This window comes from Equus asinus, chromosome 4 (genome assembly GCF_041296235.1).
Source record: "Equus asinus isolate D_3611 breed Donkey chromosome 4, EquAss-T2T_v2, whole genome shotgun sequence".
Taxonomy (NCBI): Eukaryota; Metazoa; Chordata; class Mammalia; order Perissodactyla; family Equidae; genus Equus; species Equus asinus.
Genome location: NC_091793.1, coordinates 22,229,261 through 22,298,426, shown reverse-complemented (window position 1 = coordinate 22,298,426; position 69,166 = coordinate 22,229,261). Strand labels below are relative to the sequence as shown.

At 52.0% G+C, this 69,166-nt stretch overlaps 2 protein-coding genes across 5 annotated transcripts in view; one reads left to right on the top strand and one right to left on the bottom strand.

The window, feature by feature from the left end:
• Positions 1-138, top strand: part of APOBEC3H (apolipoprotein B mRNA editing enzyme catalytic subunit 3H) — a 4,830-nt gene extending 4,692 nt beyond the window's left edge. For both annotated transcript variants that reach the window (XM_070506866.1, XM_044779603.2), the window contains exon 5: positions 1-138. This exon is cut by the window's left edge. In XM_070506866.1, the coding sequence (XP_070362967.1) occupies positions 1-45 (45 nt within the window). In that variant the 3' untranslated portion in view covers positions 46-138.
• Positions 139-13,440: 13,302 nt separating this feature from the next.
• CBX7 (chromobox 7) lies at positions 13,441-33,794 on the bottom strand. 3 transcript variants are annotated; one of them, XM_014850084.3, is made up of 6 exons: positions 33,470-33,794; positions 31,196-31,239; positions 24,311-24,376; positions 20,230-20,296; positions 16,979-17,330; positions 13,441-16,625 (listed from the first exon to the last, which is right to left on the bottom strand). In XM_014850084.3, exons 1-6 carry the CDS (start codon positions 33,536-33,538, stop codon positions 16,468-16,470), a joined length of 756 nt encoding a protein of 251 aa, XP_014705570.1. In that variant the 5' UTR covers positions 33,539-33,794; the 3' UTR covers positions 13,441-16,467. The 3 variants fall into 3 exon arrangements, with proteins under 3 accessions (XP_014705570.1, XP_014705571.1, XP_044635536.1); XM_014850085.3 differs by having other exon boundaries at positions 13,441-16,622; positions 33,470-33,683; XM_044779601.2 differs by having other exon boundaries at positions 16,979-17,051; positions 33,470-33,683.
• Positions 33,795-69,166: the final 35,372 nt, after the last annotated feature.

Sequence of the window (69,166 nt, the reverse complement as noted above, 5' to 3'; positions counted from 1 at the left end):
GACGCCATGGGAAATCTGAAACTTGGGTCGGTTGACCTCGGGTAACTGAAACCGTGGATAGCGAAACTGCGATAAGGGGCAAATACTGTTTATATTTTTATAATTGAAAAAATAAAGATAATTTTCAAGTCTATAAAACTTGGGTTACTTTTTTTTTTAATATATTTTTTTTTCCTTCTTCTCCCCAAAGCCCCCCGGTACATAGTTGTATATTCTTTGTTGTGGGTCCTTCTAGCTGTGGCATGTGGGACACTGCCTCAGCGTGGCTTGATGAGCAGTGCCATGTCTGCGCCCAGGATTTGAACCAATGAAACACTGGGCCGCCTGCAGCGGAGCGCGCGAACTTAACCACTCGGCCACGGGGCCAGCCCCTTGGGTTACTTTTTAAAGGGGAAATCAGGTCTTTCTCTCATAAAAATGAGTATAAAGGAGTTTTACTCTGCATCACCAAGAAAAGAATTTATTTGAGAATTCCCTGTGTATTCTAGAATAGTTGGATCATTTTGTGGTCCAAGTAGCCTCTATTCCTTCTCATTATCTAATATGTGTCTAAATAAATAAGGTAAAACTTTATCATGTGGAGTTGCCCCATAGAGTCCCACTTGGAACTGTGTTATTCAGTGTTCTTGGCTGAAGCAACAAACACCAACTCTGGCTAATTAAAACAAAAAAAGATTTGTTAAACAGCTGTTGAGTGTCTCGCTGAATCTCTGGGAAAGATGGAGGACTAGATTTGGAGGTCACCAAGCCGGGAAGGAGACCGCAGGCTGCGCTCAAAGCCGGTCTAGTGCAGACAGCATTGCTGGTGGCGGTTTGCTCCATCCACACCAACCGCGCCTGAAGCCGTCGTTAAAATACTAAGTAAAACAGAAAATACTGAAGTACAGGAAAAGATTGCTCTGAAAAAGATAGCAAGAAATATTTAAATGGCAAGATAGTAAAACCAATTAAATCGAGAATGTGACAGGGACGGTGTACGTCACCATTTAGTCCACGCGCTCCTGGAGGTCTAAGGAATGTAAGCAGACAGAGAAGTTTTGGAAAAGAAGACATGCACTTTCTCCTGTCGTTGTTGTTGACGATTTTATACCTTCCGAAACCGAGAGGCTTGAATTTGGGGAGGGAGGGGAAGACTCCGAGTAAATCAAAGGGCCGAACACAAAATGAAGACATGAAAACTTTTCTTTCTATATTGACAATAATCATCGGAAAATGGAAAAGGGGAAACACACTTGAAATAGCAATAAAAATTATCAAGCCAAATCAACATACAAAAATCAGTTGCGTTTCTAGACACTAACAATGAACATTCCAATGAGGAAATTAAGAAAACAGCCCCATTTATAATAAAATAAAAAAGAATAAAATATTTAGTAGTAAACTTAACCAAAGAGGCGAAAGACCTATTCGTGGAAAACTACAAAACATTGCCGAGAGAAATTAAAGGCACGAATATGGAGAGACCTCTCACGATCATGGATGGGAAAACTTAACATTGTTGAAATGTCCACATTACTCGAAGTGCCCACAGTTTCAGTGCGATCCCTATCAACAACTCAACCTCACTTTTTGCAGAAATAGGAAAAACCATCCTAAAATCCATGTGAAATCCAAATGACTCTGACTTGCCATGCAAACTTAGAAAATGCAGAAATTCTTGGAAAGACACCAAGTTGCAAAAATTAAGATCTCTATGACGAAGAGAAACTTAACAGTCTCTGATGCCACAAATGGATAGCTATTTTTATTTAAAAAGAGGCTCAGCCTAATGATCAAAGATTTCAGTTTAAATCTGCTTGGTTTGTGCATCTCAGTGAGGAAGCAGTCATTACATTACTTGGATCCTGCAATCTCGATCAGTCTGAAATATTTGATTTGTGTATGTTTGGCCTGTTATTTAAGATGTCTGCAGGGTTCGAAGAATCAGTCATACTAGATTTGTAACTGCCATTGAAGTTTTAAGTGACAGTAATTAACCAAATTAATAATAATGTTTAAATGTGCAAGGAAAATTGATTTTTCTGAGTTATATTACTTTCATAAATTATACAATAAGCCAAGTACCAATACTATTGAGTATTCCCCTCCAGGCACAAAAACCTCCTGGATATTGAAGAAACTATCAGAAATCTATTATATTAGTTAAAATTAAGATTGCCTGAAAGTAACGGAAACTCCAAAACCAGGGGCTTAAACCAGACAGAAGCAGGGCCTCTGAGGATGACCATGCAGTCTGTTCGCCTCACAACTCCAAGGTCTTCCCTCAGGTCCTCTGCCGTGTGAGCGGTGCCCCTGGGCTCGTGCAGCATGCAGCCCAGTATGGACGTTTATCTCAAACAGAAAAGTCCAGATGTAAGCTGCAGAACTGGGACAATGACTCCAAGTCATTCAGGACCCAGGCTGCTTCCAGCCTTCTGCTGTGCCATCCTCAGGATGTGTGGCGCCTGTGTCCTTGTGGCCCAACATGGAGCCAGTCATAACATCTGTGTTCCATCAACTAGACAGGAGAAGAGGAGTTGAAGGGGGCAAACGATCACACTAGCTGCTTCTTAGGGAAGGGTCCCAGAAGCTGCTGTGTGGCATTTATCTTCACATCCCACTGACCAGGACTTAGTCACTTGACCACAACCAGCAGCAAAGGAGTCTGGGAAATGTAGCCTTTATTTTGGACCGCCATGTAACTTGCTAAAAGTCAGGGATTATACACTGAAAAGAAAAAAAGAACAAATAGAGTGGGACAATTAGTAGTCTCTACCATAGATGTGAAAAAGGTTTTAATAACAAGTGTGAAATATATAGTCACTGGGCTGGACAGCATCTCCCCAAAATTCATGTCCTCCCCAGAAACTCAGAATGTGACCTTCTTTGGAAATAGAGTCCTTGCAGATGTAATTATTTAAGATGAGGTCGTACTGAAGTATGGTGGGCCCTCACTCCAATACAGCTGGTGTCCTTATAAGAAGAGGAGAGACACAGACCCAGGCTCAAAGGGAAGCCATGCGAAGACAGGGAGAGACTGGAGTGATGAGTCCACAAGCCAAGGATTGCCAGCAACACCAGAAGGAAAAAGACCCCACCCGCAGAGCGAGACAGGCATCTTGGGCTGGGTGGGGCCCTAGGTTGAAACAAGTCTGCACAAACAGGAAGCCACATCTGCCTGAAGTCGGCCAAACATCCTGGCGACAAGAGTGAAACCGGCCCTGATATCAGTTCTCCTACATTAAACCTAACATGCGTGGGGTTAAAACCAAAAGCACTCCTCCTCTGCTGCTCTAAGTTGCATTCATATGTAAATATCGGTTCTTTTAAACCTTTGCATCCCTGAACTTCACAAGGCAAATAGAAGTTACAAGTTTTTAGAGCCCAGATGGCCTCATGCTAACATTTTGGCTAGTCACAGTCCTTTGAAGTTTTGTTACAGGGAAACTGATGTCCAGAGAATATCAAGGAGCTGGAGCTTCCCAGACCCCAACTCCTGGGCTTCCTGCACAGAATCCACCATCCACCAGGGGGGCTGACAACCAAGGACATCCACCTGCACATTCCCTTATCTCGCCACCCTCCATCCTGCAGGCAGCCTCCCAAGGCCAAACGCAGGCTGGTGGGAAGGCGCCGACCTGCAAGGCCACAGGCTCCCCTCCCTACAAGCAGCTGCCTTCCTCGCAGCCTTTAAAACCCTTGCCTCCCATCATTCGGGGAGACGAGATGAATTTGAGGGCTCACTCTCGTCTCCCAGCTGATATCACCTGAAATAAAAACCCATTCCTTGCCATAAGCCTGGCGTTCCAGTTTTTATTTGGCCCCTCCTGTGTGGCGGGTAAAGAACCTGTGTTTTTGTCCGGTAACAAGAAGACACAGAAAAGATCCTGCCCAGGAGCCTTCAGAGAAAGCACAGCCTGCCGACAACCCGATTTTAGACTTCTCCCTCCAGAACTGTGAGCACATCAGTTCCTATGGCAGTGGGGGCCGGCCCAGATCCCACGTGCGGACATGGCACCACTTGGCAGGCCATGCTGTGGTAGGCGTCCCACATATAAAGTGGAGGAAGATGGGCACAGATGTTAGCTCAGGGCCAGGCTTCCTCAGCAAAAAAAAAAAAAAAAGAGGAGGACTGGCAGTAGTTAGCTCAGGGCTAATCTTCCTCAAAAAATAAAAAAATAAAAATAAAGCCACCCAGTGTGTGCTACTTTGTTATGTGTCCTAAGAAACTGTTACAATCATATATAAACAGTGGTCCTATAAACTAGTGCTAACCAACTTAAAAATATTTGTTTGTGTTCAGGGGGATGCTACGCACAACTGTAGCAAAAAATATGAACCGTCTAGGAAGACCCTAAGGAGAAATACGCACACTTCATGGATACGATTTGACAACTTTAATAAAGGCCTCACAAGGAAGCTGCATGGTGAAGAAAGGCTTCATGTTCCTAGAGAAAATATTTTACTTTTCTTCCTTTTTCTTCTATAAATTCAAATCAATCTTAACCAAAATTTCACTTGAATTTTTTGCATAATTTGACAAATCAATTCTAAAATCAATAGAGAAATAAAAAATCGGAAGAATAGTCAAGATAATTCTGAAAAAGAATAACAATGTTGGGGGAGGGGGTTGCCCTACCAAGTCATAAAAAACTTTTAAAATATTAAAATGTTAAATGTTAAACATACCCTAAACCTATAGTAGTTACAATAGCTTAAAAGGGCTCCCACTGGCCAAATCTGAGAAATTTTGAGCATTCAAGTAAAAAATGATAATAATGGATTATAGACCCTTGAATAAAATAGGAAACCATGAACCCATATTAATGTAAGTAAATAACTACATTGAAAATGTGATGAAGAATGGGATATTTACATAGTTTTAAATCACCTCCTCCGGGAAATAGTTATTAATTTCAACAGGAAAAAGAGTAAGTTCACAACGGGGAAGCCTGGCAGACGCCCCCTTAGTCAAATGATCAAAGTGGACATCACGAGCAATGGGACAAACCAAAATCATGTGCCACCTGATGCGGTACAGTGAGAGGAACACAGTGTCACTTTGGTGCTGTTCCTGCCGAAGACGCATGAGCTGAATCTGATCACGAGGGGACATGGGAGAAGCACCAGCTCAGGGGCTCACTACACACGCTCACTTACCTGTCGTTGGTCACCGGGCACACCTAGCTGTGGGGGGCTGGGGAGGGGGCTGGGGAAGTGAGCGTTTCATTGGATAATTGCCACTTCCTCCCCTCCCACAGATAGGAAGTTTCTATTAGCAGAAGGATGAGTTGGGTGTTGATAGGCAACTGTCAAGGGCTGAATTGTGTCCCCTGCCAATTCATATGTCAGAGTCCTAACCCCCAGGACCTCAGAATGTGACTGCATTTGGAGAGAGGGCCTTTAAAGAGGTGATTAGGTTCAACGAGGTCCTATAGGTGGGCCCTAGTCCAATATGACTGCGGTCCTTATAAGAAGAGATTAGGACACAGACACACAGAGGGAAGACCGTGTGAAGACACAGGGGGAAGACGGTGCCTGCAAGCCGAGGAGAGGGGCCTCAGGAGCAACAACCCTGCTGGCAGCTTGATCTTGGACTTCTAGCCTCCAGAACTGTGAGACATAAGTCCAGTTGTTTGGGCCCCAGTCTGTGGTCCTCTGTTGGGGCAGCCCTAATGCTAACACAGCGACCAACAGTGTCAGCCTCAGCGAGGCGCTGGGGAGTCGGCCTGCTGGGGCCTCCTTCAACGAGAAGGGGGTACAAGACACCGGGGGTTCGCAGCCATCGGGGCCACTTTATTCCCTCTTCAATGTTGTGTCCCCTGACCCTGATGTCCACGTCAGAGGCCTATTGGGAAAGACCACCTGTAGGAGCCCACCTGCCAGTCATTTCTGGGGAGCTCCTGGCTCAGCCGGCCACTTTGTTCAGTCCAGAGGCCCTAAAATAGGTCACCAAGTCCAGAGCCGGGCCGTTCTCCAGGTCTGTTTGAAAAACTAGACTCTTTGTAGCTCGAGAGCACCCCTCCCATCCCCTACCTGTCCTCCTGGACACGCCCTCTACCTGCTGCCCCTTTGGCTCCGATCTGTCCATCTGCTACTCTGACCTCAGCCACTTTTACACCTTCCGGAAACTGCTCAGCCTCCCTGGCTCATTGGATGCCCCCCTTCCTGTTTGCCAATCCTGATTCCATCTTTCCCCTGTTTTAGCTCCCCTTTTACTGACTGGTTGCTTGATGGTCATTTCGCCGGGATTTTGGGAGGGAGGACAGACGGCCGCTTGGGCTCGGCTCGCCATTTGAACCCAGAGGTGCAGTTGGTGTTAGCTGAATGAGTGGACAGATGAGAGGATGCAGAGGAAAGTGAATGAACAGCAGACGAAAAACATGCGCTCCTCCTGGAGGACAAAGCATACAGGACTCCGGTACCTGAGAGCCGGCAGTGGACAGCTGCTGGCGTCAGCCTGACCACGTGCTCGGTTATTCAACCAAAACCCTGCCCCATCCTTCTCGGCCGCCCTGAGACTCCCCCGGCCACACAGCTTGCTTGGCAGGACTCCTTCCTGTCTGCGGTGGGCAAGGGCCCACATCCTCCCAAAGCCGTAATGTACCCAGTGGGGAGAGAGGCTGAAGAAACAACCGAAAGCAGAAGTGACTAGAGGAGGGCGGGAGAGATCAGACTTCCAGGAAAGAGGACCAGGGTGTGAAGGTGTTAGGGTCACACCAGGCTCAGACACCGTCTGACTTCCTCTCAAAAGTGGGGTTCAAGGGAAGACCAAAGGCCCTGTCGTGCAGCGCGAGGGGACAGATGGTGGGCCTGGCCCGGGGCATGTGGGGCTTGCAGCCCCCAGTCCTGGACCCAGCTGTTTCTTTCCCTTTCCCCTCAGATTTCAAGGACAGCTGGGAACCTTTGGAAAGCCAGGAAGGCTGCTGGCTGCCCCCCATAGTCTGAGCAAGGGTGGTCCCCCTGTCCCAGCCCCTCTGCCTCCTCTCTGCCCCTCCAAAGTGTTCTCTCCCTTCCCCCACCTCTGGGGTGGTGGTCCTCTTCCCTTCCTTTTCACCGCAGCTGGCCCTGTGGTTCTCCACGTGGCTTCTCATGCTTGGTGCCTTCCTTTCCTCCCAACCCCCCTCTCCAGACCTGGGGTGGGGGTGACGGGATGGGGGTCAGTCCACTTGCCTTAAATCTCTCCTCTCTTGTCTATCTTTTCTCCCACTGCCTCTTTCCCCTTCCCTCCCTCCCTCCAATGTTTCACAGAAACTTCCTCCACTTTCTTTCTTGTTCTTTGGCTTTTCCTTCTAGGAGGCAGTGAAGAGTGAAGCTGGGATGTTGATAGCTGACCTCAAGAAAAGTCACCCGCAGTGGGCTCTCTTAAGGCCTCAACCAGGAGAGACCAATGAGGGTGCCACACGCCTTTGTGGAAAGGGCTGGAACCAGGTCTCAACCCAGCCAGAGAGCTCACAAGGAGAAAAGCAGTGCTCTCCAGTGCGGTCCACGGAGCCCCGGAGTCCCAGGACCCCTTCAGAGGTCTTCGAGGCCTAAAGGTTTTCATAATAATTCTTAAGACATTATTTGTCTTTCCCACTGTTACGAGTGTATGGTGGAATTTTCTAGAGGCTGCATGCCATGGGATATTGTGACAGACAATGCAGAGGCAGGTGCGAGAATCCAGCTATGTTCTATTAAGCCAGACATTAAAGAGATTTGGGAAAAAAAGGTAAAACGATGCCAGTTCTTCTCTAAATTTTTTTGTTTTGGAAAATGTTGTTTTTCATAAAATGTTATTTATATTAACATGCAATGGGTTTATTATTGTAAAAAATTAATTAATAAATATTTTAAATTTTTTTCCATTCTAATTTCGAATATGGCAAATGTTGGCAGATATAACCCACATACATAAAAACTCTTTGAGATTCTCCATAATTTTTAACAATGTAAACGGGTCCTGACACAAAAATATTGAGAGCTGCTGTAAAGGTTAGTGAGACCCGGGTTCCAACTCCTGCTTCACTCTCCGAGCTGGGCGGCCTGGACCAACTGGCTGTAAGCTCTTTGTCTCCGCCCATAGAAACGGGGGCGACGAGAGTGCCCACCGTGGAAGGCTGCGCTCAGGCACCGGCTGAGAGTCAGGCTGCGCCCTTGTCCCAGGGTGCTGATGTGACTTTTTGGGGGACCCAGAATTAGCGTCAAAGCTCAAAGCTGAGGGCAAAGTATGCTAAGTCCTGCGCTTTCGAAAGGGAGATGAGGAGCCGCCCGGGACGAGTGCCAGATGCCCTCCAGTGTGGGAACTCAGAGGCGGCAGAGCACACGTTTCCCACCCCACCCACTGCCCTCTCTCCTCCGAACCCTGACCCCGGACCCCTCCCACCACTGCTGGGCCCACGAACCGCGCACCTGCGTCCCAGCAAATGTGGGATAACACTGGTGAGGACCAAGTTCGGGTGAGGGGGGCCGGGGGCTGCTTACACTGTCGCCTCTACTTCCGTCTATGTTTGAACTTTCTCATAATAAAAAGTTTAAAAAATATGACACTGCATCAAGTGTGTTTTTCTCCCCAAGATTCAGAACCATGTGTGCTGGTGGGACCTCCCTGCCTGAACACTCGCAAACAGCTTAAACTCAGAATGGAGAACTGGCTGCATCGCCTTCCTTGCTCTACAGGATACTTGTGTTTGGCACCTCATGTCCTCTGTCCTCGTCTGAGCTGCCGTGGCCGGGGTGGCCCCTCTTCACTTCCTGCCCAGGGGGCTCCTCTGATGCCGGCAGGAGCTCCCTTGGCCTCTGCACGAACACAGCTCCTAAGTAGAGGGAGTCAATGCCCCAGGCGCCCTTGACAGTGAGAGACGCGAGCCTGTGGATAATCACTCCGTCTTCCGGGCAGACAATTTGAGGAGGCGTTTGAAAACTTCTCAGCAAGTCCAGACGGAGTCCAGTCCCCGTTGCCCACAGCATCCACCTCAATGAGACAGCTTCTCTCGGCTTTTCCTCCTTCCCTGTCCCTCTCTCCCCAGCCCTCGCTCCTGCTCCCTAGGGCCACCTCCCAAATAAAGTGCCTAGAGCCAAGCCTAGTCAGACTTTGTTCTCTCAGACCCTGTAGCAGTGTGCTGCGGAGGCCGTAACCAAGACGGAGGGCCTTAAACGACGGAAATGTCTTGTCTCGCAGTCTGGAGGCTGGAAGTCCAAAATCACGGTGTTGGCAGGGCTGGTTTCTGAGGCCTGTGTGGGAAGGACGGTCCAGGCCTCTCCCCTTGGCTTGCAGATGCCATCTACTCCTGGTGTCTCTGCACTTCATCTTCCCTTTGTCTCTGTCACTGGGCCCCAATTTTCCCCTTTTAGGAGGACACCAGTCACACTGAATTAGGGCCCATCCTAATGACCTCGTTTTCACTTGATTATCTCTGTAAAGACTCTGTCTCCAAATGAAGTCCTATTTGGAAGTCCCGGAGGTCAGGACTTCAATAGAGAGAGGTGGGGGGAAAGGGCTCACGATTCAACCCATGACAGATAGCAAAGCCAAGACAGACACGGACCTCAAAAGCGCATCTTCAGATGGGATGTGGAACTGGATCCCCTACTAGTCAGACAGCAGCAAGGACCCAAGGCTGGAAAAGACAGGGAGGTGATCATCCCTGAGGTGCTGCAGCCTCACCACCTGTGGACCAGGAAGGGATGCAGAGATGCAGCCCTGGGACGCGCACAGCTCTGGGCCTTGAATGGTGGAGCTGGCTCAATGCAAAACCCTGAAGAAAGAAAATGGCAGCCTCAAGTCAGCCCACTCTCAACTCAGGCTGTGCTGTGAAAACAGGCCTCTTCTGAGTTTTGGAAAATAAAGTTATTTTCCACATATATATATATATTTTTTTCATCCTTGACATATGACAGTGTTCAAAGGGCCATGCTCTCTTGCCACGGGGCATATCCAGCTGACCATCAGGCCCGACATTTGGTTATAAGAGGTGCAGAGCTGCAAAGGAGACTTAAGGCACAGCCTCGGCAGGCCCCTTGTGCTAAGCTGAGGGCCCTGACAGGGAAGGAACAGAACCCTAAGCCATAGGTTGGGGACATTTGACATAAAGGGTCTGAGAAGCTTGACCACCAGAATCCTCTGGGTCCTCAGGCTGGCCTTGGAAGCCTGTCACCCTGACTAGGGAAGAGCAGACCCCTTGCCTGGTAGCCACACGAAGGCCTCATCTGAGGCCAATACCCCTCAAGATGGCACTTTTCCTTCTCAAGAGTCACCTTTGCCTCCCCTCCTCAAACCAGCACAGACCCAGGCAGTCCCGCTAGCAAGACCCACTAACACACACAAGAAGGAAGGTGGGGTGCACACGTGGGGCTGGACTTGAGGGTTTGAGACTTGGAGGGGAAAATAAACTGGACAGGGAGAGGGGCTGACGGGATGGTGCTCTCCACGAGTCAGGGTTTAACAAACTGACAAGGACACTGGCGCCAGTCCCAGTGCACTGCCAAGATGGCTCCATGCGCCTGGGCATGACGACAGCCTCCTACAGGACAGAGATGCTATCATGAGGAGTCTGAATCCCTTTTTGATGCTCAACTGCTGACAGCTTTTAAGCCTCATTTCTCTCTCTTCCCCTTGTGCCCTCATCTGAGCAAGCTGATAAGAAAGCCTGGTGTGCCTTCTTGGGCACCGGCAGGAGATTTGAACCACACAGGCCTCTGCTCACACAGGAATGCTCAGCCCAGCCCACCATCCAGCCCCGGGAAACCCTGACCAGTGCCTTTCCTGGCTCTCTTTGACCATTCTGACCTGCTTGAGAGGCCCACCCTGCTCTCCCCAGAGACCTCAATGATGTATGGAATTGATATTTTCATACCCTCTTGGTGTGTGCGTGTGTGTGTGTGTGTGTGTGTGTGTGTGTGTGTGTGGCATAAATCTCAACATCTGAATCAAATTTTGGGTGAGTGGCTTCATCTGCCTCTGCAGGTGACCATAATGATGCTAAAGCAGCCTTGGCATAGGTTTGAGAAAGGAGCCAGAAGGCTCAGGTTGGTAGAAATTCGGGGATGGATTTACTATATCTGACTATGTTTTCTTGAAGGGGTCAGACTGTATCTCAGATTTGTGCCCACTGGAGAGCACTCACTGTGGAGAAGACTCAAGAAACAGGAGGATAGGATGATCCATCTGACAGTGGGAGGCAGCTGGCCAGTCCTTGCCATCCGGTGCCTACACAATCAGCCCACCAATCGACAGGCCACAATGGATGAAATGGAGGCTACGCATGGGCCCAACAGCATGGGCTTCCTTTCACAAAGCCGGTCCCACGACTAGTGCCCACAGCTGATGAACGTGCAACCTGTCAGAGGCAGATACTGATGGTGAGCCCTCGATGCAGGACCATCCCTCAAGGAGATCAGCTGGATAGTTCATGGCAAGTTGATTGCACAGTACTCCTTCCCCGCTGGAGAGGTCAGCAGTTCACACTTAGCAGACTGCATGCCCACTCGGGACGTGGGTTTGCCTTCACAGCCCAGAGTCTACACCGTCACCAGCACCAGCACCTGCGGAGCTGGGCACGGTCCTCCAGGGCTAGTGCATGCACTGAACCAATGGAGCCACGTCCAGGGAGGGCCAGGGGGTGGCAGCCTGACTGGCCCTCCTCACCACTGCAGCTCGGACCCTGGCAGATCAGAGGTCTAACGCTTCTACCAGGGGACAGTGTAAGGAATTCCCCAGAAACTGGAGCTGCAACTACCACCGGGTCACTGTGGCTGAAAGAGTGGAAATTAAACTGATGAGGTTAACTGACGGTGATTACAAGAGATGCCGGGTCGCTGCTCCGTACTGTGGGCAAAGAGGACTCGGTCTGTCACTGAGAATGTCTCGGTGCCCACAGGTGACTGTAAACGGCACTTGCTGCAGCCTCAGCCTGATGGGACAAGGACAATCAACGAAATTCAGACTCTTCATGGACGAGAGGTTGAGTCACCCCACCAGGCAAATAACCTAGACGAGTGGGAAGGCTGGCTGAGTGGGGGGCAGAGAGTGATGAAGGAGGGAGACGATGGGTATCACTTACAGCCTTGGGGCCAGCAGCAGCACCGAGGACTGTGGTTTGTCCCACTAACCATCAGTTATTGTCTTCATTTATAGAGATTGTAACTGGCCACCTCTTTGAAGACTCAGCAAAAGAGTGGATTTATTATGGATAATGCGCAAAGTGGAGCGCTGCAAGGGGTGGACTGTGTCAGACACCTTGAGTGGCCCCCTTGGGCACTCGTGGCTTGGCCTCAACTCTGATTGCAGCTGTGGATGGGGTGGACAGTTCCACATGGGGTTGCACTGGGTGCACGTCTGCACTTTCTACCCGAGGCTCTTCCAGTACAATGGACGGGGTAACAGACAGGTGGAAGCTGGCATATGCAGAGCTTGGAAGCTGGGGTGTTGGTTAGCACACCCAAGGGCAACCCTCAAACAAAGATGGATGGCACTCAATGGATAATGCTCCCATCCCTCATCCTTTGGGAGTGGACAATTCTAGGGGACATCTGTATACTTCTTGGGTGATCTCAGGTAGGATGACATGCCAATCGCCATAATGGTGACCTCATTAATGCTCCTTATCATGACTTTTCTTCCTTCCCTCACCCATTCTAATCCCCCATCCCCGCTTTTTGGATCACTTCCCAAATACACCCTCTGCCTATAAAACCCTTGTTTAGGCTCTGTTTTTTGGGGTGACCAAGGCACCTCCAAACCTGCTTCTCCTTCTTCAGTCTCCATCCAGATAAAGAGCCACCATTACACAGTTCTCCAAACTGGAAACCTGGGCATAACTGTGACGCCTCCCTGCGCCTCACACCACACGATGGCAAAAATGCCATGTCGCGACAATCCTGCCACCTAAGTGTACCTCCAGCCTATCCACTCTCCCCCTTTCACAGACACGTCCACGGCTGTAGCCACCACCATCCCTGCCTGGGGGGCCGCAGCAGCATCTTACCTGTCCTCCACGCTGCCAGCCCTGCCCACTCCCACGCACACTTGGAGAACTCTCCCTTCACTCACTCTTTTTTGCTCTGACCACCACTCTCTGGGTTGGTTGAACACAACGGTAGATGAGAGTTAGGCCATGACAGTCCTGGCTTCCAGAACCTGCAACTGGAGAGGCCTAGGATGCTGGACACCCCAGGTTCTAGAACACAATACTCGTGGCAGGGAGCAGAGACCAGCAGCTCTGCTTGGCCTCTGATGATGCCCTGCAGGGACCACCGCAGTGGGCACCTGCCCATCTACACTCCAATTTCCGGTTCCACCCATCACCCAAATCAATCTTCACGGTACATCTGGAGGGCTCAGAAAATGGAATGACCTGTCCAAGAAAACGGTCAGTCACTGGCCGAGCTGGGACCTACATCCCAGGCTGCTGTCCCAGGGGCTGAAGCACTTTCCTTGGTACAACTGTGACACCATCAAAAGGAAGGATCGAATGCAAGAGCTTTTTTAAAATCATCTTTAATGTATTTTTAATAATTTTTTGCCTCATTTACCAGATAAATCATCTAAATAAATAGATGCTATACAGTCTCTTACCAATATCAGTACAAAAATAAAACCGTGCTCTGCATCCACACTAGCTCTCCCCAGCACACACTCACTCAGAAAAGGCATGTGCTTGGAATCAACTCGGCCCCAAACCCTCCCAAATACATTCATTTCGTCTGAACAAAGCTCGATGCCCATTCTGTGCAAAGGAAGCGTTCTCGTGCTGGGACCTGGAGGCCAGGCTGCCACTTACAGAGCAAAAAGTAAAACCACCTCCTGGCAGCACAGTGCCTTCCCCGAGCCGGAGAGGAGGAGAAAGTTGGCAATGCGATCATCGATCATCGATCACTGTCCTAGGAGGGGTGATCTTCAGGACGCCCAAAGGGCTCGGCCCCAAGTGGCCATGCCAGGGGGAGGAACACTGTCCTCGCCCCAGCCCACGGCAAAAGAAAAGTACCAACCAGTCTCTCTACATTCAAAACGGGTGGGGCTGGGGGTAGGAAAGACCAGTGGTCCAACTCTTTCTGAGCCTCCCACCCCCGGGAGTACTGGCCTTCTGGGGTGGCGGTGGTGGGGTCAGGAGGTCAGTGTCGGCCTCACTCCCTCTCGCCTCACTGTGCTTGGATGCTCAGGGCTGGGAGGAGGACTGCCCGCCACACCCAGCCCCTCAGAGAGGTCTCTCGCCCACAGCCCTTCCCCCAGGGGCCAGTCTGCTGAGGGTTCAGCCCCCGAGCCTCAGGGCGCCCTGTGGGCCATGAAGGGCTAAGAGGCAAGAAGGTTCCGCAGCAGCTGCCAGAAAACAGCTGCTCATTCCACAAAAAGGCCCCCAAACCCACAAAGTGCACAAAGAGCTCTTTGAGAGTGCCCAGAGGCGGGAGAGGTCCCACGTCCCCGAGGATGGGGAGGATGACTTCTATTGGCAGCTGCCAGCCACGTCCCAAAGCCACGGCCGACAGCACGCAGTTAGAGAGGCCCCTCCACCCCCTCGCCTCTGCCAGGAGCCCCCGTCCTGGGAGAGCCCCAACTCCTAGCTGCCCTTTGACCCCCAGGGCCCCACAGTTGGGAAGGTGGGGTTCCCTGCTGCCCCCCTTTCCCTGACACACCCCACAGACTCCCCTAGATTCCACTCCTCAGGCTAGGGGTGAGTCAAGCCCCCTGAGGGGACATCCCCCAATGGAAGCACTGAATTGACCCTGGACAATGAAGGATTAACGAGGAAGGGGAGAGAGACTCAGGGATTTGGGAATCTTGCCAGCAGGGCACCCCAAACAGAAATGGGGTGCAGGCTGTCTTTGGCTTGGGAACGTGGGAAGGGGTCTGTGGGAAGAGTCGCCCCATCCTTGCCTCAGCAGGGGTTCTGCTGACTTCCTCAGGACACAGCAGAGAGCGGGGGACAGCCCTGGGCGGAGGGCGAGTGGGGCACAGCAGTGCCCCAACCCTGTCAATGGCGGGCAGGGAGCCAGCCTTGTACTGGCTCCCCCGGCGCCCACCCCACTCTGGCTTTGTCACCCCACAGGGCTGGGAGAGGGGAGACGTCACTCCTCAATGCCAGGGAGGCTGCTAGCCCACAGGACACATTTGTGCAAACTAGAAAGCTTCCATCTGGCAAACACAGTCACTTGCCAGGGCGCGGGGCTGTGCACAGCCTGACCCACCAGCCACTGCTGCAGCCAACCACGAAAAGACACAGCCAAGGTACCCCCCCCCGCCGCCCCTGTCCCCGCAGAAGAACAGTTGGTCAGCCCCAGCTGTGGCATTTAGGGTGGATGGAGAGGGACACAGGATGGAAGGGCAAAGGGCATGAGGAGTCGAGGCTGCCCTGAGAAGGTGGTGGGACACTCCCTCCTCCTGGCCACCCACACTGCGCCTGGGTTGGCCGAGTTGGAAGGGAGGGCAGAGAAAGAGGGGAGTGGGATGGGCTGAAAAGCCACCTGAGTCAGAGAGGACAAGAGCCCAGGAGAGGAAGGACAGGGCCCTGAGAGCCTCGGAGCATGTGCTGGCGCCCAGCCCCCCTGCACGCTGCAGCTGGCCAGGTGGAGCCCCAAGACCACATCTGCATGCCTGGGACGTCCACAGCTGGACCCTGCCCTCCACTGACAGCTGTGAGCACAATGAGCTAGGAGAGATGCTGTCCCGTGACGGGCCATGCACGGTGGGGTGAGTGTGGGGTGCCCATGGCAAGTTCCTTTGCGCTGTGAATCACCGCATGTTCATCTGGTCAGGGCTTCTAAACAGGAGGTTTGCAAGACCCACTGCACACATCTGCAGACACGTGCACGCAGTCACGAGGGTGCGAGGGGCGGTGTGTGCACACCTGTGCAGCTGGGTGTGCACAGAAGCATTTCTCACAGGCCAGGTCGGGCCGGCAGAGCTGTCGGCAGAAGGGGCTCCGCTGGCAGCTGCCCCCAGGAAGGCAGAGGCCTCGCTGAAGGGCGTGGGTGCACCCCAGCAATCTCAAACCCTTCCTCTTCCCCTCCTCTCTGACCAGTCACTTTTGGCCAAAGCCAGCCTCCACATCCCCCCGCAAAGCTGGAGTGGCAAGTCAAAAGTAAAGACCCCTCCCCCAAAAAAGGAAAGGGGGACCAACCAGAAAGGCTGGGGTGGGCTGCTCACAGGGGAGGGTTGGGGCCTTCCCACCCTCCTTTAGTTCCTAGGACCAGCTGCTGTGTCTGTGGAGAGGAACGGTGACAGAGGTGTCCAGGGGAGAGCGGGTCTGTCCCCACTCTGCCCTGGAGATGACATCCCAACTGACAGAGCAGTGCCAGGCCTCCCGGCCCCCGAAACAGAGCCCACGGCTTCTCCATAAACATCACGCGCAGAGAACGGGGCAGAAGGGCGGGAGGGGGTGGGATCTCCCCCCACATCTCCTGTTCCATATTTTCTTAAATAAAATAATTACCCCACCCCAATCCCTCCCCATCTCTGGAAGTCCCCACCCGAAGCCCTAAAGAAAACAGTTTAAGAAGAGTAAAAACGGTGACTCAGAACTTCCCGCTGCGGTCTCGGAAGAAGCCCTCAGCCGCTTGGGCCTCGCGGAAGGTGACGGTGATGGAGTTGGCGGTGATATCGGTCACTGTCACTTCACTTGGGGGGAGCGTGGGTGTCCAGGGAGGGGGGCCCTCGGCCAGGTCTGCATCTGCTGCAGCCATGGGAAAAAGACAGACAGACAGACAGGGGACAGCATTGATGACAAGGTGGGAAGGTGGGAGCAGGTGGCAACATGCAGACTGCCCCCCTCCAGCACCGGGTCCTCCTCTGAGTCTCCAGTCAGATCAGGGCCTGGCTCGAGGCTGGACACACGGAGGGGGTCACTACATTTATCTTCCCTGGCTGGACAAGAGCTCATCTGGAGTGGGACCACAGAAAGAGCTCTGGGCTGGGTGCGAGAGTCCCTGCAGGCTGTGCAGCCTCGGGAGCACCTGGGCCCTCTCTGGGCACTGAGGACTCGGGGACCTTTCCAGGCTGAGGGTCTCTGGGCCTGGGCCACCTTACCCTCCTCTTCAGGGGGCTGCTCAGCAGGCTCCCACTCGCCGGTCGCCTGCAGGACATCCGGGGCCGGCGACTCCTGCAGGAAGAGCTCCCGTCGATGGCTGTGACTCTCCAGGTTGGGCCCGCGGGGCGGGAACTTCTTGCGTGAGAGCCGCAGGTACTTGTGGGCCTTGCGCGGCTTGCGGAGCGAGAAAGGCAGGGCGGGCACCAAGGGGCCCTTGTCCACCAGCTCGGGCGCCCCCGCCTTGACCACCCCCTCGGGGCTCCCGCTGCCGAGTGGGCGCGTCAGGGAGAAGCAGAGCTTCTCCTTGCCCTTGGCCTTGTGGGAGCTCCGCAGGTCCATGCTGTACAGCCGCTGCGGGGGCAAGCCAGGGCACGGCGGGTCAGCCCTGCCCTCCCACCCGCTGCCGCGCCTTTGCTCATGCTGTTCCTCCCCCCCAGCCAGCGAGCACCCCTACCCCACCACAGCCCCAAGAGCCACCCCTGACCAGCCCCAGCCCCAGGCCCAGCCGCTCATCGTGGCCCCACAGTGCAGCCTCATCTCCCCGGGGGCTGTAAGTGGCTCAGGGATGGGGGCCAGGGCATTCCTTTGGTACACAGCACAGGAGCATACGAGAGGTACAAACTGAAAACTGACCAACAAAAACAAATCTGGATTTACGAAGCAGATAAATTAAGGAGTTATTCCTCATTACAGGAAAGGAATCTTTGCTTACTAAAGGACTCCCAAAGCTGAAACAGCTAGCTTTTAGGGAGATGGCGTGATGCAGAGGGCTAAGTTTCTTGGGACAAGTCAGCCAAATGGTACACACAGCACTGGGGTGCACCACATCAGACAGACACCAGGACGGAGCTCTGCCAGCAGCCGGGGGCGCCTCTCCATCCCTCCAGGCGCTCCTCGGCTCTGAGCTACAGTGCGGCCCCTCGTGGGTCCCGCCCTCTGTTGATGCCCCATCTCACTCTCATTAAAACGGGGCTGGAAGCCACATGCTTCCACCACTCAAGGGCTGGAGTTTTGTAATCTGGGGATTTGTCTTATTGACTTTGGGGCAAATTTATACAAATCCAAGAAAGATTCCTGGTGTTGAGGTGTTGGGAGGGCCTGGATCACTCTGGGACAGTACCTTCTACTGCCACCTGTCACCAGAGGCCAAGAGCTCCTAGGAAGAGAGTGAGGCCATCAGATGGAACTTGTAGGTCAAACATCTCCAAGTTGGGAGCAGAGATCACACGCGCAGGCTCTATTTGCAGTTGGGCCTGCCAATGCCCATCACCAGGCACGGGGCCCGGGCTGTTCTGGGACGGGAGGAGGGCTGAACTGAGAGGGTATTGGGAAAATATAGTCATGCGCCGCATAACGTTTCGGTCAACAACGGACCGCGTACAGGACGGCTGTCCCATCAGATTAGTACCACAGAGCCTAGTGCGTAGTAGGCTACACCATCCAGGTTTGTCACCTAGAAATCACCCAACGATATATTTCTCAGAACGTGTCCCTGTCATTAAGCTACGCGTGACCGTACTGCAAAGCTAGGAGGGCTGATCCTAGACGCAGCTTTACCAAAACCCGCTCCTTCAGCCTGGCTCGTAGGCCGTCACAAGCCCAGTAACACTCCCATGATTCTACACGGTAAACTCGTCTTTGTCCTTCTCCACCTCACCATGAGAAAACTACAGCTACTAACAGGGCTCCAGGAGCACCAGGAGTCAGCTCTGGGTTATAACCCAGCTGGGGGCCCTGGTAAACTAGTGACCTCCCTGAGCCTCGGTTTCCCCATCAGTGAAACCATGAAGAACCTGCAGTAGCCAGCCCCGAAGACAGCCCCGGGGACACCCGCCTCCAGGAACGCACGCATGCGGTCCCCTCTGCAGGGGTGCTGCGGGGCTCCTGAGGCCGGGTCGCTAGAGACACTATGCTTCCTCCCTGCTGTCTCTCGGATCACCCACTCTGGGGAAGCCGGTAGCTGTACTGTGAGGCCACTCAGCAGCCCTCTGGAGAGGCCCATGTGGTAAGGAACCAGGCCTCCTGTCAACATCCAGCACTGACTCGCCGGGCATGTGCGCAGCCACCTTGGAAGCAGATGGTCCAGCCCCAGCCAGCCTTCAGAGGAGCGCAGCCCTGGCTGACATCAGGACTGTAACCGGCGCCAGAATCACGAAAGAAGCAACTAAAGGGCTCCCAGGTTCCTGACCTGAGGGGCTGGGTGACACATGAACTCTGTATTGCTTTAAGTTGCTTAGTTAGGGGTAACTCATTACACAGCAACAGATAGCTCCTACACCATCCCCACGGGGCGAGAGTGTGGAGGGAGAGTGCTCACTGTGAGCAGCATTCGCAGGGAGAAGACGTCTGACGGATGCTACTTTCCTTCCTGGGACCCAGTTCACACCACTCCGTGGAAAATGCCCACGACATCAAGGGAGGCCCCTCTACTCTGGTAAAGCCCCAGGTGATCTAGAACCAAGAGTGGGCAGGAGGCTGGCCATGGCTCACACTACACGTGGACCAGGAAGCCTTATGTTTTGGCTCCAAACACCTTATTAAGGAGAAGAGCTATTCTTATCATCCTGATCCTACAGACGAGAAAACTCAAGCTCAGAGAAGCTAAAAGACTTGCCTCAAATCACACAACCAAACCACTGCAGACCCAGCCGCCTTTCGGTGCAAAGCAGTGAGGTCAGCAAAGTGCCCCCAAGACCTGGGCAACTTGGGGTGCTGCCAAGTCTAGACGCCCCCTGGCAGAGGATTGGAAAAGGAGGCCCTGGAGGTTTCTTCTCACTCAAAAATGCCATGTTTCTAGGACATTCCAAGGCTATGGTTCCAGAATTTTAAGAGTCTCCTTTTCTTAGATTCTAGAATTCCAGGCTCCCATGTTTCCTCAGTTCTAACATTTATGTTTCTAAGGTTCTCAAATATTACAATTTTGTGTTTTGGGGACTTTGAGCATCCAAAAGGCTTAACTACAAGGTTCTAAGGTTTCAGAATTCTAGGATCCCATTAGCCATATATCCCCTCCCTCCCATCACAGTCCCTCCCCGCAAGGCTGTCTTCCTGGGGCACTAGCCCCATATTCCAACTTTTCCCAACTCCTCCCACTGAAACTTACCCGCTAGGTGTCCCACCCACAGTGCCCCGGGCGGAGCCGAGGAGGGTACGTGGTTCAGCTCCACTAGCTGGTGCAAAGGCACAGATGGGGGGCTGGTGGGAGGAGCAAGGGGGACCCGTGGGTGAGCACCAAAGCTGGCGGGGTTACCTGCAGCAGAAGCCGCTTGGGTTTCGGACCTCTCTTCCTATACCCCGACGCTCGGTCTCTCTCCTCCCTGGGGTGCAAAGCAGACGGCAGAAGAAAAGGAAACACTGGTGACATTTAAGGGACTATAAGGCATCCACTCCACCCACCCTCTGCTGTCTATTGGGGAGGGGGCACCCTCGTGGGGCTACCCCCCATCCTAGGGTGGGGGCTTCTCCTCGTTGTTCTCTTTAGGCCATAACAACAGGCTCATGTGTTCCACTCCCAGGGCCTCGGTCTTCCCTCTGATGAAAGGCGAGGCCACAGCCAAGGGTCCCAATCGCTGAGGTGAGACTCGGGTGGCATCTCCAAAAATATGTGGGTCTTTACTGGACTCCAGGGTCGTGCCAGAGCTCCACTCTACAAGCCACTGGGAATCCCCTCAAAGCAATGAGTTCCAGTTTCCACTTGTAGCAGAGCTGTATAGAAACCTGTCGGTCCAATTTGCCTTGACTGTCTGGGGGAGCTGATGCGAACGGGAACAGTCTTTTCTAAGTGAGGCTCTGCCCAGGTTCTCCCCCATTTGGGATCTGCTTGATAATCTGGTCAGGGAAGGGCAGAAAAACTAGCCTGTGTTGAGTCTCTAGTAGATGCCAGACTCTCTGCTGGGTGCCTTCTCCACACCCCAAACCCACAGACACACAGGCACAACCTGAGGATCCCACAAAGTCACGCACGACACACACACTGGGAGAGACTCCAAGAGCAGCGCCGGAAGAGGTGGGAAAATTCAGTCATTTCGTTTCATCCTGCCTCTTTCCACCCCATCACACTTTCTGTAGCCTCCACCGCAGAGGCCACGTGGATGGCAGGAAGAACATGCAGGTCGGAGTTCGCCCTGTTTCCCTTACTGGCTGTGTGGCCTGAGGCCGGTCTCAGGCCGAGCTCAGCTGTATCAGTGATCCCGGGCGGCTGTTTCCACGTTCGCCCCCCTCAGGGACTGACATCAGTCTCAGGGGCGCTGGGGGAAGTGCGCCCTGTGGAGGGCCCTCCCTCCCCATGGAGTCACCCATGGGCCGCAGAACCTGCATGTGAAAGAAGCCCGTGGGCCCTGTGCTGCCAGCCCCAGGTGGCTCGCCAGGACAGACCTCCCAGCCTTCGGGGGTGAGCGTCTCAGCTCAGCACCCGAGCTGGGCGCCAGGAGGCCTGTTCCAGGCCCAGCGCTGCCCTGACCCACGGGGACCATGGCTGTCGCTTCCCATCTGGGCCACAGGACCTCATTTGGAGCAGGAGGCTCCCTTCTCAGCTGGCCACGGGGATCCTGGGAACAGCAAGGGAGGTCCTGGTGTGTATCAAATGGGGCTAGAAAGGCTAAAATAAGGAAGCGCAGAGGGAGAGAGGGAGGAAAGGAGAGAGAGGAAGAGGAGGAGGAAGCAGAGAGGAGAAGGGAAGGGCCTGGGGAAAAAGAATAAGAATAATGATAACAATGCGTCTGTGCTGTTTATCATTATCATTCTCACCTTCTGGACACTCTGTACAAGGCACCGCCCTAGATGCGTTAACCCTCACAACCACACTGTGCTCACTTTCTAGTTGGGGAAACTGAGGCACAGAGAGGTTAAGTCACTTGCCCGATGACCAAATTCTGACAACTTCTGTCACTGGTGAAAATGCTGAGCTCCGGGCTGCAGGACAGTCAGGGCCAGCAGGGCAGGCCAGGAGTCCCGGGCACATGCTCCAGCAGGAGTCCCCAGCAGGGTGCTCCTGCCCTGCACAGTGTGGGTGGGGGAGAGTGGGGTTGGGGGCAGGGTGGCGGATAGGTGTGGGCAGGTCTATTCTATCCAGCCCTTACCTACCCAGGGCCTGGTTTCTGTTGGCCCTGGACACTTGGCCCACTAGTGTCCAGGGCTGTAGGGTGGAGGTCCCCAGGTCGTGGTCCCATAAGCCCTCAGCTCCCTCTCAGCCCCTCCAGTCATGCAGTGGCTCCCTGTTAGAGCCCCTTTGCCTGACTTGTTCTGAGCCTCTCAAAAGCCCTGCGAGGCAGGTGTTAAGATGGGCGTCCCCACCATCCCTTTCATCCAGACTGAGGGAGAAAGAGTAGGCCAAGAGCCATGCGGTGGTCTGCAGAAGTCCCCAAGCTCCAAGTTGTTCCTTAACTAGTGACTTTCTGACTCACTCAAAATAACATCCACATCCTCTCCCAGGACTCACACAGCCCTCCCTGAGCTGCCACCCCCCCCGCCCCAGCTGCCCTGCCCCTGCCTCATCTCCCACACCTTCCCCAGCTCACACCACTCCAGTCAGCCACACTCAGAGCCACACTCGCCTCCACACTGTTCCTTAAACACAGGCCTCCACCCCAGGGCCTTTGCACTCACTCTTCTCTTCACCTGGCTGTTCTTCTCTGAAATACCCACTGGGCTCATTCCCACACTTAATTCGGGTCTCTGGTCAAACACCACCAGGTAACCAGCCCATTGGAACCAGCCCCCACCCACCCCCTCTCCTGAGCCCACTGGCTCGGCAGTGGTTATCACCATCTGCTACCATGTCTGCTTAGTGGGGTACTTTCTATTGCCTGTCTCCGCACTGGAATGTGAGCCCCAGGAGGGTGGGCACGTTGGTTGGTTTTATTCCTTGCTGTGTCCCCATCACCAGGAACAGTGCCTGGTACATAGTAAGACTTCAATAAAGACTTGTCAAACAAAGAATGACCTAGCTGCCCCTGACTACCATCAGGAGGATAATTCTCATGTGGGCCACACTCACTAACTCACAAAGTGTTCTCACATACCTTCGCTCCCCCCAAGAGCACATGAGGTCAGCACTGTCATCCCCACTTCGCAGACGGGCACACTGAGGCTCAGCGGGGAGAAGGCCATGCCCGACTCCCCACAGCTGGTGAGCAGCACAGCCAGGATTCTAATCAGGCCTTTGTCACCCGTCCAGCGTCCTCCTTACCACAGTCCAGGACAGCACACAGGCTGCTCCCAGTGTCACAGCCTTTTGGGGTCAAGGCCCCACCAAGCACCCGGGAACCAGAAAGATCATGGGACAGGGAGAGCCTGACTTTTAAAGGAAAGAACAGTGGAAACTTCTTTGAATGCACAGCAGGAAAGCTCCTGGGGGAGCAGAGGGGGAAGGAAGACAGAGGCTGGAGCCCCGGGCTGAGGTCTGGTGGGGCCACTTCCCAGCTGTGAGGCTCCTGGACAAGTCCCTCAGCTCTTCAGAGCCTCAGTTTCCTCATCTGTCAAATGAGACCCACATCCCTATCTCAGGAGCTTACTGGAAGGAGTCAAATAAAAACGACTTTATAAAGCGGTCCTGCACTGTACAGGGTCGGTGGGTCGGGGAGGGCAGAAGGACTGGGGCTGCCCGCTGGCCGGGCGGTCAGTAATGCTGGGGCTCACACAGCGGAAGGGAAAGGCTAGATTACGCTCAAAAGGCCCCCGACCAGGAGAAACCCCATTTTTGAGAAAGGCTCTGCCTCGTCGCCCATCAGAGGAGCTGCCAAGCAGTAACCAAGCTGAGGATTGCAGTAGATGGGCCACGTGTGGCTGTGCCCAACACCACTCCACTTGGAGGTGGCCCAGCGGGACATACCAGAACTCAGATATCCCGGCTCCAAAGCCACGCTCCCCCCGGCCTTTCTTGAGCCTCATCAGACTGCCTTCTCTTGGTGGGAGACTCCCCAGAGAGAATCTCTCTCTGCTCTGTCACCAAGGGCATGACTGGGCATTACTGATCTTGCTGCCCCTCTCATGCAGGGCATCTCTGTGAAACTTTCACATTCCGCACCGCAGCTTATGGGAAAATCAGGGCAGGTGTTATTAGGGTGGCCCACTTCACAGCAGAGAGACCGAGGCCTGGGGAGGTAAGGGAAGTGGCCAACATCACCCAGCAACAGGAGAGGGACCAGAGCCCCTGGCTGCCCTGGGACCCGGTGCCATCACCTTCCCCCAGCAACAGACTAGACCGTGGTATCCCTGCCAGACGTACCCCCACACCCATGACTCTTGTTCAGAGCCCAGCCAGCGGCAGGCTCCCTAGGAAACCTCGGCGCCCGCCTTCTACCCAGCCCCAGGGGCAGGCTGCGCCCCCTTACTTCTCCTCGTAGGCCATGACCAGGCGGGGGTCCAAGATGTGCTCTTCTGGCTCCCACGTGCTGTACCTGGGGAGAGAGACGAGAGGTGAGAGTCGCCCTGCCCCTAGCCCCAGCACTCACGGGGGCCGCAGCTGCTCCACTGGACCCACTGTCTGCAGGCCCGTGCCCCTTCCTGATCCAGTATAATTGTCACCTACTCCCAGGAGCCATCCCTGGCTACCCAGGCCAGGTTAGGGGCCTCCTGTGGCCCCAATGACAGCAGAACTCCCCTCATTCTTAGCACTGATCACAACACCCTATAATAACTGTGTCAACCCCCCACGTTCATCTCAGAACAATGGGTGCCTGGAAGGGGCAGGCCCCGTAAACCCCAGTTTCCCTCCCCGAGAGACACAGAGCATGTGCTAAAGGGCAGGCGCTCTGGAGCCAGACTGCCTGGGCTCACATCCCAGCTCCGGCCTTGCTAGCTGTGCGACCTTGAACAGTTTGCTTAATGTCTCTGTGCCTCCATTTCCCCATCTGTAAAGGACTCATGATTAAATGCGTCCATGTGTCTAAGTGTTAGAGCAGTGCCTGGATCACAGGAAGTGCTCTGTGTCTGTTACTGTTGCTGTCCCTACCCACCCCTCCATCCCCAGCCCAGCAGGGCCTCCTCTGCCAGGCTGAGCTGCTCGCTCCCTCTCTGTGCTCTGAAGTCCCCTGGTCTCGGGGCCTGGCCCACAGCAGGAATTCGGTAAATGTCCAGTGACCGGACGGTGCAGCAATCCTGTGGCAGACTCTGTGGTATTTCCACAGGGGACCTTCTACCACCCCCAGACTGGAGAGCATCCCCTGATGGGACAGACCTGGGCGGTGACAGCTCAGCAGTTCCCGAGCTCAGCCATCCTCGTTCCACCTGCACATGTACTTACTTAGTATCTGCCTTTAAAGCAGCCCACTTTTTTGTTTAAATAATTTTATTTTAAAAGCAAACTTTAGGGGCCAGCCCGGTGGCAGAACAGTTAAGTTCACATGTTCCGCTTCGGCGGCCTGGGGTTCACCAGTTTGGATCCTGGGTGCAAACCTATGCACTGCTTATCGAGCCACGCTGTGGTATGCATCCCATATATAAAGTAGAGGAAGATGGGCATGGATGTTAGCTCAGGGCCAGTCTTCCTCAGCAAAAAGAGGAGACTTGGCAGCAGATGTTAGCTCAAGGCCAATCTTCCTCAAAAAAAAAAAAACTTTATGACTTCTATAAATGGAAAAACCACTATCACTCACCACAAACAGATGCTAGTGCATACAAAAATTTAAACTTTAAAATATATACGTGTGTATATATATGCATGCACACAAATACACAATATACATACAAACATACAAATACACATATATGTGTGCATGTGTGTACAAGCAGAAACAAAGCCGTGGACTACAACTCTGGCTGAGGCTGCAGCCAGCTGGGCTGGATGAGAAGGGAGGGGAGCGGGTATTGGGGCCGGACCAGGAAGCAGAAAGAGGTGGGCAGAGCCCCCGCCCCTGCCGACTCCTAATGCGCAAGCTAAAGCCTTCACCTTACACTGTCGGGAACACAGAGACACCTGACAGTAGTCCGATCTAGGTTCGAACCACCTGCTCCCCGAGGGCAGCATCCTTCCCTCCCTTCTTCCTGACACTGCTGCACACCTACTCGCACCAGACAGGGTCCCACTGTCCTTGCTTTGCACATGCTCTGTGCTCCTCCCGGAGTGCCGTCCCTCGTCCTTTAAGAGCCAGGTCCTTGTAGCTTCCCCTGACTCTCTCCAAACTGTCTCACTCGAAGCAGAAAGAACCCTCCCTTCGCTTGCCCCCCTCTTACTGCTGCACTTTGCACCTGCCATGGTTATTGATGAACCCAGCGGGCATCCTGGCCGCAGACACAAATGGTAACCGTCCACCCACCCACGTGAGAGCGCCCAGCCCGGCACGCCCAGGTGTTCTGGAAATGAATGAAGGCCCTGCAGTTCCGCTAACCCTGAAGAAATGCTCGAAGTGAAACTGGGGTTTTTATAGTTTGGGTAGAGCCCAATCTATAACCAACCAGAGGCTGTTAGGGACTCCAAGCCTTCCTCCCCTAAGACAAAGGGTGAATTTCCTCAACTCTAACTAGCAACGAGAGGGCGGATTCTGTGCACCTCGGGTGTGGTCTGCCTCGCCCTCTCTCTCACTGTTGAAAAGTCTCTACCGCGCTCCAGTCCTCTCCGCCCTGCCCACTTCACCACTGCCCTGCCCATTTTCTGCTGATGTAGCTGCTGTGTGGTTCCTGGCAAGTCCCTAACCTTCTCTGGACTTCAATTTCCTCCTCTTAAGAATAACTGCCACCACCACAGTAACAGGAGGTGCGAGAGCATGACTACCGCCAGGGACGCATCCCTTCCTCATAACACCCTTATGAGGTAGGTTACCCCCATCTTACAGATGAAGAAACTCAGGCACAGAGGGTTTGCATCTTGCCAAGGTCACTGAGCTAGTTAAGTGGCCAGTCTGTAGCTGGAACTCAGCTGAATCTCAGCCACCCTCTCTCTACCTGCGGGTCCCTCACATGTCACTGTATCCGGCTCCCCCAGGCTGCGACGTCCTTGGGAGGGGGCTCGGTCTGATTGACCACATCCTGGGTGTCTGACCCCGGGCCTGGCACACAGCGGATTCACGGGGGACTGTTCTGGTCTGGGGCAGCTGGGGGTCTGAGGCCACCAGACAGGACTAGTCTTGGCGGCGGGAGGCCTGGCCCTGCCTCGTGCAGGGGGATGGGGAGGGGGCCTGCCAAGGGTCTCCCCGACGCGCGCGGCCCCCTAAGATGGAGGCCGCTAGCGCCGCCCCGCCGCGTGGGGAGCCGGAGGCCACAGCGAGGGCAAGCCCGCTCTGGGAAGAGCCGGGCGCAGGCAGGACAGGAGCGCGCAGCGGCGGGGCCCGGGCGGGAGGGGAGCGGGGCCGGGACTCCTGCCGGGAGCTCAGAGGGAGGCGGCGCAGCTGGGCGGGAACCGAGCGCGCCGTGGGGGGCGGAGGGCCCCTCGCCCCGCCCCCTCCCGCAGCCGGGCCACCGCGCGCGCGCACGCACGCACGCACGGGGTCGCGCGCCGGGTTACCGAGCCAACCAATGGGGGACGGGGGCGGGGGCGGGGGCGGGGGCGGGGCGGGGCCGGCGCGCGCCGGCTCGGAGGTAAACACGGCCACGTGACCGCCGCCCCGCCCCCGAGCCCGGTAAACAGGCCGGCGGCCGCCCCGCCCGCGGCCCTCCGCGCAGGCTCCCGCCGTGCTGGGGGCGGGGCGACGGGGCCCAGCAGCGCCCGGCCCGCCGCAGCCCATCCAATTCACGGTCGCCCGCAGGAGCAGCTGCGCGGCGGATTCGGGTAGAGCCTGCCAGGCACGGCGGCGCGCGAGGGACTCGGTCTCTGGGGCCTTCGTCTCCCCAGGCCTCTCTTTTAGGGCTGATGTGACAACTGGATGTGTTCAGCCACGGAAAGCACTTACATCAGTGTGGTACATAATAAATGCAAATAAGCGTTAATTAAATAAATTTTAAAAGCCTAGAGAGCGCAGAAACCTGCCAGGACCCGAACCCCAGACTCTGCTGCTGCTGCCGCTGCCCAACCCGTCTTGGAGGAGGAGGAAGCACCTCCTCCGCCTGTGGCTGTGTCAGGAACCTTTTCTGGTCTCAGGCAGCCTTCAGCAGGACCATGGAGTCCAGGCCCTCATCTTACAGGTGAGGAAAGGGAGGCAGAGAGAGGCTGAGGGCTTTGCCCTCGGCCACACAGCTGGTAAATTTACAGAACCTGGGTTCAAAGGCAGTCTGCTCTGGCTCGGAACCTGACCACTTCCTACTGAACTGGCCAAAAGGCCACCACACAAGGGATCCTTGGTCATCGTTGGTAGAGCTGGCTGTGTTTCACTGGGGCTAGGCCCCCAAGCCCTGCCGTCTGGCAGCTCGTCCCAGCTGTATGGCCCTGGGCAAGGACCATTCTGCTGAGGGTTTTTCTCTCCATCTATAAAATGGGTTTCCGAGATGCAATTAAATGGGCCATCGCCTGATCATGATAGGGGCTGATTGATTGGCAGCCTGGTTATGAGCTTACCCACTGACAATATCATTACTAAAGCTCCATGGAGGCAGTCCTCCTAAAAGATGGGGTAGCATTCACCAGTGGGAAGGGAAGGACAGAACAGCAGTCCCGGGCAGGCTGCAAGGAGAAGGGGAGAGCTGAGGGTCGCTGCAGGACCGAGAGCGCCTGTAGCTGATGATTCAGCATCCTCTGCCCTCCGTGCCCTCAGCCCCTGCCTGTGCCATTTGCTGTACCTTCCAGAACAACCAAGACAGCTCCTCTGCCCCATCTGCTGGGGAGGAAGGGCAGTCATTTGTCTCCTGTCTGGGAGAGAAAATAGACAAAGCGTGTAAAGGCTTAACAGAAGCCTGGCACAGAGCGATCATTGTGGAAACCGTGGTTCCTGTTATGTTTCTGTTATTACTACAGGCCTCCCTGCCCAGGGTGAGGAGGGTGCTGCGGAGAGGGGCCTCTGACTCCCTCCCCGCCGCGGCTGGCACTGCCCCAGCCAACGCTCCCAGGCCGGCAGGGAGCAGCCTGCCCGACTCCCCCGCCTTTCTCAGCCTCTGCTCCACGCAAAGCCCCCTGAGGAGGGGAGAGTGAGGACCAAGTGGGTTACAAAGGAGCCCTGGTCCCCCCGTCTTCCCCCGCAACTGAACCTCTGTTTTCCCCCAAGCGAAGTGGGGTGGCACAGTGGATGCATGAAGTGGGTACCACACTGCACCAAGTTGGCAGTACTATTCTTGTAATGACCTCCTTTCTCTGGGCCTCAGTTTCCCCATCTGAAAAATTAGAAGACTGATCTAAATGATTTCTACGGCTGCTTTGAGCTCCTGTGAGAAGTGGAATCCCCTAGATCCTCTCCCGGCCTGGGGTGCCCCAGAAGCCCAGCTGTCTAACTTTCTGTTAACAGCAAACGTTTACCAAGTGCTGGAGTGGGCTGAGCACGTGCCAGGTACTTTATAGCTGTCATCTAATCCTCAGAACAGTGCTGCGGCAGAGGCTTTATTATTCCAGTTTGGCGATGAGGAAGCAGAGGCCTCGCCATGTCGGGTAACTGCCAGGGACTCACAGCTGTCCAGCGGGCAGCCAGGCCAGGAGCCCAGCACCAAAGCGTGGGGGAGTCACAGGTGTCCCAGGTCATCTGGTCAAACAGGGCTCCCAGAACACCCTTGAGGGGTCACAAAAGGCAGTCATGAGGGCCCATCTGGTGGTCTCAGGCCAGCAGAAACACGGAAGGACTGCTCCTGGAGCACTGGGTCCTGCCCTCCGGAGGGACGCTCTAGTGGGCAGACATATTCATTTGGGATTAATCAAAGTGGGAGAAGGAACTTTTAATTCTAAGTACCTCTGTTTCGAGAAGGAAATCTTTCAAAAGATGGAGTCTACAGAGGAGGAAAAATGGCCAACAGTGCCTTGAAGGCCAACAGGCTGGTGACCACACTCCAACACGATGCTTTCTGGTGCTGAAGCTAAGGGAGCAACGAGGACCCAAGGAGCCAGTGCTGGGCTGCACCCTGGCATCTTCCTCTTCTAGCTCTCCCGCTCCTCTTACTACCCCTTCGCCCAGGCCGGAGGTCCAGCTCTCATCTGCCCAGTGGAGGAGGGGATCCTCCTTCAGTCCCGGGGTGTTGGGGAAGGGGCAGCAGGAGTGGAAGGGCCAGCCACCGACCCCAATCATTAGGATGCCTGTGGGTCACCCTGAACACGTGCCCGGGCCTTTCACCCCACAAGGTGAAGGAGCCTGTGAGAGGATGGCAGAGCCTGGACTATTGAACCCATTTTGCAGAAAGGGAAGCTGAGGCAGCATGGGCTGTCTTCCCCTCTGCTGTCACTCCACTATGCCCCCAAAACGCTCCCAGGACCCAATACCAGCTCAGCCCCCAAAACCAGCACAGCAGAAAGCCCCTGGCACAGACAGCAGAGGCTCTGGGCAGAGGGGGTTTCCAGCAGTCTCTGGGAGGCAGGGCAGGGGGTGGGGCACCCACAGACCAATGGGGAGGCCCCACGACGTGCTCATTCCCTCCCCCTACAACAACTCCCTACTGGGAGGCGATTGGTTGGTGGGAAGGTTCCTGATTGGGCCTCAGCAGGAGAGGTGGAGCCACAGGGAGAGGTCCTGGACCCAGTTCCCTGCCCCCTCAACTCTCAGATGGAGGAGGCACAGAGGAGATACCCGAACACCGAACACGGGGAGGTCTACTTCAACTCCCAACTCTGCCTCCACTTCCTGTGCGACCTAAGGCAAGCTGCTTACCTTCTCTGAGCCTGTTTCCTCATCTTTAGAGATCACACCACACCTGCCTCACAAGGCTGCCTGGGAACCTGCTCTGTAGACTGGAGAGTGCTGTCCAAAGGCGAGGCGGCCTCAGGCTCTGTCCCTGGCTCTATGGCTCTGAGGACCCGTGCCCTGCTCGCTCCACTTGTTTTACCCAGCCCCACAAACCCCCACCCTGCACTGTACCTGCTGCGGCTTGGGGGCCCCTCCACCTGGCCAGCAGTCATCTCTGAAGCTAAGAGGCTGGACCTTCACCTCCCAGGTACCAGGAACAGCCAGACAGAGGGGAGGGGAGGCTCCAACGACAAGATGGAGCTCCGTTTAGAGGGGAGCAGGTGAGAAGAGAAGCTGGAGCCCACCTTGACCCTCATGTGCTCCAAGCCCCTCAGCTGGCAGAGGGGAAACTGAGACCCAAAGAAGAGGATGATCTAATCAAGGTCTGCTGGCCAATTACTAGAACAGCTGGAGCTAAAAGCCAGGCAGGAGAGAGAGCAAAAGGTGGCTGGAAGGACTCAAGGCAGACACACACACACACAGGAGCCTTACTTTGGGGGCCATCCTTTCCACTTCACCAGATATTCGACTTTACCCTGGAAGAAAGAGAGAGAAGCAGACACAGTGAGATACACGGCTGCCCCACGACCACTTTCAGAACAGTCAGGCCCACCCTCTCTGCAGACAGACATCCAACAACATATACACACCATCCAGGGTCGCCCATCAGATCCCCACCAACTCAGAGCCCCCCAGACTTTGGCTGCTGCGTGACCACCCCAGACCACCCCCCCTAGTAGAGTGCAGGAGTACATCTGGCCCCAAACACCTCTGGGACTCCTGTGGCAGAAGCTCAGAGTGCATGTCACATGTGGGGAAACTGAGACCACACAGGGGCGTGCATCACCAAGGATCCAGTATCCAGAGTCCCAGTGCTAAGACCAGGACTCTCTTTCCTATTTAGATCAGAAGACTCTCCATGTCCTAGAAAATTCTTCAATGGGGCCTTCCCCATGGCACTAAGCCCCTCTAGCCCCCTCCCTGGGAGAGGCTGCCTCTGGCCCAGAGGTGACAGACCAGTGACTTTAGGACTCTCCACTCGAAAGGCCCTGGCAGGAACCCAGAGAAGGCTAACAAAGTCTCCGCCTTCAGAAATGGTGGCCACCCCTCCAGTAGTTAGAAAACTGAGCCAGGCGCCTCCCTTCCTCACAGCTGACAGGGCCCTTTAAAAGTTTCCAGTCCAACCCCATCCAATAAGTGAAACCCCTCCACCCAGGAGCTCTAAGACCAAGATATGTCACCTCCTCAAAGAGGCCTGCCCTGGCCAGCCTTTCTAATGCCAACCTCCCACCTCACGCTTCTCTTTCTGCATAGACCACAGCCCCATGTGAGGCATCTGTGTTTATTTCCTCCTTCACTGTGTCTCCTCCGCCAGAACCCCAGCTCCATGAGGGAAGGGAGGTACCCCTCCCTGGGGCTTAGAATGGTGCCTGGTACATAACAGATCCTCCGTAAACATATTTCAAAAGAATGGCTGAAGGAAAGATGCTCCTCACCCTGGCCCCTTGTAGAAGGGGCATATAATTGCTGGACCTGCTTAGGCTACACAGCATGGAAAGCACTGGGCTTTGCGGAAGAAATTAAAATCGAGGAAACCCTGGAGGAAGGGAGAAGGAGGAGGAGGAGCAACCCCAACCTGAAGACAGAGCTCAACCCCCCTAGAGCTGGGGGAAGAAAAGCAGCTCATGGCCCACCTTGACCTTCACCCTTGGCCCAAGATGCCAGGACTGAGTTTTCTCTCCCAAAAGAAGATGCACTGGCAATCAGCCAGCTTCAGCCCCTGCTCTACCTCCATCTCTACCTTGCCGAGTGACCTTGACCAGGTCACTTCCCCTGCCTTGACCTCGGTTTCTGCCTCTGTCAAATGGGAGGAGGTGACCTCTAAGACCTCTCCCAGCCCTGCGGCTGGGGCCTCCCAAGGGGCTGCAGGGAGGAGATAAGGGAAAAGGATGGTGGTGAGTGCCCGAGAGGAACTTTCCTCAAGGACTTCCATCTCCAACCTCCAGTCTGAGGCGAGCTCACTCTACAAACATGTGCACAGGAAGTGGGGACCGCCAAAGTCCAGCCCCGAGGCGCGGGGACCCGAACTCAGCAGAGCAGACGCCTCCTTAAATTGCAGGCTGTATGTTTTGGAGGCGAAGGCGAAGGGGGAGGAGCTTCGAGGATGCCCCAGCGCTGTAGGCGGCTTCGCTGAGCCGGCCGGGCGGGCGGGGCTGAGAGCTGGGGTGGGGACGACGGAGGGGTGTGCACTGGAAGAAGGGGAGAAAGACGGAGGTGAGGGTGTAGAAGGGATCGGAAAAGGTCCAAGTCCAGCAATTAGACATCAGAGGCAGGAGCTTGTTGCACAGCTCCGCCTCCATCTTCACAGGTCTTGGTACCAAAAGTCCAGAGTTCTGAGTTCGAGACCCAGTCCGACGCTAACACACTAGGCAAGCCGTTTCCTCAACTTGGGCCTCAGTCTCCCCAAATTTAGAATGAAGGGAGGATGAGGAAGCAAGGCATTTGGGATCCCTACAGTCCGATCCGAATCTCCAGCTCTGGCGGGCTCAGATGCCCCAACATCCGGGGGCGACAACTTTTATTCTACTCGCCCTACGAGGTGGCGGGGGAAACTGAGGCACGGACTGGGGAGACGAGCCCAGCAGCGCGGGGCTGCCTGGGGCCCCCCGCCCCACTTTCTCCCCCGCCCCCAGCGTGGAAGGGACGGTGCTGGGAACAGGAGGGGACCCCACAGGGGTCCTGGGAGCCGCCCCCGGGCAGCCTCACCTTCCGCACGCGCTTCTTCCGGATGCTCTCCACGGCGAACACCTGCTCGCCGATGGCTGACAGCTCCATGCGGGGCGGCGGGCGAGCGGGCCCGGGGCCGGGCCGGGCCGGGGGCGGAGCTGCGGGGCCGCGGCTGCGGCGCGCGATGCTCGGGCCGGCGGGGTCCCCGTCACCCTCGCCCGGGCGCGCACGCGCACGCGCACGCGCGCACACCCCCTCGCGCTCCCTCACGCCGCCGACGTTCCATTTTTGAACCTGCGCAACGTTTTCCTCGGCGCGAGCGAGCGAGCGGGCGCGCGGGAGGGGGCGGGGCGGGGGCTCGGCTCGCGCCCGGCAGGTCACGCCCCTCCCTTCCGACCTCCCTCTCCAGGCCCCGCCCCCGCCGGCCTCGGCCCCGCCCCCAGGAGCCCCGCCCCCGCCGGGAGCCGAGCCGCGGGCCCGCGGGACTTATTTGGCGCGGGCGCCGCTGCGCCGGGACGATCCCGGATTCCCAACACCCAGACGCGTTTCCTAAAATCCTCCCGGTGACTCTGCGGGGCGGAAGCGGCATGGCTGGGGCTGGGCAGATAAGGAAAGAGGCAGAGCCGGGAGGCCGCTCGCCCTGCCCCCCACCAGGGAGCGACCAGGGCCGGGGCGCGGACCTCCAGCCGCGGGAGGGCGCGGACGGCCCGGTTTCCCACCCTGTCGGGGGTCAGGGGACCTAGGTCTCTCTGGATCGGGGCTGCGGAGCGGCGCGGATTGGCCGGTTCGGAGCAGACGCCTCCACGTCCATCCGTCCGTCTGTCCGCTGCCTCCGGGGCCCCCGCTCGACAGTAATCCTCGGCCGGTGTGGCGGCGGCGGGGACAAGTGCTCACCGGCGCGGGGTTTGCTGCCGCGCTGCCCCGAGTCCCCCCACACACGCGCTTGGGGCTAGACACTTAGTAGGTGTTCGACCATTTGTGCAATGAATGGATCTTGAGGTCCCAGGCGAACTCATCCTCACCTACCCCGACCCCCGTCCGTGTCTACGGCGCCTCCATTCATCCTCGCTGGAAACCCGGAGCCATCTGTGCCTCTCCCGCGCCCACCGCCTCGCTGCATTGATCCCAAGCTCGGCCTCTCTGATCTCCCCGACACATCCCCCGTCCTTTCTCTGGATTGCAGCAACCTTCTCACTGAGCCGACATCCCCTCCCAGCCAGTGTCCACGCAGGGCCACAGTGCGCTTTCTAAAATGCAGACAGGACCGGTCACCCTAGTGCTTAAAAACCTTCCATGCCTCCCTGTTTCCCTCGGAGTAGAGTCCAAAGGCTTCTGTCTGGCGCACAGAAAAAAGAAGTGATAGATTTACACTTGACTTTTTGTCGGGAACAACTGAAGCCAGAGGCAGTGGAATGACTATCCAGTGTCCCGAAAAAAGAAATAGCCATCATCTTAGAATTAGATATCCAGTGAAAATTTCTTTCAAGAATTATGTACCCAGTGAAAATATCTTTCCAGAACGAGGTGAAATAATAACATTTACAAAGACAAAAACTCAGCCTTTGCCACTAGCAGACACTCCCTAAAGGAAATTCCAAGGGAGGAACTTCAAGCGGGAGGAAGATGATCACAGAGAGGTCTGATGCCACAGGGAATAAAGAACAATGGACGATGATGATATAAAACAATAACAATGTCTTCCAGATAAAAATGGAATTAAAACACACAACAACAATGGCACATAACTTGCCATTGTGAGTGGAGTTAAAGTATTCTAAGATCCTTATATTGTTCAGAAGGAAAGTAAAGATAGATACCAAATACTTGTAGACTTTGATGAGTTAAGAGTACAAGCTGTCGTCACCAGGGTAAACGCTAAAAGAATGGAAATGCAGTGTGTATTTATCCAAATTATAATACAAAGATTATCAGACTAGATAAAAATCCAACTACATGCAATTTACAGGAGACATCCCCAAGAGACCTTTCCAAAACATAAGGGGACTGAAAGGGTGACAGTAATATAGGATGCAAAGGCTAACGAAAAGAAGGCCAGTGAAGTTATTTTAATATCGGAAAACCTCACTAGAGATAAAGGAGGTCACTTTATAATGAAAATGGTCCAATTTACTGGAAAGATAGAACAATTTCAAATGTGTTTGCAAATACCATAGTCTTAAAATATAAGAAACATGAAGCGAACTACACAGAAAAATAGATCCACAATTATAGTGGGAGATTTTAAAACACGTCCCTCTGTAATTGATAGAACAAGCAGAAATATATTCAGTAAGGATATGATGTAGAACCTTGACTAATGGACCTCTATAGAAACACTGCGGCTACAATTGCAGAATACTCTCCTTTTCAAGACATTTGGAATATTTACAAAAAACAGTAAATATCAAGAAATTTCAAAAGTCAGAAATCATATAGAGTACATTCTCCAACCACAACACAAATAAGCCAGAGATCGATAACGAAAAGATAACTTCAAAAGCCCCATAGGTCTGGAAATTAAAAAGTACATTTCTAAATAACTGATGGATCAAAAAATGATTATGGAAATTATAAGATATTTTTAACTGAATGAGAATGGAAATATTACATATAAAAAATTGTGGCATACAGCTCCAACAGGACTTAAAGGGAAGTTTATGGCCTTTAACACTTATATTAGAGAAGAGAAAGGCTGAAAGTAATAAGTAAATGCCCATCTCAAGAAGCCAGAAAAAGAGCAGTAAAGTAAACCAAAGAAAACAAAAGGAGAGATAAAGATAAGGCAGAAAGTAATGAAATAGGATCCACAGAAACAAAAATTATTTCTTTGAAGAGACTAAAAGTATTGACAACCCCCTGGTGAAACTGATCAAGAAAAAAGAGAGAAAGCATGATTAACCAATATCAAGAATGAAAAGCTGAAGAGTCTGCAGACACTGGAAAAAGAAAAGATAAAGGATATTATGAATAACTTTATTACAATAGCTTGAAATTTTTAATGAAATAGACAAATTCCAAGAAAAATATAATTTACCAAAATTAACTCAAGAGAAAACTTGAATGAGCACCAGCCCAGGTCGTAATACCAAAATATTTAACAAGCAGGCACTGACCATTAGTAACAGGTGCCAGCCTTAGCACTGAGCAGAGTCCAAGAGGCCCCTGGCGATGCCAGGCAGTAACTCTTTGATCTATATGTCATCGGAAGGTCCAGGGTCTCTGGGGCAGCCGTGATGGGGTTATTACACTTAGGAGGTTGGGAGTGGTGGGTGTATACCAACTTGTATGAAACTATTTTGGTACTGCAGCAACCTGAAGTCCTGTGGCATCGGCTAAATGTCAGACCTCCCCACAGCCATTAAAGGAATTGAATTGTTCATCAGTAGTGTTCCCACAAAGAAAACTCAGGCCAGAGGGCTTCACCTTGAAGTTATTTAACGGAGGAATAATTCCAGTCTTACCCCAACTTTTCCACATAATAGAAAAAGAGGGAATACTTCCCAATTCTTTTTATGACAAATACAGTATAAAAAAATTATAGGCCAGTGTCACTCATGAATAGAGATACAGAAATCCTAAACAAAACTTTAGCAAACCACATCTGGCAGTATGTAAAAATGATAATACTTTGTGACAAAATCGGGTCTTGTCCAGAAATGCAAGGTTGTTTTAACGTTTGAAAATCAGTTAAGGTAATTCACCACATTAAACGTTAAAGGAGGAAGACATGGTCATCTCCTTAGAAGGAAAAATTTGCCATCTGTTAATGTTTTAAAACTTGTAGCAAACTAGGAATACAAGAGAATGTCTTTATCCTCGTAAAAGTATCTGCAAAAACCGCACAGCAAATATCCTAATTAAAGGTGAACATTGAAAGCATTCCCCGTGAGACTGGTCACAAAGCAAGGATGAATGGACTCCCATTTCCATTAAACACTGCACGGGACATCCTAGAGCCGAGTTGCCCAATGTGGTGGCCACTAGCCACCTGTGCCTACTGAGAATTTGAAATGTGACTAGTCTGAATTGAGATAGAAGAGCAAAGTTAAATACACACTGGATTTTAAAAACTTAGTACAAAATAAAGCCACCATAAAATGTCTCGTTAATAATTTATATATTGATTACATATTGCAACGATGGTATTTTTGATACATTGGGCTATATGAAATACATTATAAAGTTAATTTCATTTGCTTCTTCTAAGTTTTTAATGTAGTTGTTAGAAAATTTCAAATGCTGCCCGTGGCTGGCATGTGTGATTCGCATCAGCTTTCTATTGGACAGCGCTGTCTAGTGTCTAAGGAAACAAAGGTGAAAATATTAGAAATAAATCAACAAGACTCATTATTTCCAGATTTTATGCAGAAAATCCAAAAAATTCTTCAAATTGTTTATCAGAATTAGTAAGAATTTAGCAAAACTGATGGATTAAAAACATCAATATACAAAACTCTGTTGTTTTGTGTTTCTCTGTGCAAGCAATAAACAATTAGGAAATGAAGAAAAGCAAGATATCATTTGTAAGATAATAAAAATATGTAAACTAGCTAGGAATAAATCTGATGAAAATGTGCAAAGTCCTTATGAAATAAAATCATAAAATTTTATTGTGAGACGTTAAGGAAGATCTGAAACTGCACGGTTGAGCCACTATCACGGATTGAAAGACGCAGTACTAGAACTATGCCGATTCCATCCACACTGCTCTACAGAGTCAAGGCAATCCTCACCAAAATCACCGCAGGTATTTTTTGGAACTGGATAAGCTGAATGTAAAATTTACATGCACGTGCAAAGGGCTGAGACCAGCCAAGGCACCCTTGAAGGAGGAGGGCGGGGAGAGGGTGATGATGGAATCAGTCCCGGTCGATAGCAAGACATTACAAAGCTACAGCAAATAAGGCAATGTGTTACTGACATGAAGACAGGCAAGTAGGACAACGGAACAAAAATGAAATCCCAGAAAAGAGAGAGAGAGACTGAGTCTGCTGGTCAGTAGGTATGAACTTTCCAATAAATGGTGCCGGGATTATCAGTTATCCATAAGGGAAAAAAATAAAATGAGTCCTGCTACATCACAAAAATTAACTCCACATGACTTAAAAGCCTAAACATGAAAGGCAAAACTCTGAAACTTTTAGAAGATGGTGTTTTGAAATATCTTTATTAACATGAGGCAGGGAATATTCTTACACAGGAAACAAAGAGCATAAGTCTCCTGGAAAAGATAACTTTGGCTACATTAAAATTACAAACTCTCTTTATCAAAAGATGATATAGAGAGTGAAAAGATATAGAAAGTATTTAAAACACTCATAAAGTCACAAAGGAGAATATGTGACCAATTCCTGTGAATCAATAAGGAGGATAGAGAACGAATTGGAGCGAAAATACAGGAGTGGAGAAGGGCAGAAGACTTGAACAGGCACCTGACGAAGAGAGCCACAGTGATCAATCGAATGAAAAGTTGCCCAACCTCGTGAGTAACGCAAACACAAGCCCCCAGTGAAATACGACTGCAACTTGATTATCCAAAATTTTTAAGTCTGATAATAGCAAGTCCTGGTAAGAATGCGAACAACGTGAACACTCGGATACTGCTCGTAGGAACAAAAGTGGATTCAGCCACTTTGGCATCAGTTTGACACTACTGAGTAAATTTAAACCTGCACGTAAGCTGTGAGCCGGCAACCGTCTCCCAGGGACACACCTTAGAGCAGGTCTTACACACGTGCACCAGAAAACCTGTTTTTAAATGTTCGTAGCAACAATGTTTGTCAAAACTGGAAACTGGAAACAGCCCCCAGTCCCAGTGGGCTGGGCTAATAAAGTCTAGAATATTCACACACTGGATTATCATCCCACATTGAAATGGAAGGAGCTACAGTGATACACATCAACTCAGATGAATCTTTCAAAATAACGTTTAGCAAAAGAAATGAGAACACAAACCACATGGTGCCACTTTTATACAGTTCAAACCCGGGCAGAGCTAAACACTGTTTTGCATAGGGATGCTTGTGTCGACGGTTAAACTAATCAGGCAAAAGAAGATGAGGATTGCAGAGATAGGAATGAGATCTCCTCATGGGGAGGGAGGTGGGCGTGAATGTGGAGGGACACCCAGTCCTGGCGAGGAGCCCTGTCTTAATTTGGAAGTTGTCCATGTGGGTGTTAGCTTGATTATGCTTCTTCGAGCGTCCGTGTGTTTTATACACTCTTATGGATGTATTATGTATCACAATGCAAAAATTAAATTAAATTGAAAAGCAAAGTTTCTAAAGCTGTGGTCTGTACAGAGTATTTTAGGCTGTGTTAGGGATTTTTGTCCTTCTCCTAAAAGTACCAGATAGTAGAAGGAAAGAGAAAGACTAGGAGTCATAGAACAAACGGACTCAGAAAATAATAGTAATTCAGGATATAAAAGATAACTTTAGGATGAAAGCTCCTCGGAGATATTTTAGGAGATACCACATGTGCAAAACAAAAATAAGATGCTTTGAGGAGGGGCCATCAGAAAATAAGAAAGAATTCTTAAACATTAAAAATATTGCTGAAATTTTAAAAATTAATAGGAGTTAGTGGATCCTAGAACATAGACACAAAGATGGAGAATATGAAAGAAAAGATATAAAGGATCTGTCAAGGCTCAAGATCTGTTATCAGGAATTTCAGAACGAGAAGTGGGGAGAGCTAAGGGGTGGAAACGGGCAAATAGAAGAGAATTTCCCAGAGCTGAGCAGAGACACAGCCATCAAATTGAAAGGCTTGTTAAGTGATGAGCAGGATGGATTTTTAGAAAACCAACACCTATACACACTAAGAAATATCTGATCATCAAGGATAAAAAGAACATTAATTTAAAAGCTTTCTGTTTAAAAAAAATTTGCAGAGAAAGGAACATGAATCAGTCTGGCATCACCAATAACAGAGGCCAGAAGACAGCAGAGAAAGGTCTTCAAATTCTAAGGGAAAACTACTTTGAACTTAAAATTACATATCTTCTGAGCCAGTTAAAAATGTTCTATGTAACAGAAAATATGACTTACAGTGCCTTAAACAAATAGGAGACGACACTCATCTAATCGGATATCTGGAGGAAGCATTGCTTGCTTTTCAGTGGATCAGAGCTAGCATCTCTCTGATTCTACAGACTTTACCGTATATTTGTTGCCACATGGTCACAAGATAAATGCTACAGCTCCAGACATCACACCCATGTTATTTTCAGGAAGGAGAAGGAAGGGTGGTGCCACGTACAAATGTTCCCTTTTATCCTGATTTTATCAGGAAAACAGAGCTTACCCAGGAACACTTGTACTTATGGTTCAGTTGCCAGAAATGCGTCAGCTGCCAAAGAGAAAGCAAGTATTTAGCCAGCTGATGTTGCTGCCCCATACATGGGAAAGGGGTTCTGTGAGCAATAAATAAGTGAGGGGGTGGCTATCAGGTAGGCAACTAGCAGGTTAGACTCACTAGACAAACTCCAATGTGAGGGCTAAATAAAGACATTTTTCAGACATGCAAGAGCTCTGAAAATTTACCTCCTGAACGTCCTTCTTTAGGAAGTTATCTGAGAATCCACTTCAGCAAGAATGGCAATGTATTAGTCAGGGTAAGTAGTGCTAGCTGTTACACCAAATACAGACACACATACACAGAGTCTTAGCAGTTCAATACACTAAAGGTTCATTTCTTGACCACCTTAGGGTCCAGTTCGGGCTAGTGGGGTCCAGGGCAGGGGCGGCTGCTCCACACAAGTCATTCAGGACCCAGACTTCATCCATCTAGTGGTTCTGCCATCCCCTGGGGTCTCAGAGTCCCCCACAGGAACACTGTCTGCTGGACAAGGGAAGAGAGAGAGGAAAGAAGGCACCCGTCACTTCCATGGAAGTAACACACCCTCCAGGCACATTTCAATGGCAAGAACTAGTCACGCACCCAACACGGTGCAAGGAATTGGGTCATCATCTCCCACGGCGCCAAGGAAACAGAGGAGCTCACAGACTTGGTGAGCGCCTGCAGACGCTGTAAGAGGTGGAAACCAACCACGAGGAAGGGATGGGTGATAAGAACAAAGGGATTTATCCAGGAGTCCACTGGAAAGAAATCTCAGGAGCCTAGAAGGCAATTGCCATGTCTCATGGGTACAAACCCAGGAGTGGGATCACTGGCTTCTAAATGGCGCATTTTTAAGAAACTGTCAAACTGTTTCCTACAATGGCTGGACTATTTTACATTCCCACTAACACTGTTTGAGAGTTCCGGTTGCTCCACATCCTTGCCAAGACTTGGCATCATCAATCTTTTCCATTTTCACTGTTTATTGCACGTGCATTGATGGAGTGTAAAGAATTCACATTTGTCTAATGACTAATGATGTTGAGCATCTTGTCATGTGCTGAATTGCCATTCGTATATCCTCTTTGGTAGAATGTGTTTTCAAATCTTTTGCCCATTTTTTAAATCAGATTTTCTTCTTATTTTTGAGTTATAAGAATTCTTTATATATTCCAAGTCTTTCATCAGATATATGTTTTGCAAATATTTTCTCCCAGACTGTAGCTTGTATTTTAATTTTCTTAACGCTGTCTTTCAAAGAACAAAAGTTCTTACGTTTACGTATATGATCCTTTATGAGTAAATTTTTACATATGAAGTGAGGTGAGGATCAAGGTTCATTTTTATCCGTATGTCCATTTTTGTCCATCTTGTCGATTTCTACAAAAAAAAAAAGAGTGATGGAATTTTTATTGGGATTATGTTGAATCTGTAGCCCAGTTTGGAAAGGATTGGCATCTTAACAATATTGAATTTTCCAATCCATGAAAATGTTATAACTCTCCATGTAACAACATTTAACCTTTAGTTCCCGTTCAGTTTCTTTCAACAATGTTGAAACTTTCAGCAATGCTCAGTTGCTACACTCTTTGTCTGTTATCCCTAAGTGTTTCACTCCTCTTGTAAGTTGATTTCTAAATTTGTTTCCAATTGTTCATGACTAGTACATAGAACTAAATCTGATTTTTATATTGACCTTGTATCCTTCCACATCACTAAACTCACTTGTTAGCTCTATTCAGTTTTTAGAAATTCCATCCACTTTTCCATGATGATCCACTGTTAGATGATCATGGCTCTGAATAAAGACAGTTTTCCTTCAGGCCGACCCGGTGGTGTAGTGGTTAAGTTCATGCACAGTGGCCCGGGTTTGGCAAGTTTGGATCCTGGGTGGGGACCTACACACCGCTCATCAAGCCATGCTGTGGTGGCATGCCATGTACAAAATAGGGGAAGGTGGGCACAGATGTTAGCTCAGGACCAATCTTCCTCACCAAAAAAGAAAAAAAAAGGCAGTTTTCCTTCCTTTCTAGCCTGTATGTCTTTGTTTTTCTTGCTTTATTGCACTGGCAAAGATCTCCAGCACGATGCTGACTCAAAGTATTAAGTATCTCTGCCTTTTTCCTGATCTTAGGGAGAGAACACTAAGATTTTTACCAGTACTTATGATATCAGCTATAGATTTTTTTTAGACACCCTTTATTAGACTGTTTCCTTCAGTTCCTAGTTTGCTGAGAATTTTTACTATATCAGACTGCCACATTTTGCCAAATGTTTTTTCTGCATCTAGTGGGATGATCATCTGGTTTTTCTTTTTAGTTAATTAATATGGTGTATTAACATTTGATTTTTAAAATCAATAATATAGTTAATTTTTTTTTTTTTTTTTGGTGAGGAAGATTGTCGCTGAGCTAACATCTGTGCCAGTCTTCCTCTATTTTGCATGTGGGTCACCCCCAGAATATGGCTTGATGAGCAGCGTGTAGGTCTGCTCCTGGGATTGGAACCCGCAAACCCGGGCCGCCGAAGGAGTGCTCGTGAACTTAAACACTATGCCACCAGGCCAGCCCCTTAAATATATTTTTTAAAGTTTGATTTTTTAACATAACAATGCAGACTCTCAGGCCCCGAGGGGTGTCCCAGACCCCCCTTCTGGCTCACCTCCCACCCACCTTTCAATTTCATCCACTTCTCCCATCGCCTGTGGTCGCCACCACACCACCACCCTCCCTCCCAGATCAAGCCACCGGCACCTCTCCCTTTGGCCCCTGCCACTTCCTCCATCCAGCACTGGCAGCCAGAGTGACCCCCTCACTCCCTAGTGTCGATGAAAATAATCCATAACCAATCTATAAATGAAAATTTGGGTGAGTTTATTCTGAGCTTAAATCTGAGGATTATAACCTGGGAGAGTCTTTCCACAAAGAAACAGAGCACTCCAAAGAAGTGGGGGTATACAGGGTGGTTACATACCCTCAAAGAGTATGTTTCACATATGATTGAAATGTCCCTTTTACAATAGTCACAAGGCTGTTCTGTCAGCACAGCAATTGATGGAAACAGCAGATAGGCCTGCTGTCTCAGTGAGCCCCGCACGCTGGCAGGTGTGTTGCCTTGGGCTGGGGGGTCACAGATGAGTGCTGCAATCAGTTCCCAGCCTAAAGAAAGATGCTTAATCTTTAAGGAGACGCCAACGTTGGGAGGGGGAGGGAAGTTGCACCTTTATCTCAAAGGCCTTTGCTCTTGCCAGAGGGAATATCTAAAGCAGATATACAATGCATGCTCAACGGCCTCGGTCAGGTCTTCTTGGAAAGACAAGGTCAGGCCGAATTAGGTTTACACCAAATGGCTTCCTCATATACTCCAATATATCCTATTACTTGCCATTTTTATTTGTCACTAGTAATCATCTGTGAGATTGCGATTTATAACAAGAGATGTACATTTGGTCCTCTTCCCCGTTTCCGGCACAGAACTCCTAAAACCCTTGGAATTTCCTAAGCAGTCAGAGCTCTACAGGTGTCTTGATATTCACAACAAACCCCTTTCAACCGCCTCTGAGTTTATGTTAATGAAGGGACTTTGAAAGCAATGAAGGGTGGGGGCTGGTTGCCCAGGGAACCAACCAGGTGGTCCAAAGTTCCAACTGTCACCACCCCCCACCACCCCACCCCACCCCACCCCCGCCCCCGTATGACCTCTGGGAGGGGAGACAGACTGGAGGTTGGATCAATAGCCAATGGCCGGTGATTTAATCCATCGTGCCCATGTAATGAAGCCTCCATAAAACCCCGAAGGACGGGGTTCAGAGAGCCTCCGGGCTGGGGAACACCTGGAGGTCTTGGGAGAGTGGCGCATCTGGAGAGCGCGTCCCTCTCTCCCGTCTGGCTGTTCCTGAGCTGCATCCTTTTATAATAAACCGGTAATCTAGCAGGTAGACTGTTTTCCTTAGTTCTGCGAGCCGCTCTAGTGAATTAGTCGAATCCGAGGAAGAGTTCGTGGGAACCTCCGATTGATCACTGGTCAGTTGGTCAGCAGCACAGGTGACAACCTGGACTTGGAACTGGCAGCTGAAGCGGGGGCGGGGCAGCGGAGCAGACTCCCGGGCCTGAGCCCTTAACATGTGGGAATCCGACACTATCCCCAGGTGGGGAGGGTCAGAATTAAGTTAATTGCTTGATGGTGTGGGAAAAAACACGCACCGGACCACCCTTCAGCTCAGGGCCTCCTTTCTCTGCTCCCCGTACCCTTCATTGGGGTCCCTCCCCACCCCTCCTCTGATTTGCTAAGGGCCCCTAACAGTCGCGATTGCGTCCATCCTTCAAAATGAACGAGCGTCTTCTCCTCTGTGAAGCCCCCTGGGCTACCCCCTGTCTGCAGCCCCCCCCCCCCACCCCGCCCCGGGGAAAACCTCCGGGCTTCCCTCCGTCACAGCCCTGATCCTGCTGTCGTCTGTGTGCGTCTCCCCATCATACTGGGAGCTCCTCCAGGACAGGGAACACTTCTGGTTCATCTCACCATCCTGGTGCTCTGCCTAGGGCCAGGCACGCAGTAGAGGTTTAGTGTTTGTTGAGTGAATAAATAAATGCTCAGTGAGAGGCTGGCCTTCAGCAAGGCACGAAGAGGGCAGAAGATGGAGGCTACACAGTGGGAGGTGGGAGGGCTGTTAGAGAGCTAGGCGGGGTTGAAAACGTAATTGCAGAGGGCTGACTACAGGATGCAGGGCGCCCAGAGTTCCCCGCCTGAGCCCTGGAGGACCGTGGGACTCGCTCTGACCACCAGGTGGCGCCAGGCTCCCAGGTGTCTGCCCTGCCCTGGCTCCCCAATTTTCCTCTGAGATGCAGCCCCAGGGAGGCCAGAGCGGGAACCTGCAGGACCCAGAGCAGCAACGGGAGAGGGTCCCTCGGGCCAGCCCCCGGTGTCAGCTCAGGTCCTCAGGGGACCTCCCCATCTGCTCTTCTGTGCCTGAGATTCTGCCACTAGAGATGGATGCCTGCTCTAGGCTGCAAAACCCCGCGCGGAAGAGCACCTTGGTGATGGGGTGTCACAAGACAGACGGAAGAGAGCGGGCCTCAGATCCAGGAGGCGTGGGCCCAAGTCCACACCCTGGCATGTGGCTGTGCGACTTGGCGGCTCCGAGGCTTGTGTGCAGGCACCTTCTGAGCCTTTTGCCTTTGTTACTCAGTTAATCTGTCCACCACCCTAGGATGCAGGAATCACTATGAGCCCCATTTTACAGATGAGGGACCAGAAGCACAGAGAAGTTAAGTAGCAAGCTAAACGTTACATAGCTAGGGGTTGGGTCCTGGTCCACTGAGATCCTGCCGGGAGTGTGTGTTGGGAGGGGATTCAATGTGGATGCAATGCCTGGGGCCAGGAGGAGAGAAGAGGGTGGAGGCAGAGGCCCCAGGGTCCAGGCTGGCAGGGGAAGCCAACCAGACAGAGGAGGAGAACCACAGAGCCAAGCGGGAGAGAGATAAGGAAGGTGCTGAAGGCAGCTGAGAGGTGTGGCACCGGGCGAAGGTGGGGAGGCAGTGTGGACAAAGGAGGGGGAGAAGGGTCGGTGGGAGCTGGGGTTCAAGGGGCTTGTCTGTCGGGTTTTGGGGCAGAGGCTTGAGGGTGAGTCTGGACTGTGGGGGGAGAAGCAGCAGAGGGGCGGCTTGTGGAAGGGGAGGAGCTGGTGATTCTGGAAGGGGCAGGCAGGAGAGAGGAACAGGAGCCGCTCCTGGACGCAGGCTGTGAGGAACCTCCGCAGTGTGGTGTCCCGGGTCCTCGCACTTCCAACTCGTGCTACAGAGGAGCACACCGACGGCTTGACAGGTAAGTGATGGCTGAGAAGCCCAGGCCGGGTCCTCTCCCGCTGTGCGCCGAGCCCCGCCTAGTCCAGGGAGGGAGACCCGCAAAGCCAGGCCCAATGGCTCAAGCCCACAGTGACCATGATCAGGGCCAGCAGACAGAGGCCCAGGGAGACAGTGGTCCCAACCTCTGGGTCACAGTTTCCCACTTTCCCTCCCTGCTTCTCTGCCTGTTCCCATCTCTGTCCTGGGGTCAAGGCGAGCACAGGGTCTGGAAGTGGAGCTGTCCCAGGGTCCCAGTTAGAAAGCATCTTAGGATGGCTCTCAGGGCACTGACAGCCTGCTCGGCGCTGGCCTGCCTTAGTAGGTGTACTAACTCTCTGGGTCCTCCAGCACCCCAGGAGGAGGGTGCTGTGACAATCCTCTTCCTGTAGGCGGGAAAACAGGTACAGAGACATTGAGCATCTTGCCCAAGTCACACAGCTAGCGAGTGATGGAGCCAGAACATTTCCACACTGCAGACCATATCGCATCCTGTGTTATTAAAACGCCCCACTATTGGGTCTGTCTGACGAGGCTGTGGGGCCAGGCCTGAGCCCAGACGGTGCAGTTGCTGACCCACACTCCTAACGGTCGGCCTGCTGCTCCCCGAGAGTCAGAGCCCCTCATTTCACAGATGGGGAAACTGAGGCCCAGAGAGGGAATAAGTCTACAGAGACCTACCCCTGGTGTGGAGCAGAACCAAGACAGGACTCTGGCCTGGTGGCTCCAAGGACAGTGCCCCGTCCTCGACCCTTTGTCCCATCCTGCCCTGGGAGACCCTCCCTGTTCCCGTCAGGCCCTCTAGCCCCACCCTTCACGGCCAGCTTGCCTCCCTCACCTGCTCCAGACTCAGGACGCCCACGCCTGCCTTTCCTGCAGCCCGTTTCACCAGCCCCCACGAGGATGTCCCCCGGGATCGGAAGAGCTCTTTGCCCCTCCCCACCCTGGGGCAGGTGCGTGAGGGGTGCCGGATGCAGAGGCAGGAGGACGGGTGTGGGCAGGCCAGGCCTTTCCGGGTCCCACCTGAGGCCCTCAGGTGCAGCCCTGAAACCGTTCGCTGTGTTTGGGGCTGGCTTCCGGCTGCGCAGGCCCAGGGCCTGAGGGCCACGGCCCCGGAGTAAGACTCACTTCCTCCGGGCCCCTGGCCGCACCTGCTCCTGCCCCTCACCACGTCTGCCTCTCCTCCCCCTCGCCAAGCCCTGGGCTCCGCTCCTTTTCCTGCGGGACACCCCGCAGTGATCTGATCTCCTCATACCCCCTCCTTCCCTCCCCGTCTCAGCCTTCCTCCAGCTGGGCCGGGACAGCCTCCCTGCTCTCCAGGGCTGCAGCTCCTCACTGGGGCTGGGGGTGGCAGAGCTCAGAGGGGCCTGGGCCTTTGTCCACCACTTCCCAGTCTATGGCTGGGGAAACTGAGGCCATTAACCCAGGGGCTCCTCAGAGCTATGGCTTAGGCTTGATCATCTGTGTGTCCCCAAGACCTGGCATGGAGCTGGCACAGGGCAAATACTGCAGTGTGGCACGCCTGAGATGGCAGGTGGAGTCAGCCAGCCTGGAATTCGGCTCCGCCATTACATGCTGTGCAGCCTGGGGCAAGTCCCTCAACCTCTCTGAGCCTCCATTTTCTCATTTGTAAAAATTGGGAAGAATGAAGCCTACTTCTTAGGGTTGTAGTGAGAATTAGACAATGTATGCAAAATAAATATCTCAGAATAAGGTGGCTATCATTCATTCCTTTATTAAATACTGATTGAGCACCTATTAAATGTCATTATTATTGAGTTCAAAAGAAAAGAAACTAAGTCAGCAGACCCCAGGTGCCCTGATCTTCCTATGCTTTCTCCTGGTGTATCCCTCATCCTAATCTGTCCTGAGGCATCTCCCTAAATTACCTGATTGCACACCTCACTGCCCTGGCTCCTGGTGCCCGGAGTACCAGACCCCATCTCCTGGGTGTGGCATTCAAGGTCCTTAGTAATCTGGCTCCAGCCTCTCTTTCCCATCAGGTCTCCCCTTATTTTGCGACACCAGATCTCACTGCGGTCACATGAGCCCGGTTCCCACGCCCAACACATTTTGGACGTTCTCATCAATACACCTTTGCACACGCTGTGCCCCTGGGTAGAACAGCTAACCCCTTTCATCACTGCCAAACAACTGTCAGCTTTTTCTGATCCAGTTCCTCCGCGTGGCCCCGCTGACTGCCCAGGGCCGGGCTCTGAAGCTCGGTCAGCCTCTTCACTGAGTGTCCCATCCCCTGTGCCCCAGCCTCGGCCCCACGCTGCTCCCACTGCTAGGCCAGCAGCAGGCGCTGGATGGTCTGCATGGCAGCAGACGGCCTGCGCTCTGCCACCGTCCAGCTGCTGTCATTCATACTCATCACGTTCCTAAGGATTTGAATGGTGGCCTCCTCTGCCCCAGAGCCTGCTTAGCTTTGTCTGAGGTCCTAATCCCCTTCCAGGTAATGGAGAGAGAGCCCAGGGTCCCGCCACCTCCAGCAGCACCCCCAGCCACAGGCTCCCCTCCACAGTTGTGGCGCGGGCACCAGCCACATACCAGAGCAGACTGCATTATCCGGACGGACGGGGTTGGGCGGGCGGGGGCCTCAGCCACCGGGAGGGAGGGAGGCTTGAGGGTCCTCTGCTGCACCCTCCCCAACCCCAGGGCTCGGTCCCCTCTGCAATTCCCGCCAAGTCTTCCCAGCCTCTGTTCGCCCACCTCTCCTGACGGGGAGCTCTGTCCCTCATGGGGCACCCTGTCCGTCTCCGACTGTTGGTTCACACTGAGCTGAAAAGTGCCTCCATGGAACTTCTGCCTGGTGCATTCGTTCTCTCACTAGTTCATTCAACAAACATTGAGCGCCTACTGTAGGCGGTTGACATGCCAACTCATTTAGGCTTCCCAACACCTCAGTGAGCTGGGCGGGGGCGGGGGGTGGGTGATGCTGACCATGGTGACAGTGGTGATGATGGGAAACTAGTGAAGAAACTGAGGCTCAAGAGAGATGTCACGGCACAGCGTCTCAGGTCGGGCATCGGAGGGCTCTAGGGGCCGTGCTCTCTCCTCCACTGAGCTGATGCCGCCCTTGCAGGACCTGGGAGTAATGATGCTGGGGGTGGGGGGTGGGGGGGGACTAGCCAGTCTGGTCCCCCACAGCCTTCAGGGGAGGTTACAGAGCTGGGCCTGCGTCAGGGCTGCGGGGGGAGGCAGGGGGGAGCCATGCCAACGTTTGGGGGCGCAGCAGAGGAGCCCCTGGGAAGGACCCCTCTTCCCCCCAGGAGCCTTCTTCTGAGAAGGAAGTATTATTTAACGGACATTGTGTTGGGAGGGGAACGTGGGGTCCTTGGAGTTCAGCCAGCCTCCTGCCTTCAGGCTGTTTGGCTTTGTTTGGTTTTGGGGCCCTTTTTTTTTTCTCCTTTTTCTTTGGGCTAATTGTTCTCATTAAATCTTTTTGTCCTGTTTTGTTTTTACGGCTGACAATGCTGCGCAGTGCTCAGCGCCGCTTCCTGTGTTTCTGCCCCGGCTCAGGCCTCCGTGGGGCCTTGCTTCCTGTTGTGAGCTGTCGCCACGGCGACTCGAGGCCCGGTGGGCTCTGCAGGGGTGGGGAGGGGGTGACACGGCTGACATCACCGGCGAGCGGGCGAGGGGCCGGGGTCCGGCTCGGGTTGATCGGGCCGGGCAGGCAGCGGCGGGCGCGCATTGCTGAGGGCTGACTCACAGCCTGGGAAGGGGAAGAATGCCCTCACATTCTTTCGGGAGGTAAACAAGGTCAGGAGTGCGGCTGGGATCCTGTTTACCTGACCCCGGCCCCCTGGGGGACCAGGAGCCGGTGCAGGACAACACACTGGAACAGAACCAGCCAGACCTCAGGGGCTAGGGGACCTGGCGGGAAGGCCAGGGGAAGGTGTGTCCAGCGGCTCCAGCCAGACCCACCTCGTGCGGGCGGGTGGGCGCCAGAGACCGGGATTCAAATCACAGCTCTGCTGGGTGACAGCTCTGTGACTTTGGGCAGGTCGCCTGGCCGCCCTGAGTCTCGGTTTCCCCAATTTCAAATGGGTTGATCCCCTTGTGTAGATGGCCCCTTGTTCTGCACTCACTGGGGGCCTGGTTTCGGGTCTGGGCAGCCCCTGCAGCACAGCCAAGGTTCTGCAGTCCTCTCTGTCCCCTCCACTGGCCAACGGGCCTGGGCCAGGGCTGGGCCCTCCCAACCCTCCTGTAGACTCTCGGGTCAGGGGGCAGGAGGGCTGCACCTGAACCAGACACAGTGATGCCCCAGAGGCGCAGTCTAGCCAAAGAGCTGGGAGCCAGCTCCCTCAGGAGGGAGGACATGGGGGCACGGCCTGCGGGGATGACACCTCGAGAATCAGGGCTGGATCCGGGTGCAGCTAGTGCTCTCCCCCCACACCTGCATCTCCCTTCAGCCTTCCTGGAGCCTCACCTCCAACTCTGCCCCCCCCCGCCCGGAGCAACAGCCCCCACCGCCCATCACAGAGGGTCCCAAGGAGCCCCTCCTGGGGCCAGTGGCCTGACCCCTGGTCAGACTGGGGTTCCCCGGTCCTGGGACTCTGCAGGAACAGCCAGGGCGGGTGTTGGGGCTGAGTGTCCAGCCCCTGTATCTCAGAGACAAACCTCCCATAGTGGCCCTTTGCCAGCTGCAAAACAGACTAGCTACCGACAAGAAGGGGCTGCCTCTCTGCAGTGCACCCCTATCCTCTGCAGGGGCCATGGGGGACACCAGGAGATGCCAGCCTGCAGCCACAGTGGCATTAAGGCCACCCAGCTAGTGGCTGCGAGCGTGGACTTCAGCGTCAGACTGGCCTGGATCAAGGCCGGCTTTGCCACTTGCTAGTTGGTGCCCTCGGGCAGGTCCCTCAGCCCCTCAGAGCCTCAATTTCCTAATCTGTAAAACAGAACCTCCCAGGGGTGCTGTGTGATTGAGTGAGTTAATCCATATGGATCACTTAGCACAGAGTAGGTCCTCAACACACACTGGACACACACAGACCCGCTGTGTCCTGCCCAGCAGTGCCAGACCCCGAGGCTCCCCTGTACCGAGTGTGGTCCCAGGGCAGGAACGGTGCCCACGACATGCTCTGCGGTTTTCCCATAAGAGGGCCGGGCTCGGGCTTCCCTGGACAGGGAATATCCTGTTCTCGGCGTGGGGGAGGAAGAGGAGCGGGAAGCACACAGCCGCTCCGCATTCCTGGCATTCTTGGCGGCAGCCCCGTCCAGCTGCCTCTCGCTGCCGTGCCGGGGGCACTGGCCCCGTGCCACGCTGTCCCGGCATGGCAGAACAGCATCCCACTTGAGGTACCGCTTGGACTTGGGGTGACAGGGGACCCCTCTTGGGCCAGTCCCACTCACCCCAGGCTATCACAGAAGCAGACAAATCCCAACCCTGGAAGGAGAGGTTGGGGGGGGGGGGGTCTGGGGGCAGTCAGTCAAGAGGGGAGGGCTTTCTGCCTTCAGTTCTACCTTGTGGGGGCCCCCAGCTGCCCCCCACCCCAGGGAGGCTCTGGAGAGTGGTCAGGGGCAGGGATGGATGGCTGGGGGAGGCAGAGGGCTCCTGGTTCCAGTCTGCAGTGTCTGGGACAGTTTCTTCCCCTCTCTGGGACTCAGTTTCTCCAAACTGGAAGGCTTGTCTCCGTCCTCAGCACGGCTGCACTGTGGTGTCACCATCTAGTAATCGTCCCTTTGCAGAGCCTCTTGCCCTGACCGAGAGCAGAAACCCAGGACCCCTCTGCACCTGGCCTGGTCCAGGCAGGCTGTAGTGGTTTCCACCGTCTGTCTAGGGCCAACTCCATCTGCAGCCATGGTCTGCAGACTTCTGAGTCTCGGGAAAGAGCTGGAAACAATGCAGTCCTGGGGGGTGGGGTCAGGCTCCTGAGCCTCCTGCCCGGCGTGTCCTGGAGGTCCTAGGAGGAAAATGACTTGTCCAGGACCACACAGCAGCCAGGTCCAGCTGACTCCGGACCCCACGCATCTGCTGCTCCTCCACAAAGCCACCCAGAGCTGAGTTCCTTCTTTTCCGTGTTTTTCTGCAAAGAGTCTCTGGTTTCAGATCCTCAAGAGCCAGAGCAGACTGAGGAGGGGCCAGGGCAGGGCGGCTCCCCAGGGGACTGCCTCAGAGACCTCCTCTCCACAGGGAAGCCCTGACACTGGCAGCCCTGCCTCTCTCCGCGGCCTTCTGTAGTCGAGGAGCCTGGAGGAGGCACACAGGACCCAGGGGGGAGAAGAGGAGGTGCTTGCTGGGATGGACACATCTGAGGTCAAGCCTGGGGTGCCAGTCTCTGGACTCCCTTCCTCTCCTCTTCTGCAGCTCAAGGACCATGCCAAGCCCCTCTGCCCAGTCCTAGAGACCCCCCCCCCCCCCCCAGAGCAGTCTGTACTCAATGCCCCATTGCCCAGTTCAAGATCTCACTCTGCTGCTGGGGACAGAGACCAGGGGAACCTGGCCCAGGCCACAGAGGGACTCAGAAGGTTTCTTTCCTGGAGTCAGGAGCCCGAAGAGGCCCCCACCATTGGACCTCAGCTCCTCTATCGCCCATGGAGGGCTGGACAAGATGGTCCCCCCGGGCCAGCCCCACTCAGACCCTGTGGGTCCCAGGATTGTGAGGTTCAAGTTTCCAGTTCTGTGACCGTCCACTGCCCTCTACTGCTATCGCCTCCACCTTCCCCTGGCGCCCTCTACCTCCCGCACACTCTCCCTGTCTGCCTGTCCTGTCTGTGTCCATCCCACTATCTGTCTGTCTGAGGGACAGGAGGAGGAGCAGGCTGGAACCCACGCTGCTGGGTCCACGTGACCAGCGCTCTGTCCACCCTCTGCAGGACAATCACCTCCATCCGTGGAGACCAGGGGCCACGGGAGTGTGTGGGGGTGTGCTTGGGGGGTGGGGGTTTTTAAGTGTGTGGAGGACGGGGGACGGTGCACGTGTCACGATCATTCGTGGTGGAATGCTCGGATACATAGGTTATGATAAGCTGACACAGTGGAATATCATGCAGCCATTAAATGTGATGTCTGAAGAGCAGCGATGACATAAGAAATGGTCATGACGTAAGATTTAGTAAAAGAAAAACTGCGCGCCCGGAAGAAGCAGTTGAAGTGAATACTTTGAGTGCGGAGATAATCATCATTAATTCTGATTATCTCTGGATTGCTAAATCGTGAGTAGTCTGGTCTTTCCTTTATACGCTTGCATGTTTTCCACAATGAGCACATGTTAGCTTTATAATCAGAAAGGAGAATAAATGTCACAAAAAATTTAAAGATGAACTAGAAAACAAATAAACGTGACTTAAAATAAAAGAAACAAAGCCCCAATAGAAAATATTCCAAGTGCCGGCCCCGTGGCCCAGTGGTTAAGTTCGCGCACTCTGCTTTGGCGGCCCAGGGTTTTGTTGGTTCGGATCCCGGGTGAGGACATGGCACCGCTCATTAGGCCATGCTGAGGCAGCGTCCCACATGCCACAACTAGAAGGAGCCAGAACTAAAAATATACAACTGTGTACTGGGGGGCTTTGGGAAGAAAAAGGAAAAATAAAATCTTAAAAAAAAAAAAAGAAGGTATTCAACATAAACCTGAGTCAAATGTTGGACTCGAGTTGGCAAAAACAGAGTGAGCACCTGCTGTGTGTCGAGGCTCTGCTGAGCTCGGAGTTACAGAAATACCCAGGACCCAGCCCTCCGTGCAGAGTGTAATGTCCATCTGGAGGGTAGGACAGTCACCAGTCACGGATAACGCAGACACAACGCAATACAGGCCCCCTCGAAGGGCACCAAAGAGAGACAGGGATAAATCAAGAGGGTTTCAGGGAGGACGTGCAGTAGTGGAGGGAATTACGGTGGGTGGTTAGGGATCTGCCTTTGTCTGGAGTACAGATTAACTACAGAGCAGGGAAGACAGGCGGTGTGACAAACTTCAACCCACTAGAAGTCTGCAGTGCTGGGTTGAGAGAGACTCTGAAGCTCAGGGGGCATTCCTGGGGAAAGGATGCAAGGACTGATTGGCAATTCATTCATTCATTCATTCATTCGTAAATTTTGCTTGAGCACCCACTGTGGGTCACGCACTGTCTGAGGATCCTCAGAGCAGCTTCCATGCAAATGGGGGGGGGGGGGTGGTAAGACACGTGATGAGGAAAGACCACGCTGGGTAGGGGGGCTGAGGAGGCCGTGGGGACCGGGTGGGTTCGTTTCCTGTGAAGCAGTCAGCAAGGCCTCACCTGGTGCGGCATTTGCTCAGAGACTAAAGGAAGTGAGCTGTGGGTCTGGAGGAGGGGGAGCCTGGCAGCGGGGACCACAAATGAAGAGCCCGAAGGCGGTGCAGAGTAGGGTCAGGGTGGGGTGGGGGGTTCCTGTGGGCCATTGTGGGGACCCAAGCATCTACTCTGAGCAAGAGGGGGAGCTGTGGGGGGTGGAGCAGGGGAGTGTGTGATCTCACTTACCTGGTAACAAGCCCACTGTGGCTGCAGCCTGGGGTTGGGGGGCAGTGAGGGGCTGAGGAGAGGTGGAGGCCAGGCTGGGCTGGCTGCATGGAGGTGGTGAGGAGGAGCGAGAATCTAAATGTATTTAAAGGCGGAGCTGACAGTGTTGGCAGAGGATTAGATGGGGGAGGGGTAGAGGAGAGAGAAGGTCAAGGCCAAGGTCTGGGCAGCACTTGGGAGGATGGAGCCTGGATCGGGGATGGGGTGTGGGGGGTGGACGGGAGGAGGAGGAGGACAATGGTGACGACGAAGGTTTGGGATGGGTGGGAGCAGGTAGAGCAGGCGCTGAAGTTGGACAGCTGAGGGTTGGGATGCCCAGAGGCAGGTCTGAGACATCCACAGGGAGCAGCGGAGCAGGCAGCCGGCACGGGAGTCTGAAGCTCAGGTCCCAGCTGGGGACACACATTTGTCATTGGATTATGAGTGGCAATGAACCCATGAGATAGGATGAGGTCACCCTGGGAATGGGTGTAGACAAAGAGGAGGTCCAAGGATTGAGCCCGGGAATATTTAGGAATTGGGGGGATGAGGAGGGACCAGCAGAGGAGCCTGAGGGGAGAACCCAGGGAGGTGGGAGGAGCAGAGGATCGGGAGTCCTCAGCCAAGGTGCTCGGCCCTCAGCAGCACGGAGGTCGATGGAGACACGACAGTTGCAGGTCCTGCAGAGCAGTGGGTACAAGCCTGGTTGGAGAGAGGATCCAGGAAAGAATAGAGGAGAACGAGTTAAAAGGGGGAGTTGAGACAACTCTCCCCGTGCTGCCCCGGAACCCAGGCAAGAGGTCAGAGGCCCCACGCTGCCTGCGCCTGCTGCCTCCGCGCGGTGGCCAAGGGGCAGTTGTTCACCGCGGGCGTAGGGGACGGTGGACAGAGCTTGGTCTGGGCTGGGTGTCCACACACAGTTGCTCAAGGTTGTTCAAGGAGCCGTGGAGCCGGGGGAGAGAACAGAAGGAGCTGGGCTGGGGCCCAGGCCAGCAGTGAGACTGGCTCTCCCCATGCCGCCATGGTCCGGGAGTGGGCAATTCTGAATCCAGACCTTCGTGAAGAAGATCTACTCACCAGGGAGAGAGGGTGGACGCATTTGGTTTCACAGTTACTTATCGTGTTTATACCATTTTGATATTTAGCTTTGGAGTCTGTGGGCCTCACCTGTCCTCTTGTCCCAGGCCGTGCGGGGGTTCAGCTGACCTGGGAGCAGAGAGCTTGAGAGGTGGGGTGAAGAGAGGGTTGTTTTCAGTTTTGGTTCCGTTTTTGTTTTGTTTTTAAGACGGGAGAAGAACTCGCATTTTCTCCTGAAGAACGATCCCAGAGAGGGGAAATTGGTGGCTCAGGAGCGGGTGCGAATTGCAGGGCACGTGGGGTCCCATGCCGCCTTAGCCAGACTCCAGACGCTCCACCCAGGAGAGCGGGGACATGGCGCAGGCCCGGCAGGCAGGTGCTGGGAGCGTGTGGACGCTCCCCCAGGATTCCTCCTGTTACTCCAGCGAAAAAGCAGCAAAGCCACGGGCTACAAATCAGGGAAGAAGGCTCTGGCGGTCTGCAGAGGAAGAAGGTGGCAAAGTGTCCTCTCGAAAGGAGGGGGAGCAAGTGGACCAGGGGAATGTAGCGACATGGCCCCATAACACTTCATTTGGTTTCGAAAGTAGCTTGGATTTTCCAAAGATCAACAAAAAAAAGTGGTAAAAGTTTTTGTTGGTATCAATTACTAAAACAATACAAAACAAGTCCTACGACCACTAGTAGAAATATATCAATGCCATCACGAAAGACAATACAAAAACCAAAGTCATCAAATAGAAGGAGTAGTCAACTGGCCCAGAACAGAGAAAAGCTCTACATCTGGCAGATGGCACTTTCCAAAGATGGCTGTAACAACATCTCCCACCCCAGAAGCTCTTCTGGAACCTTCTACTCCCCCACCAAGAAGTCGAGTCTAATTGCCCTCCCCTTGCACCTGGGCAAGCTCGGGACTCACTCATGGCTGATAGAATGTGGCGGAAGTGACCCTGTAACATGTCTGAAGCTATGTGACAAAAGCTTCCACCTTGGGAGATGCTCATGCCGCACCCTGGGCCGCCATGCTGTGAGGAAGCCCAGGCTAGCCCCTGCAGAGAGACCGCATGGAGAGGCTCTGAGTCCTGGCGAGGGAGAGGACGTCCCGCCAGCGCCCACATGCTCCAGCCCCAGCCACCATCCGACCGCCACTCTGTGAGACCCTCAAAAACCCTCCCGAGCCCTTCCCAAATCCGCGGCCCACGGAATCCACGAAAGATCATGAAAGCCTTCTTGTCTTAAGCCTTTGCTTTATGGTGCGGAAACAGCCAATTGGAACGAACACTAAGGGCCAGCTTGAGATTCATGGTCATGGATTTAAAAGGACACATCTCTTTGGCCCAGCGATAGCCAACGTATTTTCAGGAATGGAAGGCTGCAGTCACCCCAAGTTTCCCTTCCTTGACTCAAGGGAGGAGTAGAGAGGGAGAAGGAGAAAAGGTAGAGAGGATTGGGCCTTGGCTGTCAGGCTGGGGTGCTTGGACTTGACCCTGCAGGCCGCTGAGAGAACCCCAGTGGAGTTACTGACCCTCCATGCACATTTGGGCCCACTCGGGGCTTAGCAATAGAGAATACAGCTCCCATCCTCAGATGACCTATGGCAGGGGGAGGCGAGGGGTCTCCTCAGAGGCCTGGAGACTCTGGGCACAAGGGGTCCTCAGCCCCTTCCCACCTGAAGCCCATGCAGCCAGTGGACCAGGAGAGGGGTGGAGAGCGGCGAGCCTCGGTGCTGCCATCTGACAAACCGGGGGCCTTGCATGTAAGGCCTCTGAGGGGTCTTCTGGCTCTGAGACTAAGGACAGACGGGGACATTCTTGGTCATGTTTCCACACAAGCGTTACCTGCAGTCAGGGCAGATGCTGGGCTGGGCCCTGGGCTCTGTCCTGCAAGCTGGAGATGCAGGAAGAGGCCGGCAGGCCTGGCCCTTGTTATGCTTTTCCCCTTGTTCAGGACTTTCAGGTTCCAAGTAACAGAAAACCCTACTCAAGGTGGCTTTAAAAACTGAGTTCTATGGGCTGTGGAATAACTGAGAAACACAGGGCATTTGAGGTTTCAGGTGAAGCTTGACCCAACCATTCAAACAGGGTGACAGGACCTGGTTTCTCTGCCTCCACTTCCCTTCTCTGTGTTCTCTTGTTTGCTCCTTTCCTAGACTGGCCCTCCCCTGGGGGTCTCAGTATGGCTCCCAACCAGCTCTGGGTCTGCCTCCACTTCACATCCACTGGAGAGAGAAAGTCTGCCTCTGAGATTTCAGATAGAGTCTTTGCTCTGATTGGCCTGACTTGGGTCACGTGTCCATCTCTGAACCAATCATGGGGGCCATGAGATGGGATATGGTAATTGGTTTAAACCAATCAGTGGGGGCAGCATCAACCCACCCAGGCATGGGGGAAACATGGGGTCCTGTCAGGAGGGAGGAAAGGGAATGAATGCCAAGGAGGCAGCCCCCCAAAATCTGCTACTACAGGGCACACTCGAGAATAACAGGCAGGGACCCAAGGCGTGTTCCAGGGTCCGCCCAGCAGAACCTTCTGGAGACTGCGTGCTGTCAGAGAGGAAGTGGCTGAGCACCGGAAAGCGGGGAATCTCCCATCACGGCTATTTCCAGTACCAGCTGCCCATCTGGCCGGCCTGGAGCCCTGGGATGGGGGCGGCCACCACTGGCCGGAACCCAGGGCCCGTCTGGGACACTCGGGCAGCTGGAGACTGATTAAGCTGGGAAAAGTGCAGGCCGGAGAGGGCTGGCGTGGGGAAGCGATGGGACACTTCCCTAACACCAAAAAAGGGAACAGAAAATGTCAGCTTAGGCACCAGGAGGGGTGCAAACAAGTAGCATGTGACAGAGCAAGTCGCCCCTTCCGTCGGTTCCACTCTGCCGGGACTTCCATGCCTTGCTGGAACCAGAACCCCGGGAGCAGGCCTGGGCAGTGGATACCCCGTCGTTCCGATGCAGAGGCCAAGGCCCTGAGAAAAGTGACTCCCCAGTGTCACCTGGTGAGAAAGGACTAGACGAGCGTGTGAACGTGGCAATGAGGCCACTGGCTGGGAGGGCATTCCAGTCCCCCCGTGGCCCCCAACATCTGGGATTCCAGGGAGGTAGAGGAGAGCGGCTGCAGGGTCCGGTCGGCTCAGGTTCAGATCTTGCCTCTGCCGCCCCGTTTGTGTGAACTGGGGCAGGTCAGTGTCCTCACTTACAAAATGAGGACACGAACACTCTCTCAGAGGTCGCTGGGAGGAGTGATTGACATCACATGTGTAAAGCGGCTAGCTCAGCGCAGCACATGGTGAACCGCATTCCTCCTGTAACGGAAGGAAAGTGCAAGGGTTAATTACGATCCCGTGGCAGAAACGCTGCGGTCCGCTGATGAGAGGGTAGGGGGCTCTTCCAAGGAAACACAGAGAAACAGAGCGGGGGTGGGACGATCGTCTAGAAATTAACCAGGGGGTCTTCCATTTCTGGGAGGGACGCGGGTCCAATTCCAGGTCTGCCCCCAGTGCCCAGTGGAAGCCCAGACACTGCAGGGTCTGTGTCTACCCCCTCCCCAGGGACCAGAGCGGCTCTCTCATCCTTGAGCCTGGGCTTGGCAGGGGCAAGGAGGCCACAGACAGCATGTCATTGTCCGTTCTGGCTCGGCCCAGATCCTGCAGCTGCCGACCCATCTGGGGCACAGGGTCTTCTTGGACCAGCCCTGCTGTGTGTGTGCGTGTGTGTCTGTGTGTGTATTGGAGGGAGTGTTTGTCACCCAGTTGCCACGGGAGACCCAGATTCTACACTGGGGACTCTCTCCAGTGTCCCGACGGTGACCCCAGAGCATCTCCGACCAGCAGGCCTGGGTGGGGCCTGGGAGGACAAAGCCGCCTTTGGCTGCTGGCAGCCAGGCTGGCAGAGTGCGTCAGCTCGTCAGCCAGCCAGAGACCTGGAAGTCAGCCTTGTCGTCCCCTCTCTCTGTCACCACACACATCTTGTTTTTGTCATGATATGACATGACAGATGTTGCTTGTTAATTCTGCCGCTGAAGTATTTTGAGACTCTGGCCCCTGCCATCCAGCTGCACGGCGGCTGCTGCCCTGGTTACCTCCATCCTCACACCCTTCTTCCCGGTCTCAGAGTGAGTCAGTCTGTCCTGCATCCACAGTCAGTCTGTCCTGCATCCACAGCCAGAGGGAGCATTGGGAAACACAGTTCAACGACATGAGTCCCTGGTTTAGAGTCCTTCAGTGAATATTTGTAAGACACATACCTGACCAGGGACTCGTATCCAGAATATATAAAGAACTCCTGCAAATCAATAAGAAAAAAGAGAGGTAACCCATAGGGAAGACGCAAGAGACTGTAAACAGACCCTTCACAAAAGAGGTTCTCTAAGTGGCCTATAAATCCATGAGAGCTTGATTAGTCATGAGGGGAACACAAAATAAAACCACAGTGAGATACCGCTGCACACCTACCCAAACGGCTAAAATAAAAGTCGTAGAAAATATTGAGTGTTGGTGAGAATTTGGAGCAACTGGAACTCTCAGAACACTACTGCTGCTGATGGGAGCGTAATTTGGGACAAATACTTTGGAAAGTGGTTTGGCATTGTCTACTAAAGCTGAAGGTATGCCTGCCCCACATCCAGCAATTCCATGCTGGGGCATATGCCCAAGAGAAATGCACATGCACGTCCACTTAAAGAACGTGCAAGAACGTTTGTTCCAGTTTTGTTCACAGCAGCCAAAACCCGGAAAGAACCCCGGTGTCCATCATCAGTAGTCAGGAAGGAGAAAGGATGAGGGCCAAGTACCACAACCACACGGACGCAGTCACGCAGCATGGAGAGGAAGAAGCTGGACACAGAGGAGCGTGCACCGTGTGATCCCATTTACATGGACTTCAAAATCAGATGAGCCCACACGGCAGTCAGGATGGGGCTTATCTTTGGGGGGGCAAGAAGGAATGATGCCTGGGGAGGCACAAGGGGATTTCTTGGCTGCTGGCAAGGTCCTGTCTCTTGATCTGAGCACTGGTCGCACAGGCGTGTTTAGCTTGTGAAAATTCACCTAGCTGGGCACCTCCGATATGGGCACTCTTCTTTACATATATTACCCTTCAATGAAAAGTTTAAAAAAAAACCCTCTGTCCACATTGCCCATGGCCCTCTGCGGTGGTTCCCACCAGCTTGTCCTCAGTTCCCTGGACAGGCCATGCAGTTCTCTCTGCCTGGAACTCCCTTATCCAGTTGGCAAACACTCTGCTTTGAGGTCACCACTGCCGGGAAGCCCTCCCTCCTGGCCCCAGACAGAGGTGGTCACTCCCTCTTTGGGGAGCCATAGGCACCTTTATTTCATCTGACAGTCACGCCACAATATTTATTGAGCACTGGTTATGTGTCAGGCACATAAACTTGTGAATAAAACAGTCACAAGTCAACAGGTTAGATAAACAAAAAAATTTTAATAATCACAGAAATAAATAGATTCTGACAAACTGCAATAAATGCCCCCAAAGGGAAGTCTGGGCGATCAGCGGAGAACAATGCAGGAGAGGAGGGAGTGAGAGGGGCTGGCTTATACTGGAAGATCAAGGAAGGGTGTCCAGCAAGGAGACCCAGAGAACAAATAGGAGCCAGGGCCTAGAGTACGCGGGAAGAGTCTCCAGACAGGGCACCATGCTGGCTGAGAGTGCTAGACTCTGAAGGCACCATTCATCTCCCAACCCCAGGACTTTAGCACAGGACCTGGTCCAGTCAGGTGTCTGGAGTATTTTATGAGTGAAGGAATGAATGAATGATGGGAGGCAGAAAGATGTGGGCAGGGCAATTGCAGGCAGGGGTTTCGGGGCCTCGAGGATGCAGGTTACCCCTTCCTGAACATGCACCCCCAGCTGGCAGAGCCAATGTGGGAAATAAAGGTTGAGGTTCCAGCAGCACGGACCCCTCCCACAGTGAGTGTGCAGAGGCGCATGCCAGTAACTCCTTCATTCATTCAGTTGATGCATATTAATTGAGCACGTCCTGTCAGGCTCTGTGCTAGCGGCTGTCCCCTTTGCCTCCCATTCATGCCAAATTCCCAGCGGCTATTTCAACTTCTGGGATCTCTGGGGGTTCACATCTCTCCCTGCTTCTGGATGTTTCCACACCCTCAGTTCCACTCTGCTGGACCAGGCAGGAGTCTCCCCTTTCACCAGGGGAAATCCAGGGGAAACTTGGGCCCTACTGCCTAGCTATTTACAAGCCCAAACACGATTTAGGGGCAGTTGTTCACTTTGCCAAAATAATGTCTGCTTTCCTAGAGAATTCCCGAGGCTGTTTTAATTAGTCTTCCCCGCAGGAGTTCCCAGACACTGCTGGCAGGAGCATGAGCAGGTACTGCCCTCCCAGGAGCAACACGCCAAGACTTGGAGCACTTGCAACAGCGTGTGTCCCTGACCCAGAGACCCCGCTCCGTGGCGTGAACCTCGGAGCCATCCACCCAGGTCACTGCATGCGGGGGCGGGCTGCCCAGGCTGTTCCTGGAGCACTCACTGCTCGCAGCGGCTGCGGAGCGGAGGCAACACGGACGTCCCCCACTGGGGACATGTGTGAGGAAAAGGTGGTGGATGCCTGTGCTGATGAAAAGAAGTCGCCCACCTGTAGGACAACACGGCTCAGGCCCAAAGATCTACTTTTTAGTAAAAAGAGAAAGAAATAAAATGGGATGTCTGATAGGATACCATTTGTGTTGGCTTAAAACACACACACAGGGGTCGGTCCAGTGACGCAGCGGTTAAGTTCACATGTTCTGCTTTAGTGGCCCCGGCTTCGCTGGTTCAGATCCCGGGTGTGGACATGGCACCGCTTGACAAGCCATGCTGTGGTAGGCGTCCCACATATAAAGGAGAAGAAGATGGGCACGGATGTTAGCTCAGAGCCAGTCTTCCTCAGCAAAAAGAGGAGGATTGGTGGCAGTTAGCTCAGAGCTAATCTTCCTCAAAACACACACACACAAGCTATATACTTGTTGAGGGTACATATGTGTTTAAGGGCGCATCCTGAGTACGTTAGAGGGGAGGCTCTGCGGGGAAGGTGGCAGGGGTTGGTTCAGCGATGAAGGGGAAATTTCTTATATACACACACATACATGCTTTATATGAAACAAGAGAGGGCCTTGCAGGGACGATGAAAGTGTACTAAGAACCATGGATTTGAATTAACTCAACAATCTCCACTAGAGGTAAAAAGTAAAATAAAATTTAAATTTTAAAAGTTTACGGCTTCTGGAAGATGCAATAGACATACTCTTTTTCCTATTCTTTCACTAAGTACCATAAAAACTGTGGACATAACATAGAAGACAACCGTAAGGGGACTGAAAGGACGGAGGAGGAGGAAGATTAACGAGGGGTCCCAGGACCCAAGGACAGCACAGTCATGAGGTGCCTGGTGATTTAGTTTTTTAAAAATTTGCCTCACCTGTCCCAGACTTGGAGCTGAAGACGCCCACATCCTGGAAACACCAAGAGACCCAGACATTAAAAGTCCCCCCCAAGCCCACTCTCTCCAGCCAAAGACCCAGAAAAGAGGCAGCCTAGCAAGACAGGAAAATTTTAGACAATAACTGCTCCACTTCAGCCAGACACCTTAGCAAATTGTGACCCCACGCGTGCCAGCAAGACTGATGTGAGGAACCCAGACTTCCACCCTCAACAGGTTATAACAAGGTGCTCCAGTCTCTCTGCCAGCAGGAAGGCCGAGCAGGGAGCTGGGACTTTCCTCCACACCTAAGCGATAATAAGGGGCCCACCACCTTGTGTACCAACAAAGGCCAGGTGGGGAACTTGGACTTCTAACCCTATCGGGCAGCAATGAGGTGGCACCCGTGCTTCCCCTGCTGGAGCCGAGTCAGAGGAAACCAGATAAAGCAGAAGGTTCAATAAATTAGTCTCATAACATTGTACCCTAAATGTCCAGCTTTCAGCAGAAAATCACTCCTCATGCCAAGAACCACGAAGATCTCTAACTGAATGAAAAAAAGAAAATCAATAAATGCCAACACCAAGATAACAGAAATGGTACAAACACACTTGAAACAAATGAAAAAATTGAAAGTCTCAGCAAAGAAATAGAAGATATAAAAAAAGAACCCCCACTACAGAATGGAGGGGACAGAGGAAAGAATCAGTAAACTGGAATATAGAACAATAGAAATTCCCTAACCTGAACAACAAAGAGAAAATGGACTGAAAAAAAATGAAAAGAGCCTCAGGGAGCTGTGGGCCTATAACAAAAGATCTAACATTTGTGTCACTGGAGTCCCAGAAGGAGAAGAAAGGGAGATCAGGGCTGAAAAAGTACTCAGAGAAATAAGGACTGAAAATCTGTCTCAAATTTGGCAAAAGACATAAGTCTACAGATTCAAGAGGGTGAGCAAACCTCAAACAGGGTAAATCCAAAGAAATTCACACACAGACACTTCATGGGCAAACTTTTTGAAAAACTGAAAACAAAGAACAAAGTATTGAAGCCAGCAAAAGAGAACTGATGTGTTACCTACAGGGGGAAAACAATTCGAAAGGCAGTGGATTATCTTTCAGGAACGAGGGAATCCAGAAGATTCTTCAAGTGCTGAAAGAAAAGAACTGTCAACTCAGAATCCTGTATCCAGAGACTATCCTTTGAGAATGAAGGAGAAATCCAGACATCCTCGGTGGAAGAAAAACTAGGAGAATTTGTCACCAGCAAGCTTATTCCAAAAGAAGAGCTAAAGGAAGTTACCTAAACAGAAAGGAACTGATAAAAGAAGTTATCTTGGAACGTGAAAAAGGAAGAAGAACACAGCAAGCAAAAAATATGAGATAAATACATTAGACTTTCCTTCTATTCTTGTATTTGACAGCTGAAGCAAAAATTCTAACACTGTCTGCTGGGACTCTAAATGTACGTAGAGGAAATATTTAAGATAATTATATGGTAAGTGGGAGAAAGTAAGGAGACTTAAAGAGACGCAAGATTTCTACACTTCATTGAAACTGGTAAAATGATGACACCAGTATACCGTGATATATTATTTATATATAATGTAATACTTAGAGAAACTACTAAAAAAGCTATGCAGAGATATACACTTTAAAATGCCATAGATAAATCAAAGTTGAATTCTAAAGAATATTCAAGTAACCCGCAGGAATGCAGGAAAAGAAAACAGAGAAATGAAAGACAGAACAAACAGAAAACCAAAAAATAAAATGACAGAATTAAGCCCCAAGATCTCAATAATTATATTAAATGTTAATGGTCTAAATATACAAATTAAAGAAAATATTGGTAGAGTGGATTAAAAATTATAATCCAGGGGCCAGCCTGGTGGCACAGTGGTTAAGTTCACACGTTCCACTTCGGCTGACAGGGGTTCACCAGTTCAGATGCCGGGTGCAGACATGGCACTGCTTGGCAGGCCATGCTGTGGCAGGTGTCCCACATATAAAGTAGAGGAAGATAGGCACGGATGTTAGCTCAGGGCCAGTCTTCCTCTGCAAAAAAAAGAGGAGGATTGGCAGCAGATGTTAGCTCAGGGCTAATCTTCCTCAAAAAAAAAAGCTAAATAAATAAATAAAAATATTACCCAGCTGTATGCTGTCTACAAGAAATTTGCTTCAAATATAATAATATAGGCAGGTCAAAAGTAAAAGGATGGAAAACGATATATCATGTAAACATTCATCAAAATAAAGCAGAGGTAACTACATTAATACCAGATAAAAGTAGATTTCAAAGCAAAGAGAACTACTGGATGCAGAAAGAATCATTATATATATAAAAGGGTCAATCCGCCAAGAAGTCATAGCAATCCTAAAGATGCATGCACCAAACAATAGGACTGCAAAATATGTGAAGCAGAACTTAAAGAACTAAAAGGAGAAAGAGACAAATCCCCAGTTATAGCTGGAGACTTCAACGCCCTCTCTCAATAAAGTCATAGAACAAATACACAGAATACCAGCAAGGATACAGAAGGACTTGACAACACCGTCACCCAACACGGTCTGATAAACATTATGAGACACTCCACCCAGTGACAACAGAAGACACATTCTTTTCAAGTGCCTTTGGAACAAACACCAAGATAGACCATACCCCAGACCATAAAGGAAAAAAAACCCCTCAGTAAATTTTAAATGATTGAAATCATACAGAGTTGATCTCTGAATACAATGGAATTGAACTAGAAATCAATAACAGAAAAGTAACAGAAAAATTTCCAAACACTTGGAAACTAAGCAAAACACTTCTACATAATCCACAGACCAACAAAATCTCAAAGGAATTCCCAAAACGCATCAAACTGAATGAAAATAAAAATACAGCATCACAAAATTTGTAGGGCATGGCGAAGGCAATGCTGAGAGGGAAACTTATAGCACTAGATGCACACATCAGAAAAGAGGGAAATTTCTCATCTCAAGAACCCAGAAAAAGAGGAATAAAATAAACTAAAAAAAAAAAGCAGGGGAGTAACAGAGATAAAAGCAGAAATCAATGAAATTAAAAAAAAAAAGAGAGAGAGAGAAAAATAAATGAAATAAAGAGCTAGTTCTTTGAAAAGTTCAATAAAATTGACAGCCTTCTAGCAAGACGGACAAAGAAAGAAAGAAAAAACAGAAATAAAAAAGACACAAATTACCAATATCAGGAATGAAACAGCTGATAGCACTACAGACCCTACAAACATCAAAAGGATAATAAGGAAATTCTATGAACAACTTACACACATCAATTTGACAACTCACATAAAATGTACCAAATTCTAGAAAAACACAAACTACCACAATCCCTCAATATGAAATAAATAATTTGAATAATCCTATAACTACTAAGGAAATTGAATTTGTAATTTTAAAACTCCCTGAAAAGAAGTCTTCAAGCCCAGATGGTTTCACCAGAGAATTCTACCAAATGTTTAACAGAAAATTAATACCAACTCTCCACGATCTCTTCTAGAAAATAGAAGAGAAGGAAACACTTCCCAATTTATTTTATGAAGCTGGTATTATCCTTATACCAAAACCAGACAAAGAGAGCACAAAAAAGGAAAACTCTGAGCTAATTTCTTTCATGAATATAGGTGCAAAAATTCTTAACAAAATATGAGAAAATAGAATTCAGCAATAAATGAAAAGAATTATACACCATGACCAAGTGAGATTTATACCAGGGATGCGAGACCAATTCAATATTTGAAAAACAACCAATATAATCCACTATGCTAACAGGCTAAAGAAGAAAAATCACATGATCATATCAATCAGTGGAGAAAATCATTTGACAAAATCCAATTTATGAATAAAATGCTTAGATAAAAATAGAAATAGATGGGGGAACTTCCTTAAATTGATAGAGTATCTACAAAAACCCTATAGGCAACTTCATACTTAATGATAAAAGACTAAATGCTTTTCCCCTGAGATCAGGAAATAGGCAAGGATATGCACTTTCACACTCTTATTCAACATAGTGGTAGCAGTTCTAACCTGTGCAATAAGGCAAGAAAAAGAAATAAAAGACATACAGTTTAGAAAGGAAGAAATAAAACTGTCCCTATTTTTACAGATGACATGATTGTCTACATGGAAAATCCCAAAGAATCTACCAAAAAAACTCCTAGAACTAGTAAGTGAGTTCAGCAAGGTGGCAGAATACAAGATAAATGTGCAAAAATCAACCGCATTTCTATAGCCTAGCAATGAGCATGTTGTCACCAAAATTTAAAACACCATTTACAATTGCTAAAAAAAAATAATAATAAAATGCTTAGATGTAAATCTAACAAAACACATACACAGGACTTGTAGGCTGAAACCTACAAAATGCTGATGAAAGAAGTCAAAGAAGAGAAATAAATGGAGAGACATACTATGTTCATGAATTGGAAGACTCAGCATAATAAAGATGTAAATTCTCCGAAAATTGATGAACAGATTTAATGCAATTCCTACAAAAACCCCAGCGAGATTTCTTGTTGATAAAGACAAGATTATTCTAAAATATACATGGAAAAGCAAAGGAATAGAATCATTGAAACGGCTTTGAAAAAGAAGAACAAACAAGAGGAATCAGTCTACTTGATCTATTGTAAATCTTTCATATAAGTTATATAAGACGTATTATTTACCTACATAATCAAGACTATAGTATCGGCAGAGCAAATGACACACAGGTCTACTGAATAGATTAGAGAACCCAGATTTGGACGACAAAAATATGCCTGACTGAGCTTTTACAAGAATGCAAAAGCAATTCAATGAAGGAAGACAGACATTTAAATAAATGTTGTTGGAGCAATTGGACACCAATAGGCAAAAACAAAAAACAAAAAAACCCTCAACCTAAGTCTCACACCTTATACAAAAGTTAATTCAAAATGAACCATGGGCCTAAATGTAAAACATAAAACTATAAAACTTTTGGTAAAAACCCCGGAGAAAATTTTTAAGATCTAGGGCTCAGCATACAGTTCTTACACTTGACACCAAAAACATGATCCACAGAATGAGAGATTGATAAATTGGGCCTCATTAAAATTTAGAACTTTTCCTTTGTGAAAGAGCTTGTTAAGAGGATGAAAAGACATACACAGACTGGGAGGAAATATTTGCAAACCACTTATCTGACAAAGGACCAGTGTCTAGAACATATAAAGAACTCTCAAAATTCAACAGTCAAAAAAGAAAAAAAATCCAATTAGAAAATGGGCAAAACACATGGAGAGACATTTCATCAAAGAGGATCTACAGATGGTAGATAAGCACATGGAAATATGTTCAACATCATTAACCATCAGTGAAATGCAGATTTCCACAATGAGATATTATCACACACCTAAGAGAATGGCTAAAATAAAAAAAAGAGTCAAAACACCAAACGTTGGTGAGGATGCAGAGAAACTGGATCACTTATGCACAGCTGGTGGGAACATAACGTGGTACAGCCACTCTGGAAAACAGTTGGGCGGTTTCTTTAAAAATTAAACACGCAACTACCACACAACCCAGCAATTGCACTCC

Bases quoted from the DNA above. Each gene is read 5' to 3' on its own strand.
- CBX7 (XM_014850084.3), bottom strand. From the start codon at position 33,538: ATGGAGCTGTCAGCCATCGGCGAGCAGGTGTTCGCCGTGGAGAGCATC. The intron at 31,240-33,469 runs GTGAGGCTGCCC...TCTTTCTTCCAG, and splicing joins GGAAGAAGCGCGTGCGGAAG to GGTAAAGTCGAATATCTGGT. The intron at 20,297-24,310 runs GTAAGGGGGCGC...TTTGCACCCCAG, and splicing joins GTCATGGCCTACGAGGAGAA to GGAGGAGAGAGACCGAGCGT.